Source organism: Topomyia yanbarensis, unplaced genomic scaffold (assembly GCF_030247195.1).
Source record: "Topomyia yanbarensis strain Yona2022 unplaced genomic scaffold, ASM3024719v1 HiC_scaffold_9, whole genome shotgun sequence".
In the NCBI taxonomy this organism is placed as follows: domain Eukaryota; kingdom Metazoa; phylum Arthropoda; class Insecta; order Diptera; family Culicidae; genus Topomyia; species Topomyia yanbarensis.
This window is the reverse complement of record NW_026684157.1, coordinates 34,904-96,618: the sequence shown is the minus strand read 5'-3', so window position 1 is coordinate 96,618 and position 61,715 is coordinate 34,904. Positions and strand designations below refer to the sequence as shown.

General features: G+C 42.7%; 3 protein-coding genes across 3 annotated transcripts; 2 read left to right on the top strand and 1 right to left on the bottom strand.

Annotated features, from left to right (window-relative positions):
• Positions 1-1,329: 1,329 nt before the first annotated feature.
• Positions 1,330-5,289, bottom strand: LOC131696195 (uncharacterized). Its single transcript, XM_058984739.1, has one exon. The coding sequence runs from the start codon at positions 5,287-5,289 to the stop codon at positions 1,330-1,332; it is 3,960 nt and encodes a 1,319-aa protein (XP_058840722.1).
• Positions 5,290-12,317: 7,028 nt separating this feature from the next.
• LOC131696194 (uncharacterized) lies at positions 12,318-14,909 on the top strand. Its single transcript, XM_058984738.1, has one exon. It carries the CDS (start codon positions 12,318-12,320, stop codon positions 14,907-14,909), a length of 2,592 nt encoding a protein of 863 aa, XP_058840721.1.
• A 228-nt stretch (positions 14,910-15,137) lies between these two features.
• On the top strand, positions 15,138-16,451 carry LOC131696193 (uncharacterized). Its single transcript, XM_058984737.1, has one exon. The coding sequence runs from the start codon at positions 15,138-15,140 to the stop codon at positions 16,449-16,451; it is 1,314 nt and encodes a 437-aa protein (XP_058840720.1).
• Positions 16,452-61,715: the final 45,264 nt, after the last annotated feature.

Genomic DNA, 61,715 nt, shown 5'->3' with positions numbered 1-61,715 from the left:
CTAAATGCGGTACGGTGAAATCAGGGCTGTAGTATGGCAACTGATCTTTGTAGAATTTGCGATGCTCTGAAGTCCAATAGTGATAAAAGATACCGAAAATTCATCTCTCCATTGTTCAATTATGCGACAATCGTTGCCTGTTGTATTTGCCGGCGGTGCTCCAACATATCAAGCTTGCAACGGCGAGGATACGGTTGAAGATTTAACGGATTGTGCCACGGGATATTCCTTAATGGCACCCTGAAGAATCTTCTCTGGACACGTTCAATTCTAAGACTCCAAATCAGTTGATACGGGCACCTAACTAGAGAAGCGATATCGAGAATAGGGCTTACAAGCGAGTAATATAAAGCATATATTGTGTCAATATTGGTGCGCCATATATCCTGTTTCGTCAGACTCGTGCCTGTGTGGTCGATAAATACTCCATCCTGGACTCTGATCGACAATGAATTTGCCATACTGAGAACTGCCCCCGAAATTACCATAGCTGTAATTATAGAACGTAGAGAAAAGCGAATGTGTTGGGGCCGGGTTTCCTGGCGTACCAACTTGGTCTAACGCGGAGCGGATTCTTCGTTTCCTTCTGTGGCGGACTGTAAAACCACGGGAGCAGAATGCGACACTATGGCGGACTTAAAACACCAAACCTTTGCTATCGGTTAGCATTTAAACAAACACTTTATTCGTTTTATCTAGTCTTTAATTTGCTGAATTTAAACTAATTTACATGAAACACTATTATTCACTTTTCCGCATGGTAAAAATGGCGTCCTATTCACCTCGATTGCCAAACTTGAATGTCCCTTTTTTCCTTTCTTCTGGTTTTTATTGGCGCGCCAAATCCAAAAGCGCGCGATTGTCATCGGTCGATCAAAGCAAACAGGGCTGCCGGCTTCGTTGTGCTTAATCGGTTACAAAAAAATAAACTGTGGCAGTAGGCCAAGGGTTGCCACAACACACATTAAAAATTTTCTTCAAGCTGACAGGATGTGGCTTGAACATCCTCCGCCCGAAAACTTCACGTACTCAAGCTTCATTGTCTGGAATTGGAAGCAAACCCAATTTATGGATTGGTCGCTGCAGGATTCCTCCTCTGGTGCGCACGTCAACTACTCGAACCAACTTGTCGTCTCCGGCATAGATTTTCTCAATTTTGCCTAAACGCCAAACTTGAGGCGGTAAGTTCTCCTCCTTTATGATTACCATCATACCCGGTTTTACATTGGTGTGCCTGTGTGTCCATTTAGTTCTACCTTGCAGCTCCACAATGTACTCTTTGGACCAACGCTTCCAAAAGTGCTCGCGAAATACTTGGATATGCTGCCATCATGAGCGCCTGTTCACAGGTATTTCCTCGCACGAAGGCTCTGGAATGGCCGTCAGAGGACGATCAACCAGAAAGTGTCCAGGTGTAAGAACCTCTTCATCTACTGGATCATCAGAATGCGCGAACAGTGGCCTGGAGTTGAGGATCGCTTCAATTTGGCAAAGGAGCGTGGCAAACTCTATAATATTTAGTGTCGCTTGCTTCAATATTTTATTCAGCACAGATTTCACGCTCTTTACGCCTGCTTCCCATAACCCACCAAAATGAGGAGCACTAGGCGGGATATTCCTCCATATGATTTGTCTTGTTTGGCAAAATTCAAAGACTTTCTTCTCCGTCACTTCGCGTTCGAATAGCTTACGCAACTCCTTCAACTCGTTTCGTGCGCCAACGAAGTTTGTTCCATTGTCACTCCAAATTTCCGCTGGAACACCTCGTCGGGCTACGAAACGCTGCAGTGCTGCAAGAAATGCCGCAGTGGACAAATTTTCAACTGCTTCTAGGTGTATGGCCTTCGTTACTAAGCAAACGAAGACACAAATATACCCCTTCACTGGTATGGCCTTGCGAATTCCTTGACGTATGGAGATTGGTCCCGCAAAGTCAAAGAACGCTGGTACTCGCTCAACGCGACCTTTTGGTAAGTCTCCCATAAACTGCTCTGCTAGCCTTGGATTTCGCTTAAAACACTGTACACAACTTCTGATTACACTGCGTACTGTATTTCGACAGTTGGTGACCCAAAACTGCTGCCGAACAATAGCCATTACGCCGGAGGGTCCAACGTGGAGATTCTCACGATGAATGGCCGCGATGAGGCTTCTTACTACCGGATGCTTATGCGGTAATATCCACTGATGCTTTACATCGTACGTTAAACTTGTGTTGCGTAATCTGCCACCAACTCGTAGTATGCCCTCATCTGAAAACGGACTAAGATTTTTGATTTTCTTGCAGGGCTTGCTGGATGATACGCGCTGGACTTCCTCTGCCAGACCTTGGTTTTGAACCACTCTAACGATGACCTTCATTGCCTGCCGAAGCTCGCTGATTGTGGGAAATCGCTCCATGTTGCGGCTTTCTTCTCTAATCCTGGCATTTCGACAAAAACGCAACACGTATGCCACTACTCCTTGCAATTTCCGAAACGACTCAAATCTGATGAACACTGGCAATTCTTCATATCTAGTCACTATATGAACTCTGACGATAGGCTTCAACTCGGGAATTTCTTCAATTGGCAACGGTGGCGGAATCTCCATACGGTACGCTTCATTTCTTAAAAAAGTAGGACCATTCCAATAGATGTCGTTTGTGGCAAGCTTGTTAGCTGCTTGACCCCGAGAAACTACGTCGGCTGGGTTATCCTTGGATCTAACGTATTTCCATGCAAAACGATCGCCCGTTGAAACTATCTCGCATACTCTATTGCGAACGAACAGCTCCAGCTGTTCTGGCGGATGCTTCAACCAAGCCAATACAGGTTGGTTATCTGACCACAGCGTCATCTCCTTAAAGTCCAGATTGATTACTGACAGAACTTTCATAACCAAACGATGCAGCAGAAGTGCTGCCAGCAATTCCTTCCTCGGAATACTCAGCGGTGTAATAGGTGCAATCCTTGACTTTGATGCAATCAACTTCATACTTGCAGATCCTTTACCTAACGACCGGATGTACACGCAGGCTCCGTAAGCTACTCCGGAGGCATCCGCAAAACCGTGAAGTTCATGTGCACTAACATTAGCCGCTACCACTCTTCTGGGAATCCTCAACTGACTCACATCCTCTAGTGCACTTAGAAATAACTTCCACTGTTGTAGTAGAGCCGCTGAGATTTGCGCATCCCAGTCAGATTTCTCCTTCCAAACCATCTGCATAAGAAGCTTTCCGAGAACTATTACTGGAGCTGCTAAGCCCAGAGGATTAAACATCGTCGAAAGTAGTGATAATACTTGTCTCTTCGTTGGGTGCTCGATGTCTGATGTTGGCAAAGAAAGGTAAAGTAATTCGTCGCTATCTCGTTTCCACATCAGTCCCAAGGTCTTGATAATTTCATTAACTCCAGAATCGTGAATGCTAACAAGTTTTTCTCGATCATCTTCAGGTATCCTTTCCATCAGCTCCTTGCTGTTAGCTGACCACTTGTGCAAATGGAACCCTCCGTGCTTCAACATTTCTATTAGCTGCCTTTGTGCTTCAATAGCTTCATCTATGCCATCGAACTCAAATAACGCGTTATCTACGTAGAAGCATTTATTTACTATCTCTGCAGCTACCGGGTATCGCAACTTCTCGTCGACAGCCAGTTGTGTCAATGTTCTAGTGGCTAAAAATGGTGCCGATGCTGTGCCATACGTAACCGTCTTGAGCTCCAAGACTCGTAATGGATCGCAGGAATTCTTTCTCCAAAAGATTCTTTGCAGCGGAGTATGGCATTCTCCGACGTCAATCTGCCGATACATTTTTTCCACGTCAGCGGTCAAAACGTACTGGGGGATGCGAAATCCAAGAACTATTGCTAGCAAATCGTTTTGGCAAATCGCACCAACCATCATCATTTCGTTCAGAGATCGACCAAGTACCCTTGCCGAAGCATCGAACACCACTCTACACTTGGTTGTAGTATTTGATGGGCGAAGAACGGCGTGGTGGGGTAGGTACCACTTCAACATTCCTTGTGTATCATTCCTTTCAAACACTTCCTTGCAGTGCCCAAGACGCTCATATTCATCCATAAATTCGATATATTGCCGCTTCAAATCTGGCTGTTGATCGAATCGCTTCTCCAGCACGAAAAATCTGCGCAATGCCATCAAACGGGAGTCGCCGAGCTCATTCACGTCATTCTTCAAAGGCAGTTCAACAACGTATCTTCCAGACGCATTCCTACAGTGGGTGGCCAAAAAATGCTTCTCGCATAATTCTTCATCGGTAGTGATTTGGAATTGTTGTGGCACGCTTTCCACCTCCCAAAACCTTTGTATAGACTCACTAAGCTCTTCAATGGTTATAGCTTGTGCTCGAACCACTCCTTCAAAACCTGTGCCAACGCCAATCGCTCCGCCAAAAACCCAACCAAGCTTTGTTTCGCAAAGTGTTGGACGACCTTCTCCTAGTTCAATTTTGCCGGACATGAAAAGTTGAAGGAACCACTGGTTACCGATGAGCATATCGACCTTGTCAGGTGAATTAAAACTTGGATCGGCAAGTTGTATTCCCGCAGGAATCTCCCATGTGGTGACGTTTGCCTTGCTCGTTGGAAGATCTGCTGTTACCTTCAGCGTTACAAAACACTGAATGTTGAGAAGGAAGTGCATATACCTGGATCGTAGCTGGACAGTAACCCCTCGGTTAGATCGAGACTGCATACCATCGACACCGGCGATTGAAAGGTTTGCCGGAAATTCGTCTACTCCAAGAAGATGTACCATCCGTTGTGTTATGATATTCACTTGGGAGGCCGAGTCTAATAAAATACGACAGGGTTGTGGGTTGCCGTTTTTGTCCAAGACGTCTACGACCGCTGTCATCAACAGCACGTGTGGAGGTAACTGTCCTCGACCAGTAGCGCATGTTACAGTTGTTACTTGACTCGTGCTTGCCCGCGGTAAGTCATCAGACCCTTCTGTTGATAACGTTGGTGGTTGCTTATTCGGTTTATCATCCTGCTTCGTTGGGTGAACTTCTACATCCTCAGACTGTTGGGTCTCTACGTGAAGCAGACTATGATGCCTTTTCTTACATTTTGCACATGTACCTGGAGACGGACAGTTGGCACTTCGGTGTCCCTTCCTTAGACAATTAAAGCAGACATTCCTTTCACGTACCATCAGTAGGCGCTGTGCAACGGTAATTGCCAGAAACTGGGAACACTTGAAGTTCTTATGCTGACAATCTCCGCAAAACTCACACTTGGATATCGCCGACAATACCGGGTCGCTTGATGTGGTGACCATCGACTGGTGCACTGAATGCCTTCCTGAAGATTTCTTTATAGGTTCCTGCTTGTCTTTAACGATGAACTTCACATCGCTCCATGATGAATGCCTGCTCCTTCAAAAATTTAATTGTAGCATCATATGTAGGAAGCTCACCTTGCTTAACTGTGCATTCCCAATGTCGTCGCGTTTCCTTGTCGAGTGCATCAGCAAGCAGACGTACCACGAACTGCTCCGAGACTCCAGTAAACTCCTGCTCAAGAAATTTCAAATTTTCAACGTGTCTCGAGCACTCGTCTACTAGAGTTCTCAACTCGCTGCAATTCTCACCGGTCATCTTCCTTAGGTTGAAGAGACCGTGGATATGGGTGTCAACCATGTGGCGAAGATTTTCATATCGCTCCTCTAGCAACTTCTAAGCGTGTTGGCAATTGCCTTCGTTTATTGTTTTGGCATCGATTATTCCAGAGGCACTACCAACTAGCGCCTTATCCAAATGGTAGAGTTTAATTGCAGGAGGATCCGCTATCTTGTCGACTAGATCCTTGAACATGACCTTAAACTTCGGCCAATTTTCATATTTACCGTCGAAAGTGGGGATGGGAACTTTCAACGGTTGCTGAAAAATATACTGACCTTGTGCGGGAACAACTTGCAAATTGGTACCTGTTGCTCGCGTGGCGTCGCTGATTTCCTCCATACGTTCCTCAATTACCGTCATGATCTGCATGTGGAGATCATCAAAGACGGTGAAGTTGAGATCGTGATCGTCTCTATCGGATGCACTGTTTGCAGGATTTTATCGTGTGCTTCATGGTACTCGTCGCAAGCAGAATCGACCTTTTTCTGGTACACTTTCAGCATGGCTGCTGACATTACTTGGTTGCCCTGCAAGTTATTTAGCATCTTCGTCAGCTTGCCCTTGGCCAACTCACGCTTATGGACAAGCACTTCAAGCGACTCCATTTTAGATTGCTGGCACTTCTGTACTTTCACGAGCTTCACAACGTTTTGTTCTTCTTTGTCCTTATGACTTAACTTTCTTAGCTTTTCACTGGAAAACCGCTTTTTCGCCGTACTCTCTAGCCTTCTAGGGCCAAGTGGTGTGGATACGACCGGAGTCAGATGGAAAGAAGCCGACAGTTTCTTCACAGGGGTTCTCTTCAGCGGCATGGCACTGTACGAGAGCTTAAAACCGGATCATGGAACCGATTAACTTAACTTAAACTTGTCGGGCATCGTACTTTACTCCACCTTTTCCTTCAATATCTTCTTCTTAATCGTTTTTCACACACTTCCTTCAAATGCTACTGCGTATATCCATATGTCGCTATTCTGCTTGAACACTGCTCTTCAATCCGGTTCGAAGTACCAATGTTGGGGCCGGGTTTCCTGGCGTACCAACTTGGTCTAACGCGGAGCGGATTCTTCGTTTCCTTCTGTGGCGGACTGTAAAACCACGGGAGCAGAATGCGACACTATGGCGGACTTAAAACACCAAACCTTTGCTATCGGTTAGCATTTAAACAAACACTTTATTCGTTTTATCTAGTCTTTAATTTGCTGAATTTAAACTAATTTACATGAAACACTATTATTCACTTTTCCGCATGGTAAAAATGGCGTCCTATTCACCTCGATTGCCAAACTTGAATGTCCCTTTTTTCCTTTCTTCTGGTTTTTATTGGCGCGCCAAACCCAAAAGCGCGCGATTGTCATCGGTCGATCAAAGCAAACAGGGCTGCCGGCTTCGTTGTGCTTAATCGATTACAAAAAAAATAAACTGTGGCAGTAGGCCAAGGGTTGCCACAACACACGTTAAAAATTTTCTTCAAGCTGACAGGATGTGGTTTGAACAGAATGAATGGCCTAATTACCTCATTTAATATATTACTTTTTCCCCTCTCTGCTTGAGAAATTCTCACAATTTCTCGTTTCATTTGATTTCGGTGATCTTTAAAAGTAGGAATAAAAGGTTCAGGTTCAGTTGCATGCATTACACAATGCCTGCCTCCTCTTCTTCGATTCTGGAATTTCCTTCGATGTCTGAAACTACGTCTAGCTTAGTAACCGCGTATCTAAATGCTTCCCTTTTGCTTAGGATCTCAGTCTGTCTAACTACGCCTGCCATTCCTAAAATCGTATAGAAGGATGTGTGATGTGATGTGTGTTACTACCACCTATTGTAGCAGGACCACCGCCCATAGCACTGGGCATTCCTTTCACTACAATTTGATCAAGCACTACCCACTGACCATAATCACAAGTCACTGTATGAATGTCCAAAAAGGAGTTGGGTGGTAGGAAAGCAAAATCGCTTACCTGTACCACGGGAGTGTAGAAGAATCTCCTTCTAATGACAAGCTCATATAAGTCAATCGCAATACTCGCCGTTGTAGTGAAAGGTATCCCCAATAGGTGGGGAGAAGAGTCCGCCCGATCTCCATGACATGTTACCAACAGGGAGCTGGCTGCTCCACTCTCCCTGTCCAAGTCGTTTCAAAAGGGTACTCTGATGGTCCCATCCCAATTCATTTAATTTTGGATTTATATATTGTAGTATTGGATGTATTGTTTTAATATAGGTTCTAATATAATGAATCTACCATCTAACCCCATCACGTTAAAATATAGTACCTAATGTCACGGTTAGTAAACTGGCTCTACTCTATATTTAATGGTGCTGCTAGTTCCTTTGTTTAGCAACCTTGTTTCCGCTCATCCGCACTTGCTGTAATATCCTGATGCTGTAAATTGTATGACTTCAATAAACATTCCTTTGTGTCTTCATTTATTTAACTTACCTGTTTATATATTTATTGATAAAAATATTATTCAACTTAATACCAATTACCCAAATCATTACTATTAGTTGTTGTACTACCCATTGTTTGGTGCTGATAATTATAGAGTCTTGAAGCTTCGTTAATAGGATTGCCTATGCGTCTATCCACGTTGCTTCCCGTTCCTTGCAGAAATTGCGATCCCTCCTGACATGACGATGTACTAGAACGTCTTTGAAAATAATTTTTATTATCTATACACTGCCGTCATAAACGTAATTGTCTTCTTTTGTATGTATTTCTTAAATATCAACGTTTAATTGTATTAATTTGCCTTCTAGATAAATCGTTGAGATAACACCTTTGTGTGGGAATGAGGTGGGGCCATCATCATAGTAATTCTAGAAGTTAAAGTTTTATTAGCGACATTTTGACTGGTTTCCATTATTCACTGGGTGGCGCGTAATAAGACTATGGTCTAAGTCATGTCTGTATTTGGTTTGCTCTTAAACCTTTATCTATAATAGAAAGAACAGTGATTTAGTAGCTAACAGTTTTAGACTTAGTGAACTTCTTCAAATGGGGCGATTTGTAATTATTGGTGATCGGAAAATTCAGCAAAACTCCATAATTTAACAGGAAAGCAAAGAGCCTGGATATGCGTTAGAGAATACTAGGCAAACGACATAAAGTTCGAAACCAATTTTCAGAAAAGCAAGTGTTGGGGCAAACTACGCCACTGCGCAATAAAGTACTACGATCGTCTCCAGCCTGCACATTTGACCCATCATGTCACTGTCAGATCAGTTGCTACTTCCTGTTCCTTACACGACTTACAACTAGAACACTTGTCAGTGAGGAAACACTATATCAGTAAGAAGCCATTGTTCGGGAGAATTAATTAAACTAATTGGATTGTTATAATTTGAAGGAAACTAATCTTTGAAGTTACAGTCAACAAATCTGACTTCGCTCTCAAGATTCCGAAACGATCCCAACAAAATCTTCAAAGATTATTCAACGGATTTAGTCGTCCGGTGGTGGTTCCCTTGATCAGACGTTCAAAATGCCAGAATCAAGCCGATTCGATTGTGCAACATGTCACCTGTCGAACAACATTGACGACATGGTTGAATGCGAAGGATGTTGCAATTGGTTCCATTACGGATGTGTAGGGTTTGACGATGGCCAGAAGCAGGAGCATTGGAAGTGCTCTACGTGCACGACGAAGAACACTCAGGAGAACCAGAATATTTCGCTTCCGCCAACTACGCTACCGAATCTAACCGATTTGGAACCAGCCGGTGTTGATCCATGTGCAGCTCAAACGAAACTTAACCTCAATCGTCTGGAGGAAGAACGAGCATTGACGCAAAAGGAAATTGAATTGAATCTTTCCACCCAACTGGAGCAGCAAAAATTACAGCTCGAAAAGGATGCGAGTAGGGCTAAGTACGACATTCTGCGTGCACATTGGAGCGGGTTTACAACCTGTGGTGAAGTAAGGGTAAATGTTGTTGGACAAGTAGGAGAAGGGGCAGAGATGAGGGATCAGGTTGCTGCTAGATCGAGCCAGGAAATTGGTACATCGACGGTCAAAGCAACGGTCCAACACACTTACATGCCGCCACCTACGTCTCAGAAAGTCTTGGACGCTATATCGCACTGCCCCTTACCGCCACAGGGTACAGAAGTTTCATCACTACTACCCGCGAGGAGTGCTAATCCGTTCTCGCAATCAATGAACCACCAAAACCAGCTTGCGATATTTTCTTCGACACACCCTCTCATTCACCCCAGCTGTGCAGAATCGGTCACGGCAGGCAGTGTACCGGCAACGAGTGGATATGCAAAGACAAATACGGCACTCAGCTTTAATCACCCAGTAGCAACGGCAGGGCAACATGGACAAGGATACATTTACAATTACTCACCTGATTTCGTGCCAGCTATTGGCATAGGGCAGCCAGGATCATCAACCCCGATAACTGCAGCTTCGCTGATAAATCCAGTGGCAGGCATCACCCACATTACCCAATCGATGCCACCTATTATTAGTTCGACTAGGCAGCAAGGTGGACGTTATCATCGTAATCAGGTAACAAGTAGTATAGGAAATCGAGTGTCGTTAGGCCATTTATATCCCACACAATACTCGTCCCAGTACACAGGAGTATACAATCCCTATCTGCAAATAAATGCTCCCGTCTCTCAAACTTCCTTCCCCTTCCCGAGTAGCGGTTATGCGTATCCCCAACCGCAATTAGCACAACCTGCGATCGTGAATGCTAGTGAAGTGGGGGGTCCTACAGCTCGTCAGTTGGCAGCAAGACACGTGATGCCGAAAGATTTGCCTACGTTTAGCGGGCAACCTGAGGAATGGCCTTTGTTTTGACGTAGGACTACGTCTATGTTTTCGATATAGGGGTGCACGTTGCAAATTCTGCAAAAATGGTATGTAACGAAAAGTGGTCCAATTTCAAACGCATATAATTCAGCCATTTCACTATAAATTTTCAATTTTTTTGCGCATGTCGTCCCGAAATACTTCTAAGAATAGATTCCAATAGATAAACCCAAAGATTTTTGATATCATGGCATTAAAATTTTAAATAATGAATAACCTAGTCAAAATATCGCGCATTTACACACAGAAGATAGCGCTTCCCTAGTCCAGCACGACAGATTTGCATACCTAGCGCACTACGCTTCTATGAATGACGTCATCATCGACTATTTAAACGGACGGATTTCGCCGAAGCAGCTCAGTCGCCTGTTGAGCGGCAGACGAAGCAGATCACTGCGCTGTATGCGTTTACAGCCAGTGTAGCTGAGTTAGAAGTCCGTTACACTGCCTGTGGAGGTACGCTACCCAGTGAATGAGAATGAGCTTGTCCGTATGCTATCTTTTGTGTTGTGCTCGTTTCCAGCACACTTATGTATAATTATTCGTACACAAAATAGTTTGTACATGCGAGCTCCATTTGCAAACACGGTTAACATAGTGTCGTGGTATTAGTTGTCTCTTTCGCTCTACCCACCATCATCAGCGTTGATTCATTTTGCTTTGTGCGCTTGGGTTTAATGTTTGAGGCGAATGTGTAGGTAGATAGATCTAATTTGTTACTAAATTGCACAACGAAAGTTTATTATTTACGTTCGATCAATTCATTGATTCGTTTTCCCATTACGTGATTCATTTCACTCAGCCTATAGTATTTTGACTCTACTAATAGGTATATACTACAAAGCCTATTTATGAATGAATACACTGCCACCCGAAAAACCGTTGCAAAAACACATCTTGTCCATATATAAAATTGTTTTCGATTCTTGTATATTTATAGTTTCGATATATGATTAAGACCACTGCATTCGCTATATTTCTATGCGTACTTTAGGAAAGTTACAATAATTGCAAAATATAACTAGAATGCTTGGTCCATACATGAAATGTGATTATATTGTCTAAAATTTGATTTTTCTTCACTGGTCCGGGTTTTTTTACCAAACACAATCGAAAAGGTTTTAAAAGCTAATCTTATTCTATAAAGATTTAGTTCCAGATATTAGTTCAATCACAGTTTTCTGTCTTCTTTCTTCAGATCTTCCTAAATAGGTTTAATCGGATTCGATCACCTACTACAAATGAAATGACCTGATAACCAAGAATATTCGATGTTGATTGGTTGTGATTAAACCATACATAAGAAATATGTTGGATTTATTATTACTAAAAATAAACTAACAAAATAAATATTTTACATTAAGTAGTATAGTCCTACGTCTACAGCTCGTGCAACCCCATAGGGCTGCCCCTTGTAGTTTTTAAGTGCGTATACAACATCAACGGAAGCATGTGGTTACAGTGAAGTGGAGAATCTTGGCCGCCTTCAGCGGTGCCTTAAAGGTAACGCATTGGAAGCAGTGCGAAGTCGTTTGTTACTACCGTCGTCAGTTCCCTATGTGATGCAGACTTTGAATGTATTGTATGGTCGCCCTGAACAAATTATATATGCACTGTTAGCCAAGGTGCGTGAGGTACCTTCGCCGAAGCAAGACAATTTGAGGACGCTGGTCCATTTTGGATTGGCTGTACAGAGTTTTTGTGATCATTTGGAAGCGGCAGGACAGATAGCTCATCTGTCAAATCCGGTACTACTTCATGAATTGGTCGACAAGTTGCCCGCACACTTAAAATTGGATTGGGCGGTTTTTAAGCGGCAGTACTTGGCAGTAGACTTGCGGTTGTTCGGGAGCTACATGAGTAACCTAGTTTCAGCAGCAGCAGACGTGACACTTTCCTTGGAGCCACAGGCATCACGTCCCAGCAAGGCGGAAAGATCAAAGGGGTTTCTCAACGCACATTCTACTATGCCACCGGGTAACAGAGAAGCAGTAACAACTGAACCAGAGCAACCAAAAGCTCCGGAGCGGATGACATCATGTTTGGTCTGCAACAAGTTGGACCATAAAGTGAAGGAATGCGAGACTTTTAAGCGAATGAGTTGCGATGATCGATGGAAAGCAGTGCATGCTCTCCACTTGTGCAGAGTTTGTCTTGGAAGGCACGGCAGAAGACCATGTAGGTCACAAGCTCGGTGTGAGGTGGCAGGGTGCCAGGTACGACATCATCCACTGCTTCACGGGGCACAAACTAGGGCAATCCCGGTTCACCAAGTTCCCGGTCCTTCGGGACAAAGACAACAAGCATCGGAAGGGGTAATATCACACCACCACATGAAAGGTACAATGCTTTTCCGTATTCTCCCGGTAAATCTTCATTACCAAGGAAGATCAATACACACTCACGCCTTTATAGACGAGGAGTCGTCGGTTACGCTCGTGGAGAAGAGAATTGCAGATGAACTGAAATCTGAGGGCGTCAAACGGTCGTTATGTCTCTCTTGGACTGGGAACGTCACCCGAGTGGAAGCAGATTCCCAACAAATCACACTTGAGATATCCGGCGACGAAGACAGATCGCGGTACAAGATCGACGACATCAGGACAGTCCGTTCTTTGGCGCTTCCAAAGCAAACGCTACGATACGACGAACTGGCTCGTCGGTACGAACACCTACGCAATCTACCGGTCAAGAGTTTCGAAGGCGTGACTCCTGGTATACTCATAGGTGTAAAGCACGCACACCTGACTGCAACGACGTTAGTCCGAGCAGGTCGACAAGGAGAACCCATCGCCGCGAAAACCCGTTTAGGTTGGGCTGTCTACGGTCCTACGGTAGGCAGAGGAAAGCCTTCAAGTTTCAACTTGCATATCTGCGAGTGTTCAGCGGACAACGAACTGCACGAGTTGGTCAAACAGTATTTCACTGTAGAAAGTGTTGGCGTGTCAGTCGACCGTGGCCCGGACTCGGAAGAAGACAAACGGGCAAAAAGTATTCTGGAACAGACAACAAAGCGAGTGAAAATAGGTTTCGAAACCGGATTATTGTGGCGTTATGACTACGTCGAATTTCCGGATAGTTACGGCATGGCAGTTCGTAGATTGGAGTGCTTCGAGAGGCGCTTGAAGACGAATTCGAGTATTGGTGAAAACGTACGACGTCAACTGGTGGAATACCAAAAAAAGGGATACATGCACGAAGCGACGGAAGAAGAACTACGAACAGCTGATTTACGGAAGGTGTGGTACCTCCCGCTTGGAGTAGTACATAACCCGAAGAAACCCACAAAAGTGCGCCTGGTCTGGGATGCTGCTGCCAAAGTGAATGGTGTTTCACTGAATACGATGCTGCTGAAGGGGCCGGATCTAACGGCTTCACTTCCAACTGTTCTCGACGGGTTCCGCGAACGGAAGGTCGCACTGGGAGGCGATATACGCGAAATGTTCCATCAAATCAAAATAAGGAAGGAAGATAGAGACTCCCAACGGTTCCTATGGCGAAACAATCCGGAACAGCAGCCGCGGGTGTTTATTATGGACGTCGCCACATTCGGGTCATCATGTTCTCCGTGCTCCGCCCAGTTCATCAAAAACCTCAACGCCGATGAATACGCCCAGCAGTTTCCACGGGCGGCCGACGCTATCCAACGTCGGCATTATGTGGACGACTATCTCGATAGCTTTGACACCGAGGACGAGGCAATTAAGGTCGCCAAGGAAGTCGCATTTATACATCAAAGGGGCGGCTTCACAATAAGCAGCTGGTTGTCCAATTCAACGGAAGTCCTTCGACGGGTCGGGGAACAGGATACCCCGTTACAGAAGCTCATTAACTGGGATAAAGGCAGCTGCGTTGAACGAGTCCTGGGAATGTCCTGGCTTGCTAAAGATGATGTATTTGTGTATTCCAGCAGCGTTGACGTTGGGGCAGCTGTCACGACGAAGCGAGGCATCCTACGATGTGTGATGAGCCAGTTTGATCCTCTTGGATTGCTGTCTCATTTTTTGATTCACGGACGGATCATTATCCAAGATATCTGGCGAACGAAGGCCAGCTGGGACGATGAAATTGGAGGCGATATTTTAAAGCGGTGGAGAGTGTGGACTAGCCTGTTCAGTGATCTACAGCAAATACGAATTGATCGATGCTACTGCCCTGGAATTACGTCATCAGAAATAGAAGACCTACAACTGCACGTGTTTGTGGATGCCAGCGAGAGCGCATACGCATGTGTTTCGTATTTTCGCGCGGTGATTGCCGGAGAAATTCATATCACGTTGGTTGCTGCGAAGGCGAAAGTGGCCCCACTAAAATCTCTCTCCGTACCAAAGTTGGAACTCCAGGCTGCGTTGATAGGAGCAAGGCTGATGAAAACGATCGGAGAAACTCATTCATTAACAATTTCTCGCAGATTCATTTGGTCAGATTCTAAAACGGTGCTAGCGTGAATCCTTTCCGACCACCGTTGTTACCGGCAGTTCGTGGCTTGCAGAGTAGGCGAAATTCTCTCCATAACAAACCCCGATGAGTGGCGCTGGATTCCAACTAAGTTCAACGTAGCGGATTTGGCGACGAAATGGGGAAAAGGGCCAGAGCTTTCCGCGAGAAGTTGCTGGTTTGCTGGTCCGGAAGTCCTGAGACGCACAATCACGCAATGGCCACAAATGGACCCTGCGATGCTCACCACGATTGAGGAGCTGCGACCATGCTTCGTACACCGGACACAGCTGTATGATGGTTTCATAGAGTGGACACACTTCTCGAAATGGGAGCGTCTCCATCGATCAATAGCGTATGTATGCCGTTTCGCTGTCAGCTGCCGAAAGACAAACAGGCAGTTGAGAGAAGTCGGTCGTCTCACAAACGAGGAGTTAGCAGCTGCTGAAAACGTGCTCTGGCGTGCTGTCCAATCGACTATCTATTTAGATGAAATTGTGCTACTGAAAAAACACCAGGAAAACAAGTTTCAAGGTAACGTCAAGAAAACACTGAACAGTTCCAGTCCACTTTACAATATGTCTCCGTTTCTGGATGAACACGGGGTGATCAGGATGGAGGGCCGAATTGGAGAAGCTGTTTTCGTCTCGTATGATGCCAAGAATCCTATCATCCTGCCAAGAGACCACCGTGTTACCTTTCTTATAGCGGACTGGTATCATCGAACCTACCTACATGCGAACAACAACACAGTAGTGAATGAGATGAAACAGCGATTCAGAATCCCACACCTACGGGCTCTCGTTCATAAAGCGGGCAAACTGTGCATGCTATGCAGAGTGAAAAAGGCGAAGCCGCTGCAACCCAAGATGGCACCTCTACCAAAGGCTAGACTAAGTCCGTTCACCCGTCCTTTCTCCTACGTTGGTCTGGACTATTTCGGACCAATGGCCGTCAAAGTAGGCCGATCTTTAGCGAAACGGTGGGTGGCACTGTTTACGTGCTTGTCAGTCCGCGCCGTTCACCTGGAAGTAGTGCATTCGTTGTCAACGGAGTCCTGCAAGATGGCTATTCGACGCTTCATCGTACGCCGTGGATCACCGCTTGAAATATATAGCGACAATGGTACAAATTTCCAAGGCGCTAACCGAGAGCTCCAAGAGCAGATGAAGTCCATCAACCAGTCGCTAGCTGAAATATTCACGAATGTCAACACTAAATGGGTGTTCAACCCGCCATCTGCTCCGCACATGGGGGGCTCGTGGGAGCGACTTGTCCGTTCAGTGAAGACAGCATTTGCAACCATTAGCACCTGTAAGAACCCGAGCGAAGAAACCTTTGCTACCATAATAACGGAGGCAGAAGGAGTAGTCAATTCACGTCCGTTGACTTTCATCTCCTTAGAAGCAGACGATCAAGAAGCACTAACTCCGAACCATTTCCTGCTGCTGAATTCAAATGGAGTGGTTCAAAGGCAGCAAGATCTTATCGAACCGAAAGAAGCATCGAAGACTAATTGGAAGCTTGCTAGATACATGGTTGACCAATTTTGACGGCGTTGGGTGAAGGAATACCTTCCCACGATCGCTAGGCGTACAAAGTGGTTCGAGAACACGAAGGCACCAGAACCAGGTGACTTAGTGGTTATCGTCGCCGAGGCCGTTCGAAACGGGTGGATCCGCGGACAAATTTTATTGATCATTCGAGGCAGGGACGGTCATGTGCGCCAAGCCATGGTGAAGACTGCTGCAGGAGTATTACAACGGCCAGTTACTAAGTTTGCTATTTTGGAGGTTCGCAAAGACGATAACACCGGTCCATCAGCTTGGAAGGACCAGTATTACGGGTCGGGGTATGTTGGGGCAAACTACGCCACTGCGCAATAGAGTACTACGATCGTCTCCAGCCTGCACATTTGACCCATCATGTCACTGTCAGATCAGTTGCTACTTCCTGTTCCTTACACGACTTACAACTAGAACACTTGTCAGTGAGGAAACACTATATCAGTAAGAAGCCATTGTTCGGGAGAATTAATTAAACTAATTGGACTGTTATAATTTGAAGGAAACTAATCTTTGAAGCTACAGTCAACAAATCTGACTTCGCTCTCAAGATTCCGAAACGATCCCAACAGCAAGAGAGGAAATTTGATTAACCTGCTCGGATTTACTGCCATTCTCGCTTTGATTTACTGTTGTTAATAGGGTTTCATACATTTACCATCTGTTCAAGTCGACAAAAGTCGCACCACTTAGCAGTTATTGATTTCAAAGTGGCCTAGATTTCGAAATAAAAGAAGGTGCCCTATACGAAAAATATCTTCCGCGAAATGAGTCTTGCCATTCCCAAGCAATTAAAAATAATAAACATGTTTTTTGATCAGCAAAAATGAATCGTCTGAGAATAAGATCATCAGTTTGAGCATTCACTTTCAGTTTGAAGCTTTTTTCGAATTTTTTAAAAAAATATTTGAGTACCGGTCCTTTACCGGTACTACCGGTACTGAGGGCTTCAGTACCGTAGTACCGGTTCTCGCCAAAAAGGGTCGGTACTGCGAACCCTAGTGCCGAAGCAGCGAAACTAGCAACCATGTTGATACAATCTCTCATTACTATCGTATATTTCTACTCTTTTCGTTATCGCCGCAATTCTCATTGAAATAAATAGAATGAATGGCATGCGTGATGAGTAGAGTAAATTAAACGATAAAAATGAAGATATTGAATAAAATAAATCCGCTGCATAATCAATTAATTAGTTCGATACTATGTGTTGGTACAATACATGAGTAAAATGAATGAAATAAGTATGATGAATGATGTTAATTAACTGATCATAACGAATACAATGGGTAAAATTAAATGAATAAATTTCGTCCAGTGAATAAAATGATTCGGTTTATTGAAAGGAATAGGTGATTAAATTGATAGAATGAATAGGTGAATCAAATGAATAATTAAATAATCTAAAACAATAATAAGTCACCCGAACAATCATTATAATAAAAGCATAAAATGGATGAAAATATTAAAAGGGATGTATACATAAATTATATAGTGTTTAAGGTGAAAGGTGAAATGGAGATATAATTTTAATTTAGTTATATAAATTTAGAATCAATAAATTGAAGAAATCTAATATAATAAACAAGTGAATAATTAAGTTAAAAGTGCTTAGATTAATAAAAAATTAAAACAAATGAAAATGTGTAAATTTAGTGATGCATATGATGAATGAATAATTTAACGAACATTATGAGCGAGGTGCATCCAATACACAACGAATACAATGCAATCAATGGGCAATTTAATTAATATGAATAGTGAATGAAATGTGCAACAAGAAAATCAGCGAACAGCACATAACCGTCATAATGACTAAACAGCATACATGCATAAACTGTACAATGCATAAAATGTACAATGAGTAAAATAAACGACGCTAATAAAGTGAATAAGATGAGAAAACTATTAATCTATATTAATTAATGATTCCCTTCTCACCCCACCCCCCGTCCATTCATCAGGTTCACTTCCATCATTCTGTCTATCCCGCTCCTGCACCGCAATACTTATCGTGGCATTTTACTAAAATTTTAATATGATTAGAATAAATACATTCATAGCGGTAAGCTTGAAGCTAGTTGGTACCGCCGCACGGTACTATCTTTGATTTGAGGCCTCAGCTTAGTCCGGTCTAACACGTTAGTACCTGTCATTGCAGAAATGGCTGCATCCTGAAGCCAAATGAAAACAGTGTAAAGGGGCGTCATATTCCTCTTGCATACATCTCAATAATTTGAATCAACTTTTCAACCTTTATGTACAATATTATGGCTCATGTTGCACACAAACCATATGAGGGTAAGTAAGCAAGTTTTATCCCGTACGAAAAACAGGTATAATCGAGTTTTAAATGTCATTTTTTTTGATATTCTTTATCGTCCTATCCATAAGGTGCTGCACGCTCATTTGAAAATGCCATGTCGAAGAGTTATATTGCAGGTTAGCAGAAGTCGAATCATTTCGTAACTAACCGTAGAACGAAATTTTATAATTGGATGCAGAGCTGCATTAAATAAATATTGCTTTCGTTTGTTAGTTTACTTATGGCTATCAAAATGAGTGAAGCTGTTTAATTTATCCACAATTTTTTAGTTAGTTTAACTAGAGGAAAAGAAAAGAATATATATTCACAATGTGTACCCTTTTCTATTTCTTCTACTCTTCTCACAAAGAACACAATAAGTAAGTGTATGTTTTCTTATATTTTTACTGCTTTCGAAAGAATCCAAACTAAGATTAAAAAAAAGATTGTAAATAAAGCCATGCCATACAACCTAAGTAACACTATGACGGCAAACAATCTGCTACAAATATTCTCATTTTGATCGTTATATAAATAATATCGAAGCTTGCTTATATTGTTTCACTATTTACAATTTTCAATCAGATCTTGGACGATTAGCATTTCCACTGTAGAAACATTGTCGTTTAATTCTTAGTGTTAGAACAGAAATGCACAGGGTTTGAAAGAAGTTGTGAAAGTTGAGACTGGACAAATGACTTGGAAAAATGACACAAAAAGTTGAATGCGGAAGAATCGCCTAAATCGTGTCGGAACTTAAGGAGGGGTTGTGTAAAGTATTATCGGCAAAAAATTTGATTCCTTAATTATTTTTTTTTTCGATGCAAAGATTGTCTATTCAGTCAGGTGCCACGTCGAAAACTGGTTTTGCGGTGTAACTCAAAATCTGCTGGACCAATCGTTTATACATTTGCATAGTTGTTTTTAACATCACTCCACAAGTAACTAATGGAGCTTTTATTTCTTGGTCAATTTTCGAACTTTTCGTAGCATTTTGAAGCCAAAGTCCGATTATTGCTAAAAAACGATGAAAATGCTATTGAACAAATAATAATATCAAGCATTTTGCAAAAAGCTTTTGTAGTTACCTGGGCAATTATGTGAAGAAGAAAAACTGTGCAAAATTCAGTACGATTGGTCTAGGAAATTTTGAGTTACGGTTCACACCGCATTTTGTCGAGGTGCCTCCTGAAGATTCACTGTCTGCATCAAGTGTCAGGTTCAATTTGTTAAGTTATATCTTTAAATTGATTATCAGACAGAGTGCAGACAGTAGGAAGTAATTAATTGTAATTTATTATTTTGTAACCGGGATTTGAAACTTTCTCAATTTTCGCACGACGTCGCAAAATTTCGTTGAATTGAACGTTTTAGCAATCCAAGATGTTGAAAGCTCAGCAATTTGGATTTAACCCATTTAACAGATTTACTTCGTTGAAAATCAGCTTTTGAAGTTGTCAAATTCTCAGCTCAATTACTGAACTTTTGGTATTTCAGGATTGATTAGGTAATCGTGCTGATAATTTGAATTACTTCGTTTTCATCAAAGTAGGTCTGCCAAATTCTATATTCATTAGGGTGGGGCATTGTTATATGGAAAAACGTAATCATAGCCACATCAACCGAGCACAGCACTTTTTTGGTTCTTTTTGGGGTCCCAAACAACTGTGCAAAATTTGGGGTCGATTGGTGTTGACCCGGCGTAGCGCATTGCGTTTGAAATTTGTATGGAGATTAGTATGGGAAAACCTACATTTTTGCATTTTTAATTCTACAGACTGCAATTCTTCCTTTAGTATGCAAACAAATAGATAGAAGTGTAGTCCAGGATATGCTGAACAGCTTTGCCGAAGGATGTATGGTGTTAGAATGTCTCTAAGCCCAGTCATAGCTGTTCAAAGTTCGATACATCGAATTAAATGCCAAAAATCATTTTTATTGCCAACACTGCCAGGGTACCAATGGTATTTCATATAGCATTCCAAAATAACATTATATATTTTAGTTTTACCACATTGGTATGTTTGGATGAATTATTCAAAAGCCTTAGCTCAATTTCATGAGCGTAGGTGGTGGAGCAATAGGGCGTAGTGAGGGGGGATGAGACTTTAATATGTAGAAATTCGAACTGAAATGTTGAGTTGGAATGTTCAAAAGAATTATTTCAAAACAATTACACAACGTCCTACGCATAATAATAACGATGAAATAAAACATAATGTATCCCTTTGCCTTGACTTTTATCAATAGAATTTACGTTACAGACTGAATCAACTGATGTCGAGTTGATATGTCAGAGAATTGCATTGATTATATTTCAGTTTAATAGGCACTATGATTTGATGGGAGGCTCATTTCGATGCTGTTCGATCACCTGAAGCAAAAATTGTTGTAGGGATCTGGTGGATTTCATGTTGAAATCCAGAAATTAGCTTCACGCTTCGTGATCGAACAGCATAGAAATGAGCATGCTATCAAATCATAATGCGTATTAAACCGAAATATAATCCTCTGACATATCAACTCGACATAAGTTAATTCAGTCTGTAACGTAACTTCTATTGATAAATGTCAAGGCAAAGGGATACAGTATGTTTTATTTCATCGTTACTATTACGTGTAGGACATTGTGTAATTGTTTTGAAATAATTCATCGGAACATTCCAACTCGACAACATTTCAGTTCGAATTTGTACATATTAAAATCCCCCCCCCATCCCCCCTCACTACGCCCTATTGCTCTACTACCTACGCTCATGAAATTGAGCTAAGGCTTTTGAATAATTCATCCAAACATCCCAATGTGGTAAAACTAAAATATATAATGTTATTTTGGAATGCTATATGAAATACCATTGGTACACCGGCAGTGTTGGCAATAAAAATGATTTTTGGCATTTAATTCGATGTATCGAATTTTGAACAGCTATAACTTGGCTTAGAGACATTCTAACATCATACATCCTTCGGCAAAGTTGTTCAACATATCCTGGACTACACTTCTTTCTATTTGTTTGCATACTAAAGGAAGAATTGTCGTCTGTAGAATTAAAAATGTAAAAATGTAGGTTTTCCCATACTAATCTCCATACAAATTTCAAACGCAATGCGCTACGCCGGGTCAACACCAATGGACCCCAAATTTTGCACAGTTGTTTGGGACCCCAAAAGGAACCAAAAAAGTGCTGTGCTGAAAAAACGATCATTTTGCCCCACCCTAATATTCATGGTTAATGGAGTAGTTGGGTAGGATGGTATAATAAGCCCCATCAGTCTAAAATGTCAGATTTCTTTTCCAATAACCACATAATTATCCGAAGCAAATAAAAAATTGTTTTTGGCTTTTTCATGCGCTGCAGAACAGTAACTAATACAAACGTTTCCGAAAAAGGTAAGCTTCCATTATTGTTCTTAAGCATTTAATTTAATTTGAAATAGTCAGATTTGGCTGAACTGTCTGACTACTAAATATAATGTTAGAGAAGCTTTTTTCAATCCTTGGAGTGGCTAGAGACTAACAATACAACTTTATGACGTTCACGATAGTATGCACCATTATTAGCAAAATAGTGAAATAACGTTGTATACCATGTTCACACTACAGAATTAAAACATGTTATAATAATTAGCAAAAAGAAAAATGTCATCGAGATAGCGTGAAAACACGTTTTTACTTGTTGTGTGAACGTAGTAGTAGCCACTTGAATCTTAAATAATTCTAATGTTACTTTGTTTAAGCTAAATCGAGGATTCCAAAATTATTTTAACAAAATATAAATACGTCAGACTATTAAATGGCATAAACAGTGAATTTTCTATTAACCTCATTGTATGGTTTTTAACATTGCCGTGTACTGCCGGTTAGAACGCAGTAATGCAAATGGCAGCATCATGTTACCAGAAAAAACAAAAATATGACATGCTCCTCTTGCGCATACTTCGTTATTTTCAATCCTCTCTTCGGCTTTCTTCTGGATCAATATGACTCTCTTTGCTCGCAATATAGGGTGATGAGCCTATTTTGGCACCATTATGGAGAGGGTCGCACTATTTTTTGAACAACTTAAAAAGAAGCCATATTACCTATAACCTTTTTCAGAATAAAGTATCAGTGCACTGTTTCTTAAACATCTGTATAATGCTTATTTGGCAGAATTGTCTCAATTTTCAGCATAAATGAAAATAAATGTTCTATTCTGTGCATCTATTCCCACCTGAACGTTCCAATTATCGCATCATGTGTGTGCCGATTTCCACCTCATCGAAAAACAATCTAGTTGAAACGCAATGCCTCATATTTCATTTGCGTCGATTCTAACTAGGTATCCAGATCATGGACGCCAACGCGATATTTGTAAAACGAATTATTCTGCTTTTTTCAGCCGATCAAAACAAACGTCAACATTACGCACACGAAAGAAACTCATCAGCTGTTAGTAGAAGAGCGCCCAGAACTGCGCATGCAGGAAATAACCATGCGAAAGTTAACAACTGGAATATAAAGTTCACATCACACATTACTTCCTCCCGATCCAAATTGTATGTGCAGATGAAAATAAAATATCTGCGATCAACAATTAGTTGAATAACTTGAAATAATTGATTACTTATACCTGAAATTGCATAACATTATGTTTTCAAGTTCATGTTTTGGTTTGGCCGCACTGGTGATTCTTTTCTGTATGATGGATGCAAAAAGTTGGTTTTGATTGTGGTAGTGTATCAGCAAAACATGCCAATAATAGGAACCCCTGTATTTAGTTTTATCCTATTATAACACTAGGCCTATTCTAGTGTTTGACGAGTGCTTTTAAAGTGAAATAATCGTAAAAAGGTTCTCCAGCTAAAATAAAGGTATGTATCAGTGCAATATTTAATATATTTGTGCCGGAATAACGAGATATGAGGCGGTAAATGCTGGCTCGAAAGTGTTTATTTTGCTAAGCGCCGTTGCGTCCTGTTTCGGTTCACTACGCGAGTGAGGCGGATCAGCAGATATTTCAATAAGGTGATTTTGTTTTAATTAAAAGTTGGATTTAGTGGATAGTTCTTAATACGTATGTGCACAACAAATAAAGAATATAACTTGAGCTTTTTTTGCACACCTGTTTTAGCCAAATCGATATTGTCATTATCTCATATGCTTGGTTCGAAACCAAGGGATACGAAATAGGGTCACAATAGGCTCTACTGCCATAATAGGCACATCACCCTAGATGGCAATTAATAAGCCAGTTTTAACAGGTAGGAATGACAAGCACCGTCGTACTATATTTACCTGTAATTTGATTTCTCCGTTCTTTCCTTCTCTCTACACACTTGGTTCCAATTGCTCATCGAAGAGTTACAGGAGAGCATTTGAATAAACCGAATCGATTATCTCATATTCAGATCAAAGTTTTTTTGCGAATTCGAAATCAAAACTGCAATAAGAATTGTTTTGATTATTTTCTTTTACATATCGCTGTGAGAATAAGTGGGATCATTTTATTCCTTAATATAAATCAATAACATGTTATCACGAATTATTACCCATATATCTGTCGTATCTCATATCAAAGAAAGTGAATAACGAAAAAAATAGTTTTTGTTCGTTGGATATATCCAAATAAATGACAATCGGATGTAGATCGTAAAATGCACTATTTTATAATTTTTCTTATTTTCACTACCAGTTCACAAATGTTAACTGCTTACAAAGTAACTCTATAAATACCCTAAGCAAATATTAAATAAAAGATTTTAAATATGCGCATTTTTCCTATATGGCTCCTCTTGCGCATACTTCGTTATTTTCAATCCTCTCTTCGGCTTTCTTCTGGATCAATATGACTCTCTTCGCTCGCAATATAGATGGCAATTAATAAGCCAGTTTTAACAGGTAGGAATGACAAGCACCGTCGTACTATATTTACCTGTAATTTGATTTCTCCGTTCTTTCCTTCTCTCTACACGCTTGATTCCAATTGCTCATCGAAGAGTTACAGGAGAGCATTTGAATAAACCGAATCGATTATCTCATATTCAGATCAAAGTTTTTTTGCGAATTCGAAATCAAAACTGCAATAAGAATTGTTTTGATTATTTTCTTTTACATATCGCTGTGAGAATAAGTGGGATCATTTTATTCCTTAATATAAATCAATAACATGTTATCACGAATTATTACCCATATATCTGTCGTATCTCATATCAAAGAAAGTGAATAACGAAAAAAATAGTTTTTGTTCGTTGGATATATCCAAATAAATGACAATCGGATGTAGATCGTAAAATGCACTATTTTATAATTTTTCTTATTTTCACTACCAATTCACAAATGTTAACTGCTAACAAAGTAACTCTATAAATACCCTAAGCAAATATTAAATAAAAGATTTTAAATATGCGCATTTTTCCTATATGAATAAACTCACATAAAACATCCAAATAAACATATTTTATAATTGATTGCGAACGCAACGGCGATCAATATATTTGTTCGTAAAAATATATTACTAGGATGCTCAAAACTTTCATTTCTGTTTATTTATAAAATCGTAGAAATTTTGTTAGCAAATAAAATCGTTCCAATCTGCATTGATGCATTACAGAAATATGCAATCAACAATATGAAATATAACACTTGTGATCATTCTGTCAAAGTTTAATTTTTTGTTTGACCTTTGTTTACTTTTTATTTAAGCTTCGCTGAAAAAAACGTGTACATTTTTAATTCGCAGAGTGTGATCTAACCTTTATTTATAATTGATATTTACTCCAAACTTGTGAAAATTAGCTTGAAACGAATATAAATATTCTCCCCCCGTGTCGACAGGTATCGAGTACAATTAGAATGATATTCACATTAAATTGAAATATTTCAACCAATTTTTTAATCAAAGTTTAAAATAACTATCATGGCACCAGTTACAAACGATGGTTCAACCAAAAGAGATTATAACTTCCTTGACCTGATTCAAAGTCTGTACTAACAGGTTATCGTGCTCAATAAAATTACAAATTACAAATTATAACTACTAGAGGTCGCATGTCGCTGTTAACACTGAAAATTTATCATCTCGCTCTTACATATGCTAGGCCCATTAGTTTGACACATATTGCCCGGGTTTAAACCTGTCAAAGTAATGGGATACAATATGTGAGAGCGAGACCCCGAGTTTCAGTCCGTGAATACATGGAGACAGTGGCGCTTTGCTCCCTCTAGTAGTTATAATCTCATTTGTTCAACCACTTCAAACTTATTTTCTTTTGTGCATTAAATATTATGTCACTACAAAAAGCTGTACATCATCGGCTAACTATAAACTATCCTCCAAGTCCACCAAGTTCTAAGTTCAGAAACATATCAATTGCATGGTGACAAAATTGTTCTCACACGCTATGGAACGAGACATATTACGAAGAAAAGCTATTTTACTGCAAGAAAATATCGGAATGAAAAACAATTCTCCGTGTTGTCTAATTTACTCATTTTCTTTAACATGAATTTGTTGGTTTTTAGCATTGTCGTGCATCGCAGATCAGAACGCAGCCATATAAATGACAGCATCGTTGGATTAAAGCTTACAAAATAGTTTTTTCTTTTTTTTTTACAATGGAGAAGACCTTTATGTCCTAGCCCAGTACACGTGCTATTGGTAGGGTCCAATCTACCGCACGGGGTGCACTGGGGGCGTGTCGGACTCGAATGGTGACCAGCCATTAATACCGACTAAACTCCATTGGGCTCCGCCATCATTCCTCCCAGGAACTACCTCTCGGTATTAGTTCTGGGGGGATGGCTGTACTAAATGTACTCATTCACTCTCACTCACGCGTTCATACATCCTGTATGAGGCTTACTTGGGTGCTCTCTCAATCGCACTTTGATTCACTCTCAAACACTCCCACATGAGGCTGACTTTTGTGCTCACCTTTTACGTTCCATCCGAGGCTGACTTGTGTGCTCACCTTACTCGTTCCTTGCTAGGCTTACTTTTGTGCTCGCCCCACCTATACCATGTGAGGCTGACTTGGGTGCTCACCCTATCACCTGATTCACTCTCAATCGTGCCACTCTATTGTACCTTTGTCACTCCCCCTGGCATCCCACGTGGGACATTTTTCTTAGGCTCCACTTCTGACATACCATGCGAGGCTGACTTGTGTGCTCACCTTTTTCATTCCTTGCTAGGCTGACTTTTGTGCTAGCCTCTACCAACCTGTGAGGCTGACTTTTATGCTCACCCTTAACATGCCGTGTGAGACTGACTTGGATGCTCACCCTTTCGCTCCTCCAACATACTACGCTACGACCCTCCCGTCTTGGCATGAGGCAGTCCACTTATACGCCTATACACTCACTCTTCTGTCTTGCTTCGGGGTGGCTGGGTTTACCCCTTACGCGGTTGCCATTCGCTGCGCCAAACCTGCCTCGGCATGAACAGACCATTCACTCCCTTTTTTGCGCTTGGCCTTTTTTTGCTCCAGCTAACCAATCACTAGTTAGCCGTGCCCGTCGTCTGTTGCTCGGTTCGCCAGATTACCTGTAGCCTACTGGCAATCTGGATGGTAGCAGCTGAGACTGCGTTCCACTTCTCCACCGATTGACACATCCGCTGAATAAGGGTATCAGGGGTTGTGTCCCAGCCACAGACGTCAAGCATTGCTCTTCTTTCGACGTCGAACCGATGACATACGAACAGTATGTGTTCGGCAGTTTCATCTACACCTGGGCAGTCCGGGCAGACTGGGACCTCCGTGTGCCGGAACTTGTGGAGGTACTGACGGAAACAGCCATGGCCTGACAGGAATTGTGTCAGGTGGAAGTGAACTTCCCCATGGGGTCTTCCCACCCAGCTCGATATGCTAGGTATCAGCCGGTGGGTCCACCTGCCTTTCGAGGAGTTGTCCCACTCACGCTGCCATCTGGCGACCGAGGTCACCCTGGTGCGCTCGCGGGCTCCCCTATTTCCACGTAGCTCAAAGCACTCCTCATCTTCCCGAATGACCAGCCCGACTGGCATCATGCTCGCTATCACACAGGATGCATCGTGTGATACCGTGCGGTAGGCAGATATCACTCTGAGGCACATCACGCGGTAGGTGCTCTCCAGTTTCTGTAGGTAACTGGTTACCCTCAGTGCTCTTGACCATGACGGGCCGCCGTACCTGAGGATAGATACGGCAACGCCTGCCAGTAACCTACGTCTACTGGCGCACACCTTTGAGCTGTTGGACATCATTCTCGATAGTGCCGCAACAGCAGTCGACGCTCTCTTGCACGTATAGTCGACATGGCTGCCGAAGGTCAGCTTGTCGTCTATAATGACTCCGAGAGACTTCAGACTTCGCTGTGAAGTGATCGCGACTTCTCCCACATGGATAACTGCATGTTGTGCCGACTTGCGGTTGTTGACGATAACTACCTCCGTCTTATGATGAGCGAGCTCCAGGCCTCTCGCGCTCATCCATTCCTCCACCGTGCTAAACGCGTGTTCTGCGGTTAGTTCTACCTCAGGAATTGACTCCCCGTAGACCTCCAAGGTTACGTCGTCGGCAAAGCCGACGATCTTGACCCCAGGAGGGAACTTCAGTCTCAGAACCCCGTCATACATGAGGTTCCATAGCACTGGGCCTAGGATCGAGCCCTGCGGGACTCCGGCGGTAATCGGAACCCTTTTCTGACCGGCATCGGTCTCGTATAGCAGTACGCGGTTTTGGAAGTAACTTTCCAGGATCCGGTACAGACCCACCGGTAGGCTAAGCCGGTGTAACGAGAGCGCGATGGCATCCCAGCTTGCGCTGTTGAATGCGTTCTTCACGTCAAGTGTCACTAACGCACAGTATCGAATACCTCGCCTTTTTCGTTGGATCGCTATCTTGGCAGTATTTATCACTGAGTTGAGAGCGTCCACTGTGGACTTACCCTTCCGAAAGCCAAACTGGTTGCTTGACAGACCGTCCGTACCTTCCGCGTACGGGGTGAGCCTGTTGAGGATGATCCTCTCAAGCAGTTTGCCAGTCGTGTCTATCAGACAGATTGGTCTGTACGCCGATGGGTCGCCTGGCGGCTTCCCGGGCTTCGGCAACAGCACCAATTTCTGCACTATGCTATATTTCACCCTAAGGAGGAAAACTTGGTAAAAACCAAAATTTCTCACTAGGGTAAAAATTTGTTGGTAAAACCAATTTCTGCCTTTTCCATCTATCGGGGAAACGGCACTCGTCAAGGCATCTCTGCATAGCTAGCCTGAACATGTTCGGGTTCGCTATGATCGCTGCCTTGAGAGCGTTGTTTGGAACTCCATCCGGCCCTGGAGCTTTGTTCATTGCTAGGGATTTAGCCACTGCGAGTAGTTCTTCATTCGTCACTGGAGCCACCATTTACAAAATAGTTTAGGCCGGTCTAAAAGTTAGTCTGGTTTAAATATAGTTAGTTAGTACGCGTTTGAGCTTACGGCTGTCAGTGATACGAATATTATTGTGAATATAATAACTACATAAATAAAATAAGATCGATGAGTACTTCATATAGTATTATGGTGAATTAATCAATATAATCAATTATTGAATACAGTGATTATAATGACAATGTGGATAAAATGATTATAGTGCACGATGGATTCCATAAGTGAGTGGTTGAAATAATTTAGATGGAAACATGTATAAAATCAGTACGATGACAAATATAATTAAAATAAGTAGATGAAGGAAAATAAACAAATGAATAGTAACAACAGGATCTGTAGAGTAATGAATATGTTTGAAGTATATAAAAGAATAAATAGGTAAGAGAGTAAATTAGATATACAGTGAATAATTCTTAAAAACAGGCATTGTAATTCTCTCTCACTCACGCGAAAAGAAGCTTATCCGATGTCCAACTTTTCCGAGATAAGATGAGTCGCAAAATTCTCCGTCTCCACAAATAGCGTGAGAATGATTTTCCGGATAAAATTTATTTGACTTTTTCCTTCTCACCAGAGAAGGTGATAAAATTTTAATTTCGTGGAAATCAATAAAAACTTCAAAAAACACACTTAATTACAAAGAAAAGCGGCAAAGAAGTATGATAGACTTGTTTATTCGTGTTATGGAATAACGACAGGAAAGCAGCAAGCGAAAAAAGGGTACCGTGATAAACTCATTCTCTCATTCTCCGGCTGTTTTATTTATCCGAAGAAATAACACTTTGTATTTATCCGAAGAAGTTGTGTGAGTGCCAATAACTTTTCGTGTGAAAATGTGAGTTTTTATTGTCGGAGTAGCAAACTATCCGGGCGCATTTACTCATATGAGCGATAAATGCAATGCCTGCTTAAAAATCGTTTAAATACATTATATAATTCATATGAATAATGTTATTAAGAAAAGAAGATACATAACATGAGCAATATCATTAATAATCGTGATTAAGAAGGCAAACAACGTGTCTAATAATAAAGGATGCATCAGACCCGATCTCCTCATCCTCGTCCAGCCCTCCAACCAGGTCCATCAGTGCTTTAAATCTAGTTTAAATTTCAAACGAGGGTGAAGAAATCTATCCTAAGGCAAAATAGATGTATGCAATGAGTAAAATGAATAAAATAATTGGAATGTTTGAAATTTATGGAATGGCTGAATTGCACACAATGCATTGCATAAAATAGGTGATATGAATAAAATGGATAAAATGAATGAGAGGAATAAACGTCATAGGGCCTGCTTTTCTCTACTTTCTCTTATTGATTGTCTTTCTTTTCCAATGTCTGTATCTTCCATTCCTTCCTCTAATGATTCTCCTTCCGATATCTCGCTATTCGCATCATCATAAATTTCTTCTGCCTTTCTTTTCAATTCGTCTTTCTGTTTTGTTAATTCTTTCCATTAATATTCGGTAACTTCTTGATATTTGTCTAAATCTTGCTTTAACGAATCTTTCCAGGTCATACTTGGTCTCCCTTCTTTCTTTTTCCTACCTTTCAATTTCAGTGCTGCTCCCTACGCAGAATATGTCCATAATAACTAATTCGGCCTACTCTAGCTTTGCTGTTGATAGAGTCTGTTTGCATTGAATTTTGTTCCTTGGGGTATATTGCAGTGACTGAATATATTTCTTAATATTAGTTTTTCATATTCACTCATTGTCAGTCTACTTTTCTTTATTAGAACTGCTACTTTGGTCCCATAGAGAATGGATGGTGCAATTACTGTATTGTACATGAGTTTTCCTAACTCCCACGATGGATGAAACTTTTTGCAAAAATCAACAATAGTTCTAGATGATTTCAGTGCATTTCTGCATCTTTGTCTATTCATACGTTTTCTATTAAGTGCCGCAGTAAGGCGTACTCCTAGATATTTTATATTGTCGCTCACTTCAAATCTCTTACCGTTAAAAATTATCTCCTCGGGTAGTTTCGCCTTGTTGTTAGGTAATCTAATCATGACTTGGCTCTTTTCACAATGTATTGAAAGTCCGACCTGTTGTAATTTTTCTTCTAGCACTTTCAGTACTGCTTCTAGTTGGTTCCTGCTTTTGGAGATTATAAGAATATCGTCTGCAAAAGCAAGAATCAAGGGTAGCAGTAGATGGTCCATATCCATTAACTTAACACCTGGAATTTCTGCTTCTAGTTTTTTTAAAACATCTTGTATAATTAAATTGAAAAGTAATGGCGACATCGGACAACCTTGCTTAATGCCTTTTCCGCGCTTAGTTTCAGCTGACAATTGGTTTTGCCATCGAATCCTAGTTATTTCTCCCTTAATACAACTTTTTACTCTATCTACTAATCTTGTTGGTACTCCTAGTCTGACTAAAATGTCAGTTAAACTTGGCACCCTAACTGTGTCAAATGCTTTCTTAATGTCTACTGCCATGATATATAATGTATCTCTCGAATTCCAATGCTCCTCCATAATTCGCCTTGCAACAAAGATATGGACCTATTATTATAATTTGCCTTTTGTCTTTAGTTATACCTGTAAGTTTACTTAATCGATTGAAAAATGAGCCTTGCTTAACATTCGGTGCATGTACATTAATTATTATTAATTTTCGATCACCTAATTTAATTTTCGCCCAAAGTATTGAGTTTCCATACAGCATAACGTTTACAATTTTGATTCCTTTATGTTTCCGTATTAGTATTGCCAGGCCTCGCGATTTATTTTGATGATTTCCTCTTATTTTCCATTCATAGTTATTTGTGAGAATTTCATCTCCAAGTGTATTCACTTCCTGCAGCGCTGCTATGTCAATATTATTTACCGATAGAATTTCGTCAATTTCATAATTCCTCTCTTTTTCCTAGACTTCGACTTCCTTTCACGTTCCAATTAGCTATCGTTACAGCGCTGTTTGTTTTTATCTCATTCCTCCTATTTCGTTCTACATTGGTGATCTGTGTCACTGTATTATTTATACCGTTTGTTTTACTTTGTGTGTTTTTCGTTTCTACTTCATGATATGTGTCTACTTTATTTCGTCTTATCTCTATATCGTTCTCCGTATTGTCTAGTTCCTTATTATCATTTTGTTCGTTACTATATGTTGTACTCTGTTTATTAGGGTTGTTTTCACCATGCAGCTCTGGTATTTCATACGCTAAGTCCTCATCGTCATTTTGTCCTTGGTTTCCCAGTTCAACATTATCCAATATTTCCGTTCTAACATCTGTCCTTGTAATTTCTTCTAAACCACTGAATTCGCCAATTACACTATCGTAGTGAGTTTTTATGTTTCCTCCTGTATAAAATATTCTCAATACTCCATTGTGTGCAAAATTTTCTCCTACTGGATAGATTATGCCATCATGGTCTATTACTTGGATCGCAATCTCATAAATCTCTGAAAAAGCCACTATTGCTTCATGACCTAACCAGTATCCATCTTGCCTAAATTTGTTAATGACCTCCTCGAACGTTGCACCATCCTCTTGATATTCTATCAGGTACGCTTCATATTTTGACCTTTGCGTAAATATGTAGTTTGCTATCTTTTTTCGCATTTCGTCTACTCTGTTACTCGTCGTGTATTGTATTCCTCTTTCGTTATCTAATTGATCTAGTAGTGCTCTTATTAAGCAATTTCCATCTCCTGACATTTTCTTTATTAATATGTCTTTGTCGGTTGCAAGTTTTTTTTCTATATGTGGTTTCGTCTGTTCTTTTCTTCGTTATTGTTATATAGTTCCTCATTTCCTTGTGTCTCGTCAATTGAAAATTGCCTTTCTGTTCTGCTAGCATATCGGTCATGTTTAGTATTCTCATTATATCTTCTGAACACTGCTTAACCTGTATCACATTTTCAATTCCTCCTGAACTAGTTATTGCGAATTCAAGTCTTTTGAAGTATGGATTGTACTGCCCTCCCCCAAATGTTATCTGTGTACTATTTTCGCGGAAAATTGAAAATTCGCACTCAAAAACTTCTGACATTACCCAAAGCGCTTCTTTCCCGTATTTTATTTCCCCAGATCTTATTTTATTCATATACTCATCTATATTAATTGTACCATTCATTCCTATACGAGCCCTATTTCGAGAAAATTCTATTTTATTTTCCTCAATAAAATCGTACACAATTAAATTGAGATTGATAATGTCATCTACTTCTATTTTCTTCAGACCTACTTTCTGTTTTATTTGCTGTAAGACCAGTTTACTTAAATCGAGTTCATCGACACAAGTTTGCAGTTTCAATACTACCCCTGCTGTCCTAATTAGTATTTCGTGTTCGATCCAGTCCATATTATTCAGTTGCATTCCCGTTACTCCGTCGTGCATATACTTCATGTTTCAGTTTACGTACGTATACGTATTAATGTATATAAAAGTTTCACGAGAGGTTAATCACTTACCTTGCTGTGCAGATGTGTGGTGAGGTTTTTTCTCTCTTATTCGATTCGGGTATCCCAACCAAATTCGTTTTCTTGCTCTCCTATTTCTCAGAGTTCCCGCCAGTTCCTTTTCATTCTCCACCTAATATAACGTGTTTCTGTTTCACTTCGCGCCCTCGGCTCCTTCTCTCTCGGCTCCGTTTTTCTCCTTCCACTTCTATTGTCAGGCGTCTGAAACACTGCAACAGTCGGTGTATGTTCTCTCGCTTTATCCAAGCTATTCTCGCACACTTCATTTTCCCGCTTTTCATCGCGTTATCATCGATTTTCCCCCGCACTTACCTTTCTTCACTTAAATCACTATTCTTTTCTTCCTCTTCGCTTGTTACCTTTTCTGACGTTTACTTAAGATCCATTATTTTTCAGATTATTCTCAGAAACCCGTCTCCCAACTACTTTTTCCCTTCCTCTTCTATTGGTAAGCGTTTGAAACACTACAACTGTCGGTGTATGTTCTCTCTCTGTATCCAAGTTATTCTCCCACACATCATTTTCCCACTTTTTCGTAGCGTTATCATCGATTTTCCCCCGCACTTACCTCTCTTCAATCAATCGCTTTTCTTTTCTTCCACTTCTCTTGTCACCTTTTCCAACGTCTACTTCATATCCCGTTATTTTTCAGATTATTTTCAGAAACACATCTCCCAACTACTTTTTCCCTTTCTCTTCTAATGTCAGGCGTTTGTAGCACTACAACAGTCGGTATATGTTCTCTCGCTTTATCCAAGCTATTCTCGCACAGTTCATTTTCCCACTTTTTCGTAGCATTATCATCGATTTTCCCCCGAACTTACCTTTCTTCACTCAAATCACTATTCTTTTCTTCTACTTCGCTTGTTACCTTTTCTGGCGCTCACTTCAACTCCCGTTATTTTTTTAAATAATTTTCAGAAACCCGTCCCCCAACTACATTTTAGTGGCATGCATATTTTATTTTTCGTTTTCGACTCCTATTAATATCTTTTTATGTGTTAATTTCTCGCTAATACTTTGTTCTAAAGGTTTTTAGAACTTACAAAAGTTGCACATTTTTTCCAAAGCAATGAAGTTTCTTTTGTTTGCATAGTTTCAGGCGATTTTCAAAACAAAAATGGTTTTTTTCAAAGCTATATATCTTACAACATTGCAAATGCATTTTCAATCTTTTAAATTCATTTGAAAGATCGGAACTTTTGCAGTTTTTGGTGAAAAAGCTGTGAGAGCGTTATTTCTGTAAAATAAATAATTAATTTTTGAAAATGGTGTATTTTTCAACAAAAATCGTTCATAACTTTTTAAATAGACGAGATAATAACTTTGTTGCTTCAGCAAAAATATTCGCCATGCAAAGTTCTAAAAGTGCTGCAAACAAAGTATTTACGATAATTCAATGTATGAAGTGACAAATGAAAAATAGTCTTTTTAAGGGGTCACGTTTTCAACGTTCAATCTCTTATGGTAAAATCAACTGAGAAATAGTCAATGTGTGTTATAATGAAAATCCATTGAATATGTGACACTGTTTGAAAACACAACATTTTACCGTACAACTACATGTTAGTGTGAATTCACAATAGTGTTAATAGCGTACTATAGTAAACTCTAAATAAAAGTTATATATTACGGGGCCAATAAATCAAGTACCGTCATCATGCATTATATAGATGCTAGGGAATTATGCTTTATGAGTTATTTTACCAGCTCGCGGTTAGCGATTTTCAGACCTCTTACTTTTATTAATTTTAAAGTAACAAAAAATTGAGAATTTTCCCTTTACTTACCCACAGCCGTCAGTATAGTCGATAATTAATTTATACTTTCAAACATTGCATAAATGTTGGAAAAGCATACAATAATTTCCGCTGCTATGAATAACAAACTCGCTTCAATACTTTATTTTAAGATAACAAGACGTGAACTAAAACATTTTCTTTCTAGCACTCGTTTTGAGTACTAGTCCAAACCAAAAAGGATTTACTTAAGTGAGCATAGATAACTTTTGTTGGCCGATTTTGAATTAACGATAGTTTGCAGCTAACATTACTGTAAATCCACTGTACTATTTAGATGTACGGTAGATTGTTCCTTCAAAAACGTTTACAAATCCAATAGAATTGCCATGACATTCGGTATTATCACACTCAATGACTATTTCTCAGTTGATTTTACCATAAGAGATTGAACGTTGAAAACGTGACCCCTTAAAATCACTATTTCTCATTTGTCACTTCGTACATTGATTTATCGTATATAGTTTCTTTGCAGCTTTTTTAGAACTTTGTATGGCGAATATTTTTCTGAAGCAACAAAGTTATTATCTCGTCTATTTGAAAAGTTATGAACGATTTTTGTTGAAAAATACACCATTTTCAAAAATTAATTATTTATTTTACAGAAATAACGCTCTCACAGCTTTTTCACCAAAAACTACAAAAGTTCCGATCTTTCAAATAAATTTAAAAGATTGAAAATCCATTTGCAATGTTGGAAGATATACAGCTTTGAAAAAAACCATTTTTGTTTTGAAACTCGCCTGTAACTATGCAAACAAAAGAGATAGAAACTTCATTGCTTTGGAAAAAATGTGTATTTACAAAAGTTCTAAAAACCTTTAAAACAAAGTATTAGCGAGAAATTAACACATAAAAAGATATTAATAGAAAACCAATTTTTAAAGAGCCACCATACCTTAAATATTGCAAAAATCATAGCACATGAACCATTTGAGATAGCCACATAGTTTCTTCGGAAAAGTTGCTTCAATTTAATTGATTTATAACTTCGCAGAACATTATGTAGCTGAATTTTATATATCTAAGAAGTTGATACTTTGAACACCCTAACCATAAGGACCACCCTAACTCAACTAATATAAAAAAATCGGCAAGAAAGTACTAACAAAGTTTGCTCAAGATACTATATATCTAAAACCAACGGTTTTGGCGCAAACAGTTTTGTCGTCCTAAATACAGCTTTGGGACCATAGTGCGCTGTATTTTGCTTCCACCTTTCCACTTTTTTCACTATTCCTGGCAAAATTTATTGCACTAGATTTCACATTCGATAATAAGATCACGTATGATCTTTTTTCGACCAGCACACCCGTTGTAAATCAACCGAATCGAATTGCTCTCTGCTAGCTTAGCACCGCTGCGACCGTCTCGCTCAACAGCAACCTTGCGAATGTCCTAAAATCGCATAGAAGGAAGTCAAAAATTGATCGCTCACATCCTTGGATGTTTTATGGATTAGTGGTCGCGAACTGACAAACCACTCTGCTTGAATGAAGGTTGATCGCAACACTTCACTTGTAGGTGTCCTTTTAGGCATATCGTCTATCTTGGCACAGAGCACTTTCTTTAGAGCTCTGCTCAACCTTTCCCAGACGCCTCCAAAATGTGGAGGTGCTGGAGGGTTGGAAATTTCAAACTCCGTCGTCTCTCCTCGTTTCACTGTTGAATTGAGATATTGGAGAAGGCGCTCTAAATCTCTTTCGGCCTCAACGAAATTGGTTCCGTTGCTGCTGTAAAGCTGAGTTACTTTACCTTTACGCCACTTGAAACATAGGAAGAAGACATTGGTACTCATTACTCCCCATTACTTCCCATTTATTTTCTTTGACATTTCTAGCTTTTTGAAAAAAGAAAGGTCCAAAATATTTCCGCTATATTCAAACGCGCTTAAAATAGTTCTTATAAGCGGGAGATGAGTCGTCTCTGGAATTGTTACATAAAAAGTATTCAGAATACATCTGTATTCCAATGTACTTTGCGCTCTCATGACTGTCGATGTCAATGAGGGAATATACTTTTTTTAATAATCATCTTTGGGCTAATAGCCCCTTATTAGCCTTCTTTCTTCATCATTTTTGATGTGATAACTTGGCATCCATTTCATTTCTTTCGCAAATGCTTCTATTTGAGCATCTATCATCTGTGCGCGTGACCGCGAGCTAATCGCCTCGAAAATCATTACTTACATTTCGTATATATCACACTTTTGTGTTTGGCATCTCTGCCATAAAAATCGTTGAACTTGCAGATCAACCGATCTTATATGGCCTTGGTGGAACATTCTCTTAATGTCTCCACAAACCGCCAACTTCAATAATACTTCGTATAGAGAAGCTGTGGCATCTAGTCCCGACAACAAATTGGAGTTAAACAATATACCTTGAACCTCTTGTGCCGCATCAAAATCTAATCTTAATTTTGGCGGAATTTTACTATCAATAAAATGAGGTATACAAAGTACTCGTTCAAGCGGATACTCAATTTCCTCCTTATTCAATTCTTTAATGAATCTCTTTGATTCATAGTTCTTAAAGGTGGCCATTGCCCATACCTTTTTGTTAACATACAAATTTTGTATTTGTATTTAAAATTTGTGTTCATTTGACACTAAGTCTTAATGAACTAAACTAAAAATAATTAACCTAATGTAACAGCAAACGGAGACGAAATTGTGATGAATTATAATTGAGGTCAAAGTGCTCGGCAAGCTCGTTGAAGCGACGAACCATCGCTAAAATAGGACTATTAGCATCGTAGTTGGTGTGTCGCATTTCGATGTGTAGTAATGTCCGAGGGCGAAGAACATGGGTTGGGGTGTAGAAGTAGATTTGTCCAAGGAGATCGGGAATATCATACTCAGCCAACAGAAGCTTTGATATGAAAATGGCCTGCGAAGTATGTCTACGTTCTTGCAAAGTATGTAGTCCTAATAGTTTGCAACGGTTCTCATATGGTGGCAGGTTCAACGGATCATTCCAAGGCAATTAACGTAACCATATCGTATAAATTTGCGCTGGACAGCTTCAATCCTTTCACTCCACGTTGCATGATAAGGGCACCAGACGATGTTTGCAAATTCCAACTTTCATTATGTTGAGTCTGTTCAAGGTATAACTGTTTGGAAATTTGACATCATCATTTTTCCAAAGCAGTCCTATTTCATAAATGCTCTCCTTCTTTTGGAGAGATCTTCGAATTATTTTCTTTGAGCGCTTTAGATTCAGGCGAATTTGGAATTGCTGTAACTCCGAAATACCCTGTAGAAAGTTAACCTTTTACGATCTTCCTATTCTGAAAGAAAGGTTCGAGAGGTGATACTATCCTCTCATTTGTCTCAACGTCTCGTGTATTTGCGTTAGCTCAGCCATTGCATCACTATTTCTACCTTGCGCTTGGAGTGCCACATTTCTCATCTTATTCAGAAAAGAGTTCAAGATAGGTAACAAATTCCTCTCGTGCATTTTCAACAGGCCAGACAAAGATTTGCTGCTACCACCTTCTGCTGGAAGTGCAATATTATTCATCTTCAAGTCTTCCGTCCCTTTCCTATTTAGAAAGGAGTTCACGAGGGATCGAATTTTACCTCTCGTGCTTCTGCAACAGCTCAATTTTTATTTCGCATCTACAAGTCTTTCGTCAGCTTAACCTCTTCTTGGTTGCGCTGCTGGCATTTTACACAATACCAAACATCTGGTATTGCGGGTCGCTTATTCATCTTTACGCAAGATAAATGAAAATATCTATCGCAATCGGAGCAGGTTATCATTTCGACCATCTTTATTTGTTTATTTGTTGTACCGTCACCAACAGACCCCTTGGCCCCAATGGTGGTTACTTAAACTAAATACATTTCAGAATACGAAATATTTTAGTTTTTATCGAATTCCTTGTCAGGTTGAAGACAAACGCCGTCGCCACACTGTTAAACACACGCTGGAGTCCGGTAACAGCGCTCTGGCGCCCATAGTTAGTTCTCCTGAACGGGACTTGCAGAAGAGAGTTATTGCGCAGAGCTCGAACGCGAGCTTGAAGATCGAGGCGTCCGAGGATTGTAGGGCAATCCACCCTGGCAGACAGTAAGTCCGAGACGAACAGGGTTCGAGAGCAGTCCCTCCGGATGCTTAGAGTATTGAGCTGTAATAACTGACAACGGTTTTCGTAGCTCGGCAGCTGAAATCTGTTCTGGTAGTAAGGGTTCCAAACAGCAGAACAATATTCCAGTGTTGAGCGAACCAGCGCACAATAGTGAGATTTTAAACAGTAAACGTCCTTAAAGTTTTTCGCTATTCGGAAGATGAACCCAAGCTGTCTTGAAGCTTTATCCACAATGGATGATGTATGTGGTTTGAACGTTAGTGCCGAATCCATGATGACTTCGAGATCCTTGACGTTAGAGTGTCTTGGAATACTCGAGTCGAAGAGATGGTAGTTAAACTGAATCGGATGGCGTTTCCGCGTGAACGTAACGATTGAGCATTTGCTCGGGTTTAAAACCATTCTGTTTAGATCACACCACGTACTAAAGCTGTCCAATTGCCTCTGAAGAAGCTCGGCATCGGTTTTATCCCGTATTTGTTGAAAAAATTTCATGTCGTCGGCAAAAGAAAGGTGGGGTCCTTGTAATTTGATGTTGACGTCATTAAAGTAGAGGAGGAATATCACTGTACTGAGGTGGCTTCCTTGTGGGATGCCGGATGTAGCGAAGAATGGTGTAGATAAACAGTCCTTAATGCTGATTTGGAGTTGCCTTCCATCGAGGTAGGAACGAAACCAGTGCAGTAGTTGTTCATGAATACCGAGTTTGTCCAGCTTCGCTATTGCGATATCATGATTGATTTTGTCGAAGGCCGCAGATAAATCCATATAAATAGCATCGGTTTGCAATCCGTCAGCGAATCCATCGAGTACATATGTTGTGAACGAGAGCAGGTTAGTCGTTGTCGATCGTTTAGGCATAAATCCGTGTAGATCGTCTGCAATGTAGTGTTTGCAGTGAAAGAAAAGAGGGTCTAAGACAACCAGCTCGAATAGTTTTGATACTGCACTTAAACACGAGATTCCCCGATAATTGTCAATGTTCGATTTGTTTCCTTTTTTGTGAACTGGAAACATGTGCGCTGCTTTCCAGCAAGAAGGGAATGTTCCAGCACAAAGACTAGCCGAAGTGGTTCAAGAAGCTCGCTGATGCACTTTTTGACAAAAAATCGAGGGAACGCCATCTGGGCCCGGGGAACTAGATGCTTTCAGCTTGGAATTTGCTGCAAGAATGGCAGCATTATCGACACAAATTCGGTTGATGGTTCGTCCTAGAGAAGCAGTTAGATTTGAAGCGGCAGCGACTTGTTGTGGGCAAAGGTTCTCGTCGGAAAAAAACGCTTGAAAATTTGTCGGAAAACAATTGGCAAATTTCCTTAGTGTCGGTGCCTAAAACTCCATTTAATGACATTTAATGGTGGTAACCCGGATTCTTTTCGCTGCTCGTTCACATATTTCCAAAACGACTTGGGCTTGGATTTCAGTTGACGTTCGACGTTTCGCTGGTATCTAAAAAAGGCACGTCTGCTTTGCTTTGCTGTTTGTATTCGTGGTTGAGTTGAAAGTAGTGGTTTCGTAATGCAAGTGTCTTATGCTTCGAGAACTTTTTTAATGCGGCTCGTTTGGCAGTTTTTAATCGTCTAAGCACTGTTGATTGCCAGGGAGGGTGTTGATTTGTGCTGACTGTTCGTTTTGGCACATGACGGTCGATTAGGTAGTTAAGAATATTAGAAAACGTCATCGCTGCGTCATTCGCGTCATCATTGTTAAGATTTTCGTCCCAGTTTATATCCAACAGCGTGCTAACGATGCTGTCGTAGTCAGAGTTTTTAAAATCGTAGACGATAGAGCTTGAGACGTCTTCAAAATTCACTTCTAGGTTACCAGCGAGTACAAGAGTACAAGTACGTCCGTTCTCGTTGATGATATTATTAATTTGCCGAAGACTTGCGCTACTGTAGTTGTCAAAGATACAACTGGCATTGTTGATAAGCACAGACTTTTCGATATCCAATCGTAGAAATCCATTACTTGCTGGGCACAAGGTCAAGCCAGGTAAGTTGAAGTCGCCCAGTATAACAATATCATCAGACGGGGCAGCGATCGAGGTGATGAAAGAAACGGAGGAAAGATGTACATCGATCAGGCTGTAATCACGAATTCGGTCAGGTGGAAAATACACGACACACAGGAAGAGATTGCGATCGGCAAGTATCACTGATATCCACACTTGCTCGGAGCTCTCCCACCGCTCATCGTTGATCACTCGGGCTTTTATACCACGGTGAACGGCGATGAGTACACCACCACCTGATGTCTTGTGGCTGTTAAGGGCATTGCGATCACAGCGGAAGACATCAAATGTTGAACCAAACACCTGGCGAGACAGAGTACGGTTGTTGAGCCACGTCTCGGTTAAGGCGATGACGTCATAACAGCAGCCCGAGGCCGCGAGCAAATAGCTGTCCGTTGATGAATTTAAGCCACCAACATTCTGGTAGTAAATCTCGATGTTATTGGATGACGGATCAGGTTCTGCAGAGAGCGAATCAACTGCATCGCGCCCCAGAATGTAGCGATCATCATCGGCGAGAGAAATAGTTGACATCTGGTCACAAGATGTTAGAGCAAAAGGCAAATTACTGGAAGCGAAGAATACATCATCGCTTGAAGTGTTAGGATCAGATGCATACTTGCCATTTGTGGTGGGTTGGAAGACCCTTTCACCCATCCCACACACAGGACCGGGACGACTGATGATCGCTGGCTGCAATTGCTCGACTGTGGCGGGGGGATCGAGGGCTTCCATAGTGCCAACTGCGGTGCGTCCCAGTATGCGTTGAACCCCGATGGAGCGATGCGGGGAGCAGGAACGGGACGGTAGTAGCTTACGGCGAGAGTTGAACGATGAACTAGAAGCGTGAATCGGTTTAATTGTTGTATCGTTACAATTTGTATAATACTTGCCGAGAAAGGCGGCTTGGAAGACCCCTTCTCCACCCACACATACAGGACCGGGACGACTGCTGAACGCTGGCTGCAAGGGCTCAACTGTAGCGGGGGGATCGAGGGTTTCCATTGTACCAACTGCGTTGCGTCCCAGTATGCGATCAGCGTCGACACTCCTTCACAATGGCGGTGTAGCTTGGTATAGTGGCATTGCCAATCGTTGTGGAGTCCTCTGTAGGGTTGATGGGCCGGGTTGACTTAGCGGAATACATGCGGCTTCCGAGGGCGTAGGAAAATCAGTCGGTGGGCACCAAATGTTCTGAGTACGGCTATCCTCAAATTCCCTGAACAATATGCCTTGCGGCCATGTGTCAGGGTTAAGAGCTGCTTTACGGTATTTTGGGTGAACTCCAACTTTGAAAGATATGAAGTATCTTTCTTTGTGCAAAGCCGACAATGGACGAATCTACACAAATTCCATATTTGCTTAGAAGTATCTATTAATCGATCTCTAACAACAAATTGAGCAATTAAGTTTCTTTTTCTATAATTGTAAATTATAGAAAAAGAAACTTAATTGCTCAATTTTAATTAGTTGAAAACTATTCAAAATACTTTTAATAAAATTTTAAGGAAGATTGTGCTCCGCTTCTCTCTGCTAGTTGCTGTAACACCTATGAACACACCACACTACACTAATTTCTTTAAAGATTAAATAACGACCGTTTAGTGCTGACTTCACTAAACATAATCATGTCGCAGTTCGTTTATTTTTGACTCATTATTTAGCGTCCATAAAAGGTAAATTACCAGGCTTACAGCAGATTTACTTTTTCTCAGATGGGTCAGGGAGCCAATACAAAAATAAAATGACGGCATTTAATTTGTGCAACATGCAAAAAGATTTTGGCGTTGATGCCGAATGGAATTTTTTCGCAACTTGTCATGGAAAGGGTCATTGTGATGCTTTGGGAGTAGTATTGAAACGAAACGCTGTGAAAGCGAGTTTGCAAGGCCATCATATAACAACAGCCCAAGAACTTTATTCACGGGCTATTTCTAAGCCAGATTCAAAAATACACTATCAGGTTTTTTCAGAATCCGAATACAATAAAGTGGAAAAAAGTTATGCAAATTTCGCGAACACAGTCATTCCATAGTTTTAAGCCTCAAAATGAAAACTATATTATTGTCAAACGGTATTCATTTTCGACGGAAGAAATATGTGTTAAACTGTAGCTAAAGAAAGGAAATACCCTTGTGAAAAAAAACGAATAGAGTTTAAAAAATGTTTTACTTATTTCTCTTCGTCCTTTTTCTGGATTTTTGATACAAAAATAAATAATGCCGAAATATTACCCTTTCAAAACCACCTCGATTTTTATTGAAGTGGAATTTCTAACCAAAGATGACGCCCGGTAAAAATATTTTGAACACGGGGGTCTGCAATGTCTGATTTTTTTTTCTACGTGTGAATGGGTTGAAACAAATGTTGCACCCAGCTTGTAAGTAAATCATAGATTTCTTTATTCACAGCTGTTGTGACTCGCTGGAAGTGTATGGTGAACTACCATGCGGTTACATCGTTTCCATGCATGTGGCATGTATACATAGATTCTTTATTTCCAAAAAAAAATATCTCCGAAACCTCTAGATCGGCCTCAAAAATATATTTGAAAATGTTGTGTAGAATTGAATGATCTTTCAAATAAAATTATAAAAGTATGGAGTATTCAAGGTCCCTCGCAGTGAAAATCAAGAAAATTCACTTAATGCGTATTTTGTTCTTACAATACTCAATATTTTTAAGATTAAATTTTTTTTTCTTGAAACTACACTTAAATACCATTCATTTGACCTATAACCAATGAAAATCGGCTCAGTGGTTCAAATGTTATGAATTTAAAAAAAAACTCAAATTTTGAAAAATGACGATTTTTTGAACCCGTCTAACGTGGAAAGGGACACCCTAATGACGAAATTTAAAAAAATATGTATCTAATATTTTTCGGTAAGGAATGATTCTACCAAATTATGCAGAATTCTGAGAGATCGTATAACTTTTTTCATGGAATTGCTGGTCAAGCCATGTCAGGGTTACAATCGTCGAATGAGTTTGAATTAACTGCCTTGTTGGGGGCGCCACAACGTCCCTCTGTTAAAACCAGTTGAGGGGCGAGCGAGGAGCAGATGTATCACAACCAACAAATCCACTCCCGCATGGTTCGGTGGAAGCAAATGTCCACGGAAATACAGTTCTACCCATCGCCCCTAGTTCCAATAATATCGATGGTAACGAGTACGAACACGTTTCCGAGATCGAGGATTATATCAAAGCCTACGTAAATCGTATGTTAAGGCAAGGGTTATCAAGGCCATTCGCTAACATAAACGCAGAAGCCGTCGACCACCTGGTCGACACAATAGCCTATGTTAGTATGCGGGAGGATGATAATTACAGACAACGATCAAAGCATTTCATTGCTCCTAGTACAACCGCCGCTTATCCAATTCCTCCATTGCAGCTGCAGTCATCACCGGACAGATTATCAATTCCAACAGGCGCTAGGCCCAGATTAGATTATCCAGATGCCAACATTTCTGGGTTTACGTTGTCTCGTTAAGCGTTTCCAGTATCTCCACTAGAAGTGCAACGGCCGGTCCTCAATCCCCATCTAACTCAGCGCTAAGGGGCTAGCATTCCTCGAATATTAGAGGTGAATTGAAGAGCCGAAAATCACGTACGGGAATTTCCGCCAACTCCTACGGGCGTTCCCCATTTTCCACAACTCCGTCAAGCTGGCGATTTTCCGGGACGCTTTGCACAAGGTTGGGGCAATTCTTACTTCGCACGACGGTTACCACACCAACAATGCAATATCAATAGTGGCCGAAGTTCACCGGTGATTTGAATACTGTTCCCGTCGTCGATTTCTTACGCCAGATTGATATTCTATGCCGATCGTATGGTATAAAACCATGAGGAACTTCGCATGCATGCCCATTTTCTGTTTAGGGACGATGCATACGTAAGGAAATGAGAAATCGAAAACAACGACCAAACGAACGCTTTAGCGCTTTCTTAACACTCTTGCTCGGAGAATGATGTATCCTATGTCGGAACAAGAAAAATTCAACATAATAATCGAAAATATGAAATTGTCCTACAAACGGCGTCTAGCTCTAGAGCCAATCTACTTAATAGAGCATTTGGCGCAGCTCTGCTCAAGGCTGGAAGAAGTCATTTCAAATGACATTTTTATGTGAAAGTTCGGGAAAAAATCAACACGACAGCCCCGGTGCAATATTGACTACGGCTGCTGTGCATGTAAACGGACGAGAGAAAAGCAAAAACGTTCGTGCTGCTGAGCGTGCCTGTTAAATTTTCGTGAAAGTTCGGTCATTCGGCTTGGTGCCGCAGTTTGGTTCGGTTCACTGAAAGTTGCAAATGTATGTGAACGGCCCGTGTGTCTAATATCGTTTTCGATTGAGAACTTAGACACTAACCCAGGCTAGTTGCTTCAAACAAACATTTTTAATGGAACTGAGTTGGGTTCTCGCAAAACAGCGGTGGTGTGAGCGAACCAGAAAAAAATTCAGGCTAGAACCCAATTCGGTTTTCAGTTCAGTGGCGCATAACCTAGGTTTGAAACTGGCTTAAAACAAACGGTTTGATAACAGTTAGGTCCGAAACTGAGTTAGTTTTTGCCTCAAGCAAAAACGACATAACTTTCATCATCCATCGCGTTGGAACTGTTGCAAATAAATTTCATAGCAGCGGCTCAAAATGAATGTAGTGAACGACATTCATGGCTTATATTTGCAATATTGGAATATGCGGCAGTTCTTTTTTCGCTTGCTATAGGAAAGGACTGCAAGTAAAATAATAGCGGTCACCTATTATCGTTAAAGGGGAAGTTGTTGGCCGTTGAAAATCAGTTGTTTTGGGGCCCGCCGATGCATTTTTGGATTTTTTTTTTTAATTTTTTGGTAACGAGTTTTATATTGAAGGAGAAGTTGTTGGCCATTGAAAATCAATATTTTTGGACATTTACAATCCGCTGGGGGATCCGTCGATGCGACAAGATGGAATTTTCAACTTTTTGATAATGAGTTTTATGTTGCAGGGGAAATTGTTGGTCGTTCAAAATCAATAGTCTTGGACATTTACAATGCGCAGAGAGCCCGCCGATGCGTCATTTTTTTTCAACTTTTTGTTAATAAGTTTCATATTAACGGAGAAGTTGTTGGCCATGGAAAATCAAGAGTTTTAGACATTTACAATGCGAGGGGGGGAGGCTTGTTGTAAGCTACGACTTGCGGGTGCAAAAAAAGCAAACTGTATCACTTTGCCAGTTCATGAGCTGAACCATAGGTATCGCATGACTAATTTTGGTTTTGCCGCACATCACCAATGGTATTGGATATTTACAATGCGCAAGGAGGTCTGCCGATGCATCAAAATGAACATTTTTTCAACTTTTAGAGATGAGTTTTATATTGACGAAGAAAATGTTGGCCATTGAAAATCAATAGTTTTGAACATTTACAATGCGCAGAAGGGCCCGCCGATGTGTCAAGATGGACTTTTTTTTTCAACTTTTTAGTAATGAGTGTTATATAGCAGGAGAAATTGTTGGCCGTTGAAAATCACTAGTTTTGGACATTTAGAATGCGCAGAGGGGGGGGGGTCCGCCGATGCTTCAAAATGGATTTTTTTTTCAATTTTTTGGTAATGAGTTTTATATTGAAGGAGAAGTTGTTGGCCATTAAAAATCAATTGTTATGGACATTGACAATGCGCAGGGGGATCCGCCGATGCGTTAAAATGGAAATTTTTAAACTTTAAATTTTTAAAGGTAATGGGTTATTGCAGAAGCAGTTGTTGGCCATTGAAAATCAATAGTTTTGGACATTTTCAATGCGCAGGGGGAGTCCACCGATGCGTCAAAATTGAACTTTTTAGTAATGAGTTTTATATTAAAGGAGAAGTTGTTGGCCATTAAAAATCAATAATGATGGACATTTACGACTATCAAAATTATGTAAAATTTATTAAATGTGTGCGAATTATGTTTCAAGTGTTTCACCGTCGACACATAGCTCATCAAGTTCGTGACTGGCGAGCCATTGTGTGTAAGTGCAAAGTGTACTAAGAATGTAATATGCATTTCCATAATCATATTGACCATAACCAGCCATGGAGTCATAGTTTGGCGAAATGGGAGAGGCGCAATTGCACCATTAGGTGTATTAAAACAGGTTTTTTGAAGTGTCATTCATCCCATAAGAAAATAATTGCCACGAATCGTGCGCCTAACAGCGCCATGGTTCTTGCTGCGAGAAAAAATAATCGCCACGTTTCCTTTGGAAAAGCCCGAGAATATTGTTATAAGGTTTAGCCATAAATGCTTTAGGAAAAATATTTTCATAAAATAATTTATATCTACAATAGAAACTACATTTAGAAAAGCATCGTAGAATATTCAAACTGATTTTTTTTTCCATTTGAGTACATTGCGACTAAGGGCATAATGATAGAACTGTGTCGACTTATGGCAGATCCTCTCGGTGGAGTGTTCTTGCAATCATATCTAGACAAACATGCCAAAAGATCCTGGATAGAAATGAGAACCTCTGTCTACTTTCTCTTTCGTTCATTACGGCGTCATCATTAAACTTTCCAATATTGTTTTAGTACCGAAAGACTCTTAATTTCTATTAGCATATTATGCTAAGGGTTAAGGAGCAAACGTACAAGCGGCCGTGTTTTGAAGGATTTCTCCTGGATTCGGAAAATCAAAGCAATATTTGAGCATTTTTTGTGGAATGCGAATTCATATCTTGAAAGCAAAACTGCTCCATAGGATGATTTCCAAATTAGTGAACACATTTCCTTTTGAGACTTCCATCTTTGGGAAGTATGTCAAAATATTATGGTGGATTATGAAAAAAGAATAATTTTGTCCGTTTAATGGCCTGGCAACAAAAATTTGTTCCATATATATTGGCACTATATTATTAATGAAACAATATTATTAATTAATTGATTTCCCTGATTAAAAGAGAAAACTGTGAAAATTCTCTCTTACAATACTATCATTCTGTAACTTGATTACGCTACTATCGCATAAAAAAGTTTTCATTTTGTCACATTGGCGGATCCCCGTGTCCATAGTTAATCTCCAAAATTATAGATTTTCAACAACACACTGCTTCCCCTTCAATATAAAACTCATTACTTAAAAGTTGAAAAATAAATCCATTTTGACGTATTAGCGGACCCCCCTGCGCATTGTAAATGTCTAAAACTATTGATTTTCAATGACCAACAACTTCTCCTTCAATATGAAACTCATTACCAAAAAGCTGAAAAAAATCAATTTTGACGCATCGGCGACCTCCTGCACATTGTTAACGTCCAAAACTATTGATTTTCATCGGCCAACCACTCCTCCTTTCCATAACTCTCCGACCTCTCGATCGAAGCAGTTCGTTTTCTGGTGCTATGCCAAAAGTGAATAAGAATATATATTGTCAGTGAAGGTCAACCATTGTTTGGGGCAGTCTTTGTTCGCCGGTGCCCTGGCTGGTGAAGTGAATACCAGAATAGTCGGACACGCCGCTGTATAAGCTAAGTATTTTTGTTTTCTTTCTTTCATTTCCCTTTCCCCGATCGGTGTCTACTTTTTACAAACACCCAAGATTTCAACGACGTCTACTGCCTGAAGGCACTATACATCAGTCTGGTACGCAGCATTCTAGAGTATGGAGTTATCGTTTGGGTCCCGTATCACACCGTACACATTAATCGCATAGAACGGGTGCAAAAGAGCTTCGTCCGATATGCCCTTCGACGTCTTCCCTGGCGAAATCGATTTGAACTATCACCGTATGAGCATTGTTGTGCTCTTACCAACCTGCCTACGCTACGAAACAGGAGAGTTTTTCTGCAGCGACTTTTTGTGTTCGATCTTCTCGCTGACAACATTGACTGCCCTTTGCTTCTCGCTAAGCTGGACTTCAACGTTCCTGGTAGGTCTCTGCGGAGAATGGACTTCTTTCGGCGCTCTACTCATCGCACGCAGTACGGCCAGAATAACCCGGTAGATGTTTACTGTCAGCTCTTCAATAGCGTTTTTCATCATTTTGACTTTAACTTAAGTAGAGAAATGTTCAAATTGAAAATAGGTTTATGTTAGTATAGTATTTTAGTCTGTACGAAATATATATATATATATATATATATATATATATATATATATATATATATATATATATATATATATATATATATATATATATATATATATATATATATATATATATATATATATATATATATATATATATATATATATATATATATATATATATATATATATATATATATATATATATATATATATATATATATATATATATATATATATATATATATATATATATATATATATATATATATATATATATATATATATATATATATATATATATATATATATATATATATATATATATATATAATAACGACGGAAGACGAGCTGAGGGTGCTATGAAGCAACAGTGCAAACTGGGCGAGGTGCATATGACGATCCGGTTAAGGAAGGGATACGGAGGAACGCAGGCAGCGATGATTCGTTTTCCGGTAACCGCTGCAGACAAGGCACTGGAGGTAGGTAAAGTTACAGTTGGATGGTCGAGATGCCTACTGAGAGCCGCCCCACGAGTAAATAAACAAGCGGAGAAATGCTTCAAATTTTTAGGCTTTAGACATTTAGCAGGGGCTTGCAAAGTCCCGGACAGATTCGGGATATGCTGGAAATGCGGAGAGACGGGCCATCTTTCGAGACACTGCACGCAGAGGCCGAAGTGCTTGCTTTGCACCCCAGCGGAAGGAAACGACCATCAGACGGGTGGCTTTAAATGCTCAGCCTACAAGAAGGCGACTAAAGGCCAACGGTGATGGAGTTGACCCAGATAAACCTGAATCACTGTGATACCGCACAGCAACTGTTGTGGCAGTCTACGACAGAAACTATGTGCGATGTCGCTTTGATCACAGAGCCTTATCAAGTCCCCTCTAATAACGGTAACTGGGTGGCGGATAGATCAGGAACCGCTGTGATACAAGTAATGGGAAGATTCCCTATCCAAGAAGTGGCAGAACGTTCATACGAGGGTTTCGTGATAGCCAAAATCAACGGCATCTTCATATGTAGCTGCTACGCTCCTCCAATGTGGACAGTAGAGCAGTTCAGCCTAATGCTGGAGCAATTAACCGAGCAGTTGATAGATCGGAAGCCGGTAGTTATTGGTGGTGACTTCAACTCCTGGGCTGTGGAATGGGGCAGTAGAGTAACCAACACAAGAGGGTGTATCCTGCAGGAAGCTCTAGCGAAGCTAGACGTACGATTGTGCAATGAAGGCTCTGTTAGCACATTTCGGGAAGACGGGAGGGAGTCTATCATCGACGTCACATTCTGTAGTCTCTCATTGACGGCGAACATGGATTGGAGAGTATGCGAAACGTATACGCATAGTGACTACGTCAACGGTACCCTGCGGCAGTACAGAGAAGGGTGACCGGCGAACGAAAGTTGAAGACGAAAGCCTTTAACAAAGACCTTTTTGTTGAGGCACTTCGGCCGAACGGCGGGACCGAGAACGTGGATGCGGCTGTCCTAACAAGAAGGATTGTGGCGGCTTGTGACGCCACAATGCCGCGAAAACTGGAACCACGCAACAAACGGCGTCCAGCTTACTGGTGGAACGAGACGCCTAGTACGTTACGCGCTGCTTGTCTCAGAGCCAGAAGGCGGGTCCAAAGAGCAAGGTCGATACTAGATAGAGAAGAGCGTAAGGCAGCGTTTCGGGAAGCTAGGGCCGCTTTAAAACGGGAGATCAGACTTAGCAAGTCAGAATGCCACAAGGAGCTATGCCGAGAAGTAGACGCCAATCCCTGGGGTGATGCATACCGAGGCGTGATGGCGAAAATGAAGGGTCCGACGACGCCAGCCGAAATGTGTCCGAGCAAGCTGAAGATAATCGTCGAAAGTCTTTTCCCCAAGCACGATCTAACTATATGGCCACCGACACCGTACGGCGAAGAAGAAGGAGCCAACAAGGATCGGCAAGTGACTAACGACGAGCTAGCAGAAGCATCGAAGCGCCTAAAATCAAAGAAAGCCCCTGGTCCGGATGGAATACCAAACGTGGTACTGAAAGCTGCGATCCTGGCATATCCGGACATGTTCAGGATAGTGATGCAGAAGTGCCTAAATGAAGGCAACTTCCCCGAAATGTAGAAGGTCCAGAAGCTGGTGTTACTGCTGAAGCCGGGGAAGCCACCTGGCTATCCGACCTCGTACAGGCCCATATGCCTGCTGGATACACTCGGAAAACTCCTGGAAAGGATCATTCTTAACAGGTTGACGAAATTCACAGAAGGTGACGGACTGTCCAAGATGGAGGTTTCCGCAAAGGAGCATCGACAGTGGATGCAATTCGGATAGTTCTCGAGAGTGCTAAGAAGTCATCTAAACAGAAGCGAAGAGGAGATCGATACTGCGCTGTGGTCACGATAGATGTGAAGAACGCGTTCAACAGTGCCAGCGAGGAAGCCATCGCTGCATAGAATGAGGGTTCCCGACTATCTATGCCAGATCCTGAAGAGCTACTTTCAGAGCAGAGTGCTGCTGTACGAGACGACCGAAGGGCAGAAGTCATTGCGTGTCACAGCGGGCGTTCCTCAGGGCTCCATTCTCAGTCTAACCCTTTGGAACGGGATGTACGATGGGGTCTTAACACTGCAGCTGCCTAGGAAAGTGAAAATCGTAGGTTTCGCGGACGACGTGTCACTAACGGTGATGGGTGAGACAGTTGAAGAAGTAGAGGTGTCGGTGATGGAGACAATAGACGCAATCGAGAGCGGGGTCAAGCTGCAAATAGCTCACCACAAGACGGAGGTGTTGTTGGTCAGTAACTGCAGATCGGTTCAACGGATGCAGATCGACATCGGAGGGCACGTGATTGCATCGAAACGTGCACTGAAGCAATTGGGAGTTGTAATCGACGACCGGTTGGGCTTCAACAACCACGTTGATTACGCCTGTGAAAAGTCGGCGAAGGCAACGAACGCACGAGACGTCTGCTATCTACTGTTTCGTCATCGATACTCCGATATGGGGTTCCTGCCTGGAGTGCTGCGCTGAAAACCAAGCGGAACCGTGAAAAGCTAAACAGGACACTGACCGACTGATGGCCGTAAGAGTCGCGAGTGCCTACAGTACAATATCGTCGGAGGCAGTATGCTTTATCGCCGGGATGATCCCCATCTGCATTACCCTGGCGGAGGACGTGGAATGCTATCAGCGGAGAAATGCACGTAACGCTAGGAGACTGGTTCGAGCGGACTCGTTGGCTAAATGGCAACAGGAGTGGGACAACGCGGAGAAAGGAAGGTGGACCCACCGACTCATCCCAAATGTACGGCCTGGGTACATAGGAAGCATGGAGAGGTGAACTTCCATTTGACGCAGTTTTTGTCCGGGCACGGATGCTTCCGGAAGTACTTGCATCGGTTTGGACATGTCCTAGATTCGAAGAAGTTCGTAGGGGTATGACAGTGGACAATATCGTCGAAGAGATGTTCCGTGACGAACATACCTGGGACGCTGTCAACAGAGTGGTCTCGAGCATACTCTCCGAGCTGTAGAGGAAGTGGTGAAGAGACCAACAAGAAGCCGCAAATCGGGTTTCGAGATAAATTCCGCCGCCGGGGAACTCTCCAACTGTGTAGACTAGGTCAACCGTCGGGGACCAGTTGAGTAGTACGCGATGTAACACGCGAGTTGGGTCGTCGGGGCGCCTGTGAACCAGACGTCAAGCTTCACCGGAATCTCCGAACCGACCTCGACATCCTACCGGGTAGCTCGTGAGTAGGCTAGATTAACCGCTGGGGATTAGACCGAGTAGACCGCGTCGCAGAGCTAGCAGTTGGGGCGCTAGTGAACCGGAAGTTACGCTCCACCCGGAATCGCCGGATAGACCTCAGAACCTACTGTATGGCCCGTTGAGTAAGCTAGATCCACCGCCGGGGACTAAATCGAGTAGATCGGGACGACGCGGAGAGCTAAATGGCTCACAAAAACGAACATCGGAATCAGGAGAAATCTACCACTCGGTTGCAGGAAAATAGGCTAGATCCATTGTTGGGGACTAGACTGAGTAGTTCGCGAACAAGTGAGGGCGGGAGCTGAATGGCTCATCGGGAAAGTAGAGCGAAACGGAACGAGAGGAAGCCAAAGGGCTCAAGAAATTGTTGTGCTAAAACAAAAGAAGAATCGGTATCGGGAGAGCCTCCTTCGCCGGGGAAGTCTCCGTCGGCGTAAGCTAGATCCACCGCCGGGGACTATACTGAGTAGACCGCGACGAAATACCACCAGTCGCAGGTCGTCGGGGCATCAGCGAACCGGACGCCCTGCTTCAACGGAATCGCTGAACTGACCTCGACATCTGGTTGGTTGGCTCGGTTTCGTGAGAACTTCTCTCGACGGGGAATTCTCCGTCGGAGTAGGCTAGGTCCATCGTCGGGGACTAGACCGAGTAGTTCGCGAACAAGTCTGGTGCTCGAGTAAACGGTGCTGAATGGTGCGAGAAGGGAGTTGCGGTGCTAACTTGTAACTGGCCAGCCTAACGAGCTTCCGAGGTAGGTAAGTGGGTGGTTTATGCGCCACTCTCAGTTGAGAGACCACCCACCTGTTATAGAGCTGCCCGGCCTAATGAGACCCCTCGGGAGAAGGTTCTGGTTTTCCTCTCTTTAGGAAGGAAGCTAGCTGGAGACACAGTCCGTCCGCGTCGATGATCCACGTGCTATACGAGCCAAAGATAATCCGAAACGGCTAATGCGAATTTATTTCGAAACGAAGATTACACTCGCGGGTTGTTATCATCACGGGCAAAGTCCAAACCGCCAATTCGGTCAACCAGAGTTCGACTAGAGAGTGATTCCGGATGGTATCAGGGCCAACCTCCCCAGTAAAAGACAAACAACCAAAAAAACTAACACGACACGATTTAACTAGAACTGAAAAACTTCACCAAGACGACAATCAGTACATTTACCCTACGGGATACATTTTCTGCTATATCGCAAACAGCACATTTTCGCTACATCAATACGTTTATTTCTATTTCTTCACTTTCCTCATTCTGCGATTCCTTTAGACCTAGCTAGGCAGTTTTCCCTTCCCTTCAATCATCCTCTCTCCTATCTAGTGCGACGCAATACTACCCATTGTGCGTCCTCTCGAGGTGTGCTTTGTTCAGTGCTGTGCTAATTGAACGTCAATCTATATGGGCGAGCCACGGATGGCAAAACTTGACGGTAGGGTACGGCCGTCTATGGTGACCCCATGCGCATGGACATCACAAACATAAAAACACTCTACTCACGACCTAGGTTTTACGTGACGATGTTGGGCGGGAGACGGCGATTCCTTCTACTGCTGCTGCTGCTGATGCGACGTGCGATCACTCCTGATCGTGCCTAGTGTACGACGATAATCTTCACCGCCGATTCGTGGACTGCTGGCGGGGTAGTGCCGCCGAATCTTCCGGTCGTCACCGGAAAATGTACTGGGTGTGCTGGTACTGCGTTTTGGTAGTCGAATGGTCCTGCCAAGGCGCGGTTTGACGGATGCTGCCTTCTTCCGGCCACGTGTACCACCGGGACCAACCTTGAGACGAACCGTGGGGTCAAGAGTGGTTACCAACGAGGAGATGTGATGCTTTGGACGTTCGACGGCTGCCACGAACCGGTGAAATAGATTGCCGTTGCACGGGAACAAATAAGCACAAGCACATTTTTTTGGTAACCAAACTACGGGTTTACCTTAAAATCTTCTTCGGCGCGCACACAAGAATCGCCAAGCTAATTGGGTTGCACTATCAATTGCTATTCTGTTAGGGAAGGGAAACTGATTATTGAACTTGGTTAAACTTTTAAGGCCGAATTTAATTACCACGCTGAACACATCACGGCGCGAACAAATGACGAACCACTCTTGCCTCTTCCACTGATTAGTTCAAAGTGGTTTATTGGGCTTTGAGAATCCTCAGATTAACCGCGGTTTGAAGGTTTTCGTTAGCGGATCTGACGTATTTTCCACGAAGTGGACAATAGCGACATTCTCGAATTCGCATTAACAGTCCCGAGTTTCCCCAGCTGCATAACAGCATCTCATTTCTACGGGTGGCTTCAAGTGTGCCAGCCTGTCGCTTGCCAGCCATCAGAGTGAAACAGACTCTTCACCGAAGGATGCAAGGGTTCGTGAACTCTTGATAAGGTCGATAGCCTCTTTCGGTAGCCAAATTACACTCCCATCGGTAGCGACGCTAGGCAAAGCAAACTACAAATTGGCGCATGCGAAGAACGGTGGTAACTCAAGTGGATTATAGCAAGTCTATTTTAAAGAAGTCTCTCTCGCGCTACCGTAGCAGCTCGATTTTATAAACGCGGTAAACATGAATAACGAAAATTAAATATTAATAATATTAAACAAAACTAAGTTAAATTATAACTACAGGACTATATACATTTACATATTTACAATAATGTACTCGTTACAAACTGGCACAAGGGAGCCGAAGGGCTCGGTGAATTAGACAGTCTGAAGTTTGCCGCCCAGACCGGTTTTTTTATACGCCTATACACTTACTCTTCTAACTCCGCTAGCGAATGACGGATCTCAATAGTAGCATGTCTGTAATAATATACGGACATGGAACTATTGAGAACCAGAGCTACAGATCCAAAGCCCTGGTAAAGGAGGATGGTTGTGATGATCTGGGCCGCGGTCACCACGTAAAGCAAGATAGGCCATAACCCCAATTCAAAGGCGTGAAGCGACCCGTGCCGAGGGATAAGTGATCGAGGGGGTGAAAAAGATGCTCGATCGTTAACGGAGCCTGTGGGGTACCTGGGCAACCCCCACAGTAAGCGTCCCTTGCCACGTTAATGCAGAGCGCTGACGTGGCGGACATGTATTCTCGCGCTACTCGTGGGAGCTGAAATGGAGAACAAAAACAAAAACTATAAAAAACAAACGGAGGTGCCAAACCCCTTTTGCTAGAGGTGGTTTGGCGAGGTCTCCCCCTCGTGGGGAGAGTAGTGGAGCGACGAAAGCTGCATCTGATAGCACCAGTGACCCCCCAGTAGTGGTAGGAAATAGCTCTAGGACATTTATTCTCGTGGGAGCTGAAATGGAGAACAAAAACAAAAACTATAAGAAACAAACGGAGGTGCCAAACCCCTTTGCCAGAGGTGGTTTGGCGAGGTCTCCCCATCGTGGGGAGAGTAGTGGAGCGACGAGTGCTGCATCTGATAGCACCAGTGACCCCCCAGCAGTGGTAGGAAATAGCTCTACCAACGCACTGGACGGGCCACTATCCGCGATGCGCAAAGTGGTGGAGCAGCTCGATTCAATAATCGAGTTCACTAGCGCAAAGCAAAACATAAGCAAAGAGTTAAAGCAGAGTCTCCGGAAAACTGTTCGTGTCGCAAGACAGTAACAGCTGGCTTATGCCAAGAGGGTGGAATGTCGGGAGAAGTCCGACAGAGAAACCCAGACAGTGGCCTCCAAGAGGGAGGGAAGAGAGAAGGTCGATACAGGCACTCAGACAGTGGCCTTCACCTTCTATGGAGCAGCCACGTCGCTCGAAGCGGCGGCCGAGTTCCCCTCGAAGGGAAAAGGCAAGGGCAAGGGCAATCGTAAGACGGCGTCGAACGCGAAGCGCCCTAGGAAGTCGCCAGGCGAGGATGCAAAAACCGACACCACACGGCGTGCAACCGTTAAGGCCAAACGCCGTCTGGCCGAGGTAAGCGAGGGCGAGAGTGACCTCGCTGAGCAGAGCGTTGGTACCAGCAACCAGCGCGACCGAGGCAGGGAGTGTTAACCCCTGAACGCTGGTCACCAGGAAGAAGCCGGCACCGGCACCGGAGGTACCGCGGCCCGCGAAGAAGGCCAAGGACAGAGGCGAGGCCTTGTGGTTGAAAACCGACAAGGACAAATATGCCGATGTCCTAAAGTCGATGAAGGCGGCCGAAAGCCTTTCGGCCCTTGGGCAAGATGTGCGTAGCGTGAGACGCACCAACACGGGAGAAATGCTTCTGGTGCTGAAGCGAGGCGCACAATCTAGTGCGGTGTACAAGGCCTTGGCCCAAAAGGTCCTTGGTGAAGGCGCCCAGGTAAAGTCGCTAGGGGCGGAAATGACTCTTCAGTGCAAGCATCTGGACGAGTTCACAACCGCAGAAGATGTCGTCGCAGCCGTTAAGGAGCAATGCGACGTCACAATCGAGCGGGCCGCTGGGCGATTTAAAGATGAACCATCTGGCACCCAAGTAGCCTACCTCAGGCTACTGAAGGCGGATGCCAAAAAGGTAACCGAGAAAGGTAAGCTGAAGATCGGTTCGTCGGTATGTCCAATTGGCATACCCCAGCCACCTTCAGTGGATAGGTGCTATCGGTGCCTTGAGTCCGGTCACAAAGCCTACGAGTGCAAGAACATAGACAGGAGCAAACTATGTCGTCGCTGCGGCGAGGAGGGGTAAAAGAAGCGGGGTTGCACTAAGGCTCACAAGTGCCTTATCTGCACCGCTAAGAAGCAAGCCCATAAACATGCTATGGGCGGACCTTCGTGTCCCTTCGGTGAGGCAAATAAGAAGAAGCCGTGAACGTCACACAGCTAAATCTTAACCATTGTGCAGCAGTCCAACAGCTGCTGTGGTAGTCGGTCTCGGAGTCGAGGACAGATGTCGCCCTCTTATCAGACCCGTACAGCATTCCTGCCGGCAACGGCAATTGGGTGTCGGACGAGTCTGGAATGGTGGCAATCTGTACAACGGGACGGTTCCCGGTTCAAGAGGTAATACACTCCTCCGCCGAGGGTGTGGCGATTGCCAAGATCAATGGTGTGTTCTATTGCAGCTGCTACGCCCCACCAAGGTGGCCAATAGAACAGTTCTACCAGATGATCGACAGGCTCTCGTCGGACCTCGTGGGCCGGAAACCGGTAGTAATAGCGGAAGACTTCAACGCTTGGGCAGTGGAGTGGGGCAGCCGCTGTACAAATAGCAGGGGTCAAGCGCTAATGGAAGCGTTTGCGAAACTCGATACTGTGCTAGCTAATGATGGCTCCGCTAGTACATTCCGTAGAAACGGGGTGGAGGCGTGGATTGACGTAACCTTTGCCAGCCCGAGTCTGGCTCCAGGCATGGAATGGAGGGTAGACGAAGGCTACACCCATAGCGATCATTTAGCAATCCGCTTTAGGATCAACTATGGTGTGCAGCATCCGAGGGCGGGAGATCCCTGTCAGGCACGCGGATGGAAGTCCAATCACTTCGACAGCGAAGCTTTCACCGCGGCCCTGGGACTGGAGGCCAACACCGACAGTCTAAGCGGGGATGCGCTGGTAAATGCCCGGTATACTGGTGGAGTGCCGAGATTGTAGCTCTACGCTCAGCCTGCCTCAGAGCTAGACGTAGGATGCAAAGAGCTCGCACCGAGGATGCAAGAGAGAACCGCCGTGAAGTGTTTCGAGCTGCGAAATTGGCCCTTAACAAGGCCATTAAAAGCAGTAAGAGAGCGTGTTTCGACAACCTGTGTGAGAGTGCCAACGCGAATCCGTGGGGTGACGCCTACAGGATTGTGATGACCAAGACCAAAGGGGGCTCCTCACCCCCAGAACGGTCTCCGGACCGGTTGGCAACGATTATCGAAGTACTCTTCCCGTCTCGAGCCACAAGCCCCTGGCCACCTGCACTACGAGACAGTGCGGGCACGGCCGAAATAGTGGCTCCAGTGACGAATGAAGAACTACTCGCAGTGGCTAAATCCCTAGCAATGAACAAAGCTCCAGGGCCGGATGGAGTTCCAAACAACGCTCTCAAGGCAGCGTTCATAGCGAACCCGAACATGTTCAGGCTAGCTATGCAGAGACGCCTTGACGAGTGCCGTTTCCCCGATAAATGGAAAAGTCAGAAATTGGTGCTGTTGCCGAAGCCCGGGAAGCCGCCAGACGACCCATCGGCGTACAGACCAATCTGTCTGATCGACACGACTGGCAAACTGCTTGAGAGGATCATCCTCGACAGGTTAACCCCGTACGCGGAAGGTACGGACGGTCTGTCAAGCAACCAGTTTGGCTTCCGGAAGGGTAAGTCCACAGTGGACGCTCTCAAGTCAGTGATAAATACTGCCGAGATAGCGATCCAACGGAAAAGGCGAGGTATTCGATACTGTGAGTTAGTGACACTTGACGTGAAGAACGCATTCAACAGCGCAAGTTGGGATGCCATCGCGCTCTCGTTACACCGGCTTAGCCTACCGGTGGGTCTGTACCGGTCCTGGAAAGTTACTTCCAGAACCGCGTACTGCTATACGAGACCGATGCCGGTCAGAAAAGGGTTCCGATTACCGCCGGAGTCGCGCAGGGCTCGATCCTAGGCCCGGTGCTATACAACCTCATGTATGACGGGGTTCTAAGACTGAAGTTCCCTCCTGGGGTCAAGATCGTCGGCTTTGCTGACGTCTTAACCTTGGAGGTCTACGGGGAGTCAATTCCTGAGGTAGAACTAACCGCAGAACACGCGATTAGCACGGTGGAGGAATGGATGAGCGCGAGAGGCCTGGAGCTCGCTCATCATAAGACGGAGGTAGTTATCGTCAACAACCGCAAGTCGGCACAACATGCAGTTATCCATGTGGGAGAAGTCGCCATCACTTCACAGCGAAGTCTGAAGTCTCTCGGAGTCATTATAGACGACAAGCTGACCTTCGGCAGCCATGTCGACTATACATGCAAGAGAGCGTCGACTGCTGTTGCGGCACTATCGAGAATGATGTCCAACAGCTCAAAGGTGTGCGCCAGTAGACGTAGGTTACTGGCAGGCGTTGCCGTATCTATCCTCAGGTACGGCGGCCCGTCATGGTCAAGAGCACTGAGGGTAACCAGTTACCTACAGAAACTGGAGAGCACCTACCGCGTGATGTGCCTCAGAGTGATATCTGCCTACCGCACGGTATCACACGATGCATCCTGCGTGATAGCGAGCATGATGCCAGTCGGACTGGTCATTCGGAAAGATGAGGAGTGCTTCGAGCTACGTGGAAATAGGGGAGCTCGCGAGCGCACCAGGGTGACCTCGGTCGCCAGATAGCAGCGTGAGTGGGACAACTCCTCGAAAGGTAGGTGGACCCTCCGGCTGATAGCTACCATATCGAGCTGGGTGGGCAGACCCCATGGGGAAGTTCACTTCCACCTGACACAATTCCTGTCAGGCCATGGCTGTTTCCGACAGTACCTCCACAGGTTCGGGCACGCGGAGGTCCCAGTCTACCCGGACTGCCCAGGTGTAGACGAAACTGCCGAACACATACTGTTCGTATGTCATCGGTTCGACGTCGAAAGAAGAGTAATGCTTGACGTCTGTGGCTGGGACACAACGCCTGATACCCTTATTCAGCGAATGTTTCAATCGGTGGAGAAGTGGAACGCAGTCTCGGCTGCTACCATCCAGATTGCCTGTAGGCTACAGGTAATCTGGCAGACGACGGGCACGGCTAACTAGTGATTGGTTAGCTGTAGCGAAAAAAGCCAAGCGCAAAAAGGAAGTGAATGGTCTGTTCATGCCGAGGCAGGTTTGGCACAGCGACTGGCAACCGCGTAAGGGGTAAACCCAGCCACCGCGAAGCAAGACAGAAGAGTGAGTGTATAGGCGTATAAGTAGACTGGCTCATGCCAAGACGGGAGGGTCGTAGCGTAGTATGTTGGGACTTAGCTATCGATGCCTCATGGCGTGGCAGAGGAGTGAAAGGGTGAGCATCCAAGTCAGTCTCACACGGCATGTTAAGGGTGAGCACAAAAGTCAGCCTCACATGGTATGGTAGAGGCTAGCACAAAAGCCTAGCAAGGAATGAAAACGGTGAGCACACAAGTCAGCCTCGCATGGTATGTCAGAAGTGGGGCCTAAGAAAAATGTCCCACATGGGATGCCAGGGGGTGTGACAGAGGTACAATAGATTGGCACGATCGAGAGTGAATCATGTGATAGGGTGAGCACCCAAGTCAGCCTCACATGGTATGGGTGGGGCGAGCACAAAAGTAAGCCTAGCAAGGAATGAGTAAGGTGAGCACACAAGTCAGCCTCGCAAGGAACGAAAAAGGTGAGCAAAAAAGTCAGCCTCATGTGGGAGTGTTTGAGAGTGAATCAAGGTGCGATAGAGAGAGCACCCAAGTAAGCCTCATACAGGACGCA

What these genes read in the sequence shown, in the direction of transcription:
- LOC131696195 (XM_058984739.1), bottom strand. Translation starts at nt 5,289, where the DNA reads ATGGTCACCACATCAAGCGACCCGGTATTGTCGGCGATATCCAAGTGT.
- LOC131696194 (XM_058984738.1), top strand. Translation starts at nt 12,318, where the DNA reads ATGAGTAACCTAGTTTCAGCAGCAGCAGACGTGACACTTTCCTTGGAG.
- LOC131696193 (XM_058984737.1), top strand. Translation starts at nt 15,138, where the DNA reads ATGCTCACCACGATTGAGGAGCTGCGACCATGCTTCGTACACCGGACA.